Raw genomic sequence first — 72,089 nt, 5'->3', positions numbered from 1 at the left:
GAAGACAAGACTGCACGTCACAGGACACTGTGACTTGCAGGGGGGGGTGGTGGGGACATTGTAATTAGCAAAGTAGGCAGGGATTTCTTCCCATCCCCCAAGAATGAGAAAAAATAAAGAATAAAGACATTTCAAAGCAACCAGACCTCTAATATGAGGCATTCAGGTATGTATAGATTCACATTTATATCACCTGTATGACCATATTAGAGGTCTGATAAGTCCCAGGGGGTGATAGATTCCCTTCCATTCACATTCATCTTGGTTTGATGCTACTGTTTTTCCTCTGAGACAAAACTGATGTGAGCGTGAGGTAGAATTTGAGAGGGTCTTCTTGTAAATGTTCATACACAACATGAATACTCAGGGAAATTCATTGACAAGCTATACACCGTGCCTAGAGATAGGATGTAACGAACGGAAAAATAAAAGAGAGAAAAGGAGAAAAGGGAAAGAAAAAAAAATGTTTTAAAGAATTTAAAAAAAAATTAATAATAGGTACCGTGTTTAACAATTGAGTTAGGTCACTGCCAGGCTATGTGGTGACATTTTAGACATACTGCTCAAAAAAGTAAAGGGAACACTCAAATAACACATCCTAGATGGTTTCCTGTGGGATCTCCTCCCAGACCTGGACTAAAGCATCCGCCAACTCCTGGACAGTCTGTGGTGCAACGTGACGTTGGCGGATGGAGCGAGACATGATGTCCCAGATGTGCTCAATCGGATTCAGGTCTGGGGAACAGGGGGGCCAGTCCATAGCTTCAATGCCTTCATCTTGCAGGAACTGCTGACACACTCCAGCCACATGAGGTCTGGCAGTGTCCTAAATTAGGAGGAACCCAGGGCCAACCGCACCAGTATATGGTCTCACAAGGGGTCTGAGGATCTCATCTCGGTACCTAATGGAAGTCAGGCTACCTCTGGCGAGCACATGGAGGGCTGTGCGGCCCTCCAAAGAAATGCCACCCCACACCATTACTGACCCACTGTCAAACCGGTTATGCTGAAGGATGTTGCAGGCAGCAGATCGCTCTCCACTGCGTCTCCAGACTCTGTCACGTCTGTCACATGTGCTCAGTATGAACCGGCTTTCATTTGTGAAGAGCACAGGGAGCCAGCGGCAACTTTGCCAATCCTGGTGTTCTGTGGCAAATGCAAAGCATCCAGCACGGTGTTGGGCTGTGAACACAACCCCCATCTGTGGACGTCGACCCCTCATACCACCCTCATGGAGTCGGTTTCTAACCGTTTGTGCAGACACATGCACATTTGTGGCCTGCTGGAGGTCATTTTGCAGGGCTCTGGCAGTGCTCCTCCTGTTCCTCCTTGGCATGCCCTTTGTTGAGCTGATTGGTATATATGTAGCTTACCACGGGCCTAGGTGGTCTGGAGTTGGGACCCGGTCCTATTTGTCTACCCTTTTATATGCATTATTTCAACTTTGATATACAGTAAGGTTTTTAATATAGGCAGTATAGGTACCGTCCCAATTTAGGGTCACCTTGCCGCTGGTGGGACGGCTTGTATACTTTTTTTGATCAAAAATAGTTCACTAAGTACCCTATATTTATTATGCAACTTTGCTTTACATTTATATATAATTATGGTAGGGTATGAGATATATTTTTGTCTTGCTTCTTTTTTGCTAGTGTGAACATGCCTCTGTTTCTTGTATGTCTGCCATCTTAGACCTCAGTTCACATTGTCTGGTTTTTTTACTTGTTTGCATTCTGTGCAATTTAAGGGTGTGGCATGCCCTTTGTTGAGCTGATTGGTATATATGTAGCTTACCACGGGCCTAGGTGGTCTGGAGTTGGGACTCGGTCCTATTTGTCTACCCTTTTATATGCATTATTTCAACTTTGATATACAGTAAGGTTTTTAATATAGGCAGTATAGGTACCGTCCCAATTTAGGGTCACCTTGCCGCTGGTGGGACGGCTTGTATACTTTTTTTGATCAAAAATAGTTCACTAAGTACCCTATATTTATTATGCAACTTTGCTTTACATTTATATATAATTATGGTAGGGTATGAGATATATTTTTGTCTTGCTTCTTTTTTGCTAGTGTGAACATGCCTCTGTTTCTTGTATGTCTGCCATCTTAGACCTCAGTTCACATTGTCTGGTTTTTTGACTTGTTTGCATTCTGTGCAATTTAAGGGTGTGGCATGCCCTTTGTTGAGCTGATTGGTATATATGTAGCTTACCACGGGCCTAGGTGGTCTGGAGTTGGGACCCGGTCCTATTTGTCTACCCTTTTATATGCATTATTTCAACTTTGATATACAGTAAGGTTTTTAATATAGGCAGTATAGGTACCGTCCCAATTTAGGGTCACCTTGCCGCTGGTGGGACGGCTTGTATACTTTTTTTGATCAAAAATAGTTCACTAAGTACCCTATATTTATTATGCAACTTTGCTTTACATTTATATATAATTATGGTAGGGTATTGAGATATATTTTTGTCTTGCTTCTTTTTTGCTAGTGTGAACATGCCTCTGTTTCTTGTATGTCTGCCATCTTAGACCTCAGTTCACATTGTCTGGTTTTTTGACTTGTTTGCATTCTGTGCAATTTAAGGGTGTGGCATGCCCTTTGTTGAGCTGATTGGTATATATGTAGCTTACCACGGGCCTAGGTGGTCTGGAGTTGGGACCCGGTCCTATTTGTCTACCCTTTTATATGCATTATTTCAACTTTGATATACAGTAAGGTTTTTAATATAGGCAGTATAGGTACCGTCCCAATTTAGGGTCACCTTGCCGCTGGTGGGACGGCTTGTATACTTTTTTTGATCAAAAATAGTTCACTAAGTACCCTATATTTATTATGCAACTTTGCTTTACATTTATATATAATTATGGTAGGGTATGAGATATATTTTTGTCTTGCTTCTTTTTTGCTAGTGTGAACATGCCTCTGTTTCTTGTATGTCTGCCATCTTAGACCTCAGTTCACATTGTCTGGTTTTTTGACTTGTTTGCATTCTGTGCAATTTAAGGGTGTGGCATGCCCTTTGTTGAGCTGATTGGTATATATGTAGCTTACCACGGGCCTAGGTGGTCTGGAGTTGGGACCCGGTCCTATTTGTCTACCCTTTTATATGCATTATTTCAACTTTGATATACAGTAAGGTTTTTAATATAGGCAGTATAGGTACCGTCCCAATTTAGGGTCACCTTGCCGCTGGTGGGACGGCTTGTATACTTTTTTTGATCAAAAATAGTTCACTAAGTACCCTATATTTATTATGCAACTTTGCTTTACATTTATATATAATTATGGTAGGGTATGAGATATATTTTTGTCTTGCTTCTTTTTTGCTAGTGTGAACATGCCTCTGTTTCTTGTATGTCTGCCATCTTAGACCTCAGTTCACATTGTCTGGTTTTTTGACTTGTTTGCATTCTGTGCAATTTAAGGGTGTGGCATGCCCTTTGTTGAGCTGATTGGTATATATGTAGCTTACCACGGGCCTAGGTGGTCTGGAGTTGGGACCCGGTCCTATTTGTCTACCCTTTTATATGCATTATTTCAACTTTGATATACAGTAAGGTTTTTAATATAGGCAGTATAGGTACCGTCCCAATTTAGGGTCACCTTGCCGCTGGTGGGACGGCTTGTATACTTTTTTTGATCAAAAATAGTTCACTAAGTACCCTATATTTATTATGCAACTTTGCTTTACATTTATATATAATTATGGTAGGGTATGAGATATATTTTTGTCTTGCTTCTTTTTTGCTAGTGTGAACATGCCTCTGTTTCTTGTATGTCTGCCATCTTAGACCTCAGTTCACATTGTCTGGTTTTTTGACTTGTTTGCATTCTGTGCAATTTAAGGGTGTGGCATGCCCTTTGTTGAGCTGATTGGTATATATGTAGCTTACCACGGGCCTAGGTGGTCTGGAGTTGGGACCCGGTCCTATTTGTCTACCCTTTTATATGCATTATTTCAACTTTGATATACAGTAAGGTTTTTAATATAGGCAGTATAGGTACCGTCCCAATTTAGGGTCACCTTGCCGCTGGTGGGACGGCTTGTATACTTTTTTTGATCAAAAATAGTTCACTAAGTACCCTATATTTATTATGCAACTTTGCTTTACATTTATATATAATTATGGTAGGGTATGAGATATATTTTTGTCTTGCTTCTTTTTTGCTAGTGTGAACATGCCTCTGTTTCTTGTATGTCTGCCATCTTAGACCTCAGTTCACATTGTCTGTTTTTTTGACTTGTTTGCATTCTGTGCAATTTAAGGGTGTGGCATGCCCTTTGTTGAGCTGATTGGTATATATGTAGCTTACCACGGGCCTAGGTGGTCTGGAGTTGGGACCCGGTCCTATTTGTCTACCCTTTTATATGCATTATTTCAACTTTGATATACAGTAAGGTTTTTAATATAGGCAGTATAGGTACCGTCCCAATTTAGGGTCACCTTGCCGCTGGTGGGACGGCTTGTATACTTTTTTTGATCAAAAATAGTTCACTAAGTACCCTATATTTATTATGCAACTTTGCTTTACATTTATATATAATTATGGTAGGGTATGAGATATATTTTTGTCTTGCTTCTTTTTTGCTAGTGTGAACATGCCTCTGTTTCTTGTATGTCTGCCATCTTAGACCTCAGTTCACATTGTCTGGTTTTTTGACTTGTTTGCATTCTGTGCAATTTAAGGGTGTGGCATGCCCTTTGTTGAGCTGATTGGTATATATGTAGCTTACCACGGGCCTAGGTGGTCTGGAGTTGGGACCCGGTCCTATTTGTCTACCCTTTTATATGCATTATTTCAACTTTGATATACAGTAAGGTTTTTAATATAGGCAGTATAGGTACCGTCCCAATTTAGGGTCACCTTGCCGCTGGTGGGACGGCTTGTATACTTTTTTTGATCAAAAATAGTTCACTAAGTACCCTATATTTATTATGCAACTTTGCTTTACATTTATATATAATTATGGTAGGGTATGAGATATATTTTTGTCTTGCTTCTTTTTTGCTAGTGTGAACATGCCTCTGTTTCTTGTATGTCTGCCATCTTAGACCTCAGTTCACATTGTCTGGTTTTTTGACTTGTTTGCATTCTGTGCAATTTAAGGGTGTGGCATGCCCTTTGTTGAGCTGATTGGTATATATGTAGCTTACCATGGGCCTAGGTGGTCTGGAGTTGGGACCCGGTCCTATTTGTCTACCCTTTTATATGCATTATTTCAACTTTGATATACAGTAAGGTTTTTAATATAGGCAGTATAGGTACCGTCCCAATTTAGGGTCACCTTGCCGCTGGTGGGACGGCTTGTATACTTTTTTTGATCAAAAATAGTTCACTAAGTACCCTATATTTATTATGCAACTTTGCTTTACATTTATATATAATTATGGTAGGGTATGAGATATATTTTTGTCTTGCTTCTTTTTTGCTAGTGTGAACATGCCTCTGTTTCTTGTATGTCTGCCATCTTAGACCTCAGTTCACATTGTCTGGTTTTTTGACTTGTTTGCATTCTGTGCAATTTAAGGGTGTGGCATGCCCTTTGTTGAGCTGATTGGTATATATGTAGCTTACCACGGGCCTAGGTGGTCTGGAGTTGGGACCCGGTCCTATTTGTCTACCCTTTTATATGCATTATTTCAACTTTGATATACAGTAAGGTTTTTAATATAGGCAGTATAGGTACCGTCCCAATTTAGGGTCACCTTGCCGCTGGTGGGACGGCTTGTATACTTTTTTTGATCAAAAATAGTTCACTAAGTACCCTATATTTATTATGCAACTTTGCTTTACATTTATATATAATTATGGTAGGGTATGAGATATATTTTTGTCTTGCTTCTTTTTTGCTAGTGTGAACATGCCTCTGTTTCTTGTATGTCTGCCATCTTAGACCTCAGTTCACATTGTCTGGTTTTTTGACTTGTTTGCATTCTGTGCAATTTAAGGGTGTGGCATGCCCTTTGTTGAGCTGATTGGTATATATGTAGCTTACCACGGGCCTAGGTGGTCTGGAGTTGGGACCCGGTCCTATTTGTCTACCCTTTTATATGCATTATTTCAACTTTGATATACAGTAAGGTTTTTAATATAGGCAGTATAGGTACCGTCCCAATTTAGGGTCACTTTGCCGCTGGTGGGACGGCTTGTATACTTTTTTTGATCAAAAATAGTTCACTAAGTACCCTATATTTATTATGCAACTTTGCTTTACATTTATATATAATTATGGTAGGGTATGAGATATATTTTTGTCTTGCTTCTTTTTTGCTAGTGTGAACATGCCTCTGTTTCTTGTATGTCTGCCATCTTAGACCTCAGTTCACATTGTCTGGTTTTTTGACTTGTTTGCATTCTGTGCAATTTAAGGGTGTGGCATGCCCTTTGTTGAGCTGATTGGTATATATGTAGCTTACCACGGGCCTAGGTGGTCTGGAGTTGGGACCCGGTCCTATTTGTCTACCCTTTTATATGCATTATTTCAACTTTGATATACAGTAAGGTTTTTAATATAGGCAGTATAGGTACCGTCCCAATTTAGGGTCACCTTGCCGCTGGTGGGACGGCTTGTATACTTTTTTTGATCAAAAATAGTTCACTAAGTACCCTATATTTATTATGCAACTTTGCTTTACATTTATATATAATTATGGTAGGGTATGAGATATATTTTTGTCTTGCTTCTTTTTTGCTAGTGTGAACATGCCTCTGTTTCTTGTATGTCTGCCATCTTAGACCTCAGTTCACATTGTCTGGTTTTTTGACTTGTTTGCATTCTGTGCAATTTAAGGGTGTGGCATGCCCTTTGTTGAGCTGATTGGTATATATGTAGCTTACCACGGGCCTAGGTGGTCTGGAGTTGGGACCCGGTCCTATTTGTCTACCCTTTTATATGCATTATTTCAACTTTGATATACAGTAAGGTTTTTAATATAGGCAGTATAGGTACCGTCCCAATTTAGGGTCACCTTGCCGCTGGTGGGACGGCTTGTATACTTTTTTTGATCAAAAATAGTTCACTAAGTACCCTATATTTATTATGCAACTTTGCTTTACATTTATATATAATTATGGTAGGGTATGAGATATATTTTTGTCTTGCTTCTTTTTTGCTAGTGTGAACATGCCTCTGTTTCTTGTATGTCTGCCATCTTAGACCTCAGTTCACATTGTCTGGTTTTTTGACTTGTTTGCATTCTGTGCAATTTAAGGGTGTGGCATGCCCTTTGTTGAGCTGATTGGTATATATGTAGCTTACCACGGGCCTAGGTGGTCTGGAGTTGGGACCCGGTCCTATTTGTCTACCCTTTTATATGCATTATTTCAACTTTGATATACAGTAAGGTTTTTAATATAGGCAGTATAGGTACCGTCCCAATTTAGGGTCACCTTGCCGCTGGTGGGACGGCTTGTATACTTTTTTTGATCAAAAATAGTTCACTAAGTACCCTATATTTATTATGCAACTTTGCTTTACATTTATATATAATTATGGTAGGGTATGAGATATATTTTTGTCTTGCTTCTTTTTTGCTAGTGTGAACATGCCTCTGTTTCTTGTATGTCTGCCATCTTAGACCTCAGTTCACATTGTCTGTTTTTTTGACTTGTTTGCATTCTGTGCAATTTAAGGGTGTGGCATGCCCTTTGTTGAGCTGATTGGTATATATGTAGCTTACCACGGGCCTAGGTGGTCTGGAGTTGGGACCCGGTCCTATTTGTCTACCCTTTTATATGCATTATTTCAACTTTGATATACAGTAAGGTTTTTAATATAGGCAGTATAGGTACCGTCCCAATTTAGGGTCACCTTGCCGCTGGTGGGACGGCTTGTATACTTTTTTTGATCAAAAATAGTTCACTAAGTACCCTATATTTATTATGCAACTTTGCTTTACATTTATATATAATTATGGTAGGGTATGAGATATATTTTTGTCTTGCTTCTTTTTTGCTAGTGTGAACATGCCTCTGTTTCTTGTATGTCTGCCATCTTAGACCTCAGTTCACATTGTCTGGTTTTTTGACTTGTTTGCATTCTGTGCAATTTAAGGGTGTGGCATGCCCTTTGTTGAGCTGATTGGTATATATGTAGCTTACCACGGGCCTAGGTGGTCTGGAGTTGGGACCCGGTCCTATTTGTCTACCCTTTTATATGCATTATTTCAACTTTGATATACAGTAAGGTTTTTAATATAGGCAGTATAGGTACCGTCCCAATTTAGGGTCACCTTGCCGCTGGTGGGACGGCTTGTATACTTTTTTTGATCAAAAATAGTTCACTAAGTACCCTATATTTATTATGCAACTTTGCTTTACATTTATATATAATTATGGTAGGGTATGAGATATATTTTTGTCTTGCTTCTTTTTTGCTAGTGTGAACATGCCTCTGTTTCTTGTATGTCTGCCATCTTAGACCTCAGTTCACATTGTCTGGTTTTTTGACTTGTTTGCATTCTGTGCAATTTAAGGGTGTGGCATGCCCTTTGTTGAGCTGATTGGTATATATGTAGCTTACCACGGGCCTAGGTGGTCTGGAGTTGGGACCCGGTCCTATTTGTCTACCCTTTTATATGCATTATTTCAACTTTGATATACAGTAAGGTTTTTAATATAGGCAGTATAGGTACCGTCCCAATTTAGGGTCACCTTGCCGCTGGTGGGACGGCTTGTATACTTTTTTTGATCAAAAATAGTTCACTAAGTACCCTATATTTATTATGCAACTTTGCTTTACATTTATATATAATTATGGTAGGGTATGAGATATATTTTTGTCTTGCTTCTTTTTTGCTAGTGTGAACATGCCTCTGTTTCTTGTATGTCTGCCATCTTAGACCTCAGTTCACATTGTCTGGTTTTTTGACTTGTTTGCATTCTGTGCAATTTAAGGGTGTGGCATGCCCTTTGTTGAGCTGATTGGTATATATGTAGCTTACCACGGGCCTAGGTGGTCTGGAGTTGGGACCCGGTCCTATTTGTCTACCCTTTTATATGCATTATTTCAACTTTGATATACAGTAAGGTTTTTAATATAGGCAGTATAGGTACCGTCCCAATTTAGGGTCACCTTGCCGCTGGTGGGACGGCTTGTATACTTTTTTTGATCAAAAATAGTTCACTAAGTACCCTATATTTATTATGCAACTTTGCTTTACATTTATATATAATTATGGTAGGGTATGAGATATATTTTTGTCTTGCTTCTTTTTTGCTAGTGTGAACATGCCTCTGTTTCTTGTATGTCTGCCATCTTAGACCTCAGTTCACATTGTCTGTTTTTTTGACTTGTTTGCATTCTGTGCAATTTAAGGGTGTGGCATGCCCTTTGTTGAGCTGATTGGTATATATGTAGCTTACCACGGGCCTAGGTGGTCTGGAGTTGGGACCCGGTCCTATTTGTCTACCTTTTTATATGCATTATTTCAACTTTGATATACAGTAAGGTTTTTAATATAGGCAGTATAGGTACCGTCCCAATTTAGGGTCACCTTGCCGCTGGTGGGACGGCTTGTATACTTTTTTTGATCAAAAATAGTTCACTAAGTACCCTATATTTATTATGCAACTTTGCTTTACATTTATATATAATTATGGTAGGGTATGAGATATATTTTTGTCTTGCTTCTTTTTTGCTAGTGTGAACATGCCTCTGTTTCTTGTATGTCTGCCATCTTAGACCTCAGTTCACATTGTCTGGTTTTTTGACTTGTTTGCATTCTGTGCAATTTAAGGGTGTGGCATGCCCTTTGTTGAGCTGATTGGTATATATGTAGCTTACCACGGGCCTAGGTGGTCTGGAGTTGGGACCCGGTCCTATTTGTCTACCCTTTTATATGCATTATTTCAACTTTGATATACAGTAAGGTTTTTAATATAGGCAGTATAGGTACCGTCCCAATTTAGGGTCACCTTGCCGCTGGTGGGACGGCTTGTATACTTTTTTTGATCAAAAATAGTTCACTAAGTACCCTATATTTATTATGCAACTTTGCTTTACATTTATATATAATTATGGTAGGGTATGAGATATATTTTTGTCTTGCTTCTTTTTTGCTAGTGTGAACATGCCTCTGTTTCTTGTATGTCTGCCATCTTAGACCTCAGTTCACATTGTCTGTTTTTTTGACTTGTTTGCATTCTGTGCAATTTAAGGGTGTGGCATGCCCTTTGTTGAGCTGATTGGTATATATGTAGCTTACCACGGGCCTAGGTGGTCTGGAGTTGGGACCCGGTCCTATTTGTCTACCCTTTTATATGCATTATTTCAACTTTGATATACAGTAAGGTTTTTAATATAGGCAGTATAGGTACCGTCCCAATTTAGGGTCACCTTGCCGCTGGTGGGACGGCTTGTATACTTTTTTTGATCAAAAATAGTTCACTAAGTACCCTATATTTATTATGCAACTTTGCTTTACATTTATATATAATTATGGTAGGGTATGAGATATATTTTTGTCTTGCTTCTTTTTTGCTCCTTGCACAAAGGCAGAGGTAGTGCTCCTGCTGCTGGGTTGTTGCCCTCCTACTGCCCCCTCCACGTCTCATGGTGTACTGGCCTGTCTCCTGGTAGCGCCTCCAGCCTCTGGACACTACGCTGACAGACACAGCAAACCTTCTTGCCACAGCTCACATTGATGTATCATCCTGGATGAGCTGCACTACCTGAGAAACTTCTGTGGGTTGTAGAGTCCATCTCATGCTACCACGAGTGTAAAAGCACAACCAACATTCAAAAGTGACCAAAATATCAGCCAGAAAGCATTGGTACTGAGATGTGGTCTGTGGTCCCCACCTGCAGAACCACTCCTTTATTGAGGGTGTCTTGATAATTGCCAATAATTTCCATCTATTGTCTATTCCACTTGCACAACAGCATGTGAAATTGATTGTCAGTGTTGCTTCCTAAGTGGACAGTTTGATTTCACAGAAGTTTGATTTACTTGGAGTTATATTCTGTTGTTTAAGTGTTCACTTTATTTTTTTGAGCAGTGTATATATAAAAACAAGATTGTAAATTAAAATATTCAAATGCCACATATCACATATACCTAATGCTCGGTTTAAGAGTGAACAAAGTGCCATTATGGGACTAATGTAAAAATAGTTTCAAAATAAGAAATAAAAAAATAGAGCTAAAATTGATGCTGAAAACTAGATCAGTTTTTCCTAAAGACAATCCTATCTGAGATTGGTGAGTGAACCACATTTTGAAAACAATGAAACGTGATATCATGATTAGCAGGCAAAGAAAATTAGGTGTTGTCATTGTGAAATGCTCATGATATATATATTTTTAAGGCTATGGGCGCATGATGCATATTTAAAGCAGAAATTTCCTGAGCGTTTCTGCATATCCTTGGCATGGAAAACGCATGCAGATTTTACATGCGTTTTTGACGCGGTTTTGTACATCAATGAATGCTTTTTGGAGCTAAATAAAGTTATTTGGTGGGACATTGCTTAAACCTTGGATTACCATCAGAACTGGGGTGAGTATATTGGTTAATTTGAATGATTAAAGAATGTGCCTGTTGTATTTCCAATAAAGTGTTTACTCTGCGTCTGTGTGTTTATTTATTCTCTTTAGTTTACTTTAATTAAGTTTGGTCATGAAAAGGTCTGATTGACACCTTGTCGTAACCAAATTAAAGAGCTAGGTGTCAGCTAGTCCCATTCACCTAAACTTCATTAGCATTTCTATTCATGTAATTTATGCGGCTGCTGTGAGCTGCTATTTTTAGCCTGGGAAGGTGCCATTTGCAAACATGGCCCCTGGCCATTATTAACATCTCACAGCTGGTTCACTAGCCACTACGTCCCCACGATCAGCACTCAGCAGCGATTTGGATGCAGCGTATTTTTGTAGCGTCCAAAATTAGGTGTTCTAAAGCAGCACTTTTGTTGTCAGTACATGTGAATCCACTGCATATAATGACACTTCAATCGGTCAAAATCTGCAGCTGAGACTAGCGTGTCTGAAGCAGAAATTGACATGCTGCGGGTGAGTTTGGGTACGTGGCCACGAACAGGAGCCACTGCAGGTTTGATGCTGCATGTTTATACAGCATCAAACCCACAGCGCCCAGCTGTTACAGTATAGTGGATGGGATTTCTAGAAATCCCATGTCCACTATGCGTGCATCAGAGGCTGAGAATCACCTGCGGACACCGACATGCAGTGTGTCTTTGAGTACCGCAGAATGTCAAATTCTCTTGCGGAGTCGCCAGTCTGCGCAACAGAAAATTGACCACTAGAAAGTATAAAATGCGGTAAATACGCATGGTTCAGTGAATAGAATAGTATAGAATGCAACGTTTTGGACTCAGCAAAAAATATGCATCCAACCGCTGCTACGTCCAGATCGTGGGCACAGAGCCTAAAATTTATTTTAAAAAAAATGACGTGGGCTCCCGCGTCATTTTTATAACCAGCAAAGGGAAAGCCGACCGCTGGGGGCTGATATTAGTAGCTGCGGAAGGGGCCATTAGCCAAAAAAGTTCCCTGGCTATTAATATCAGCCCACAGCTGTTTGTTTAGCCTTTACTGGCTAGATTACAGATGGACCCCAGAAAAAAGTTGACGTGGGGTCCCTCTATAAAATCTAACCAGAAAAGGCTAAACTAGACAGCTGCGGCCTGATATTAATAGCCAGGGAAGGGTGCATAGATACTAGACCCCTCCGCAGCTATTAATATCACCCCTCAGCAGTCCCAGAAATGGTGCATCCATAAGATGCGCCAAATCTGGTGCTTAGCCTCCGCTCTTTCCACTGCCCTGTAGCGGTGGCGAGTGGGGTAATGCGGTTGGGGTTCACGTCAGGGGGTTCAATAATGTACTGCGCCTGCGCTACTTCTCATGCGCTAGAGGTCAGATAATGTCCATCCCCTAGTGTGCATGTTCGGAAGTGACGTGCTTTAGACTGAAACACCAAAGAAACTGATTGCTGCCGCTCCACTCGTACCCGTTTACTGTGCATGCCCATAGTTATGCGTTCCACGCCAGAGTGCATCTTGCATCATTGTCTATGATTGCGCATAACCGGATGTGTGCGATCCACGCTGGAGATCATCAAAAGTCTCCTACCTGCGACTGCGCATGTCTGCAAGCATGCGTTCCACGCCAGAGCGCATAATGGATTTGGATTGCATTCCACCAGTATAGAAAGTCTTATCTCTGAGATCAGCGTCATGGGAGACTGAAAACAAGTATTGCACATAGTCCCATCATGCAATAGGCATGTAAATATACTAGACCACTACAAAAAATATGGGATGATAGCCCACAGTATATTCCTAAAAGGCTAAATGCAAAAGTCAAGGATGCTATAAGATTTTTACAATGCTAAAGTGGTAAAAAATAATGCTGAGAAGACCAAACTTTTAAATTCCTATTTTGCTTCTGTGTTCTCTAAGAAAGCAAATGTAACATCAATTGATCTTCTCGGTACTATTGAAGTAATAGAAGAATCCACACTATCTATAAAAAGAGAGATAGTGAGGGAATATTTATCTAACATAAATTAATTCAAGTCTCCAGGTCCAGATGAAATACATCCTAGGGTACTGAAGGAGATAGAGTAAATTATTAAACCACTCTCCAAAATCTTTGAAAATTCATGGAGAACAGGAGAAATCCCAGAAGACTGGAGAAGAGTGAATATTGTCCCGATCTTCAAAAAAGAAAGAAGGTGAACCCAGGGAACTATAGGCCTGTGAGCCTTACTTCTATACCGAGAAAGATCTTTTCACAAATTATTAAACGACATGTATGCAAGTATCTTTATGAGAATGACGTGATTAACCAGAGCCAGCATGGGTTTGTAACTAATAAGTCATGTCAGACTAACTAATTTCCTTCTATGACAGAATCACTGACTGGGTGGATCAGAGAAACACAGTATAGTATATCTTGACTTCAGCAAAGCATTTGACAAAGTATCTCATACCATACTTATTAAAAAAATGACCAACTATGAAATGGACAAGGCAACTGTTGGGTGGATTCATAACTGGCTTAGTGATCGGACCCAATGAGTGGTCATAAATGGTTGCACATCCAGTTGGAAGAATGTCTCAAGTAATGTACCACAAGGCCATGTACTGGGCCCTGTGTTGTTCCACATCTTTATCAACGGTTTAGATGAAGGAATTAAGGATAAACTGATTACATTTGCTGATAATACAAAGCTAGGAGGGATAGCTAACACTAGAGAAGAGAGAGAGCATTCAAAAAGATCTAAACACACTGGAATTGTGGGCAGTCACTAAAATAAAGTTTTTTAAATGCAAAGTCCTACATCTGGGCAAGAATAATGAAAAAAGCAAATACACAGGGGCAACAGCACGTGTGAAAAAGAGTTGGGTATATTAATAGATCACAGACTGAACATGAGTCAACAGTGTGATGAAAAAAGGCAAACACAATTCTGGGATGTATTAACAGAAGCATACAGTCTAGATCATGTGAAGTAATTATCAGAGCTGTGAAGTCGGTAAGCCAAACCTCCGCCTCCAACTCCTCAATTTCCATGCCACCTCAATGATACAAAAGGCGAGGTCTCCAGTTTCTCCTCGATGTGCACTGTTCATTTGTCTTGCTAATGGGGTGTCGCGACTATGGCGTATATCGCCCAAATAGTCCCCCATCCTCCTCCTAAACTCCCTCTTGGTTTTACCTACATTATCTAGGGGGCAGGTGACTGTGGCCATATATACAAGTCCTGAGCTTTTACAGTTGGAATAATCCCTCTGGAAAAAGGTTTTAGCTGTAGAGAAACTCGATTTACTTGGTCTCAGCCAAGTAAATGTAAAACGTTCTCCACATCTAAAGAAACCACAGATTCTTCGATCTAGTCAAGTCCCCTGGGGTCCAGGTTTTTTATATAAACTATGCACTAAATGGTCCCTAATTGACCAACCCTTTTTGAAAGTTATTGTAGAAGTAGATCCCACAGCACCCCAAAAGGTCCAAGTCGTCCACAAGTATATACCAGTGTTTTCTGAGGATATTAAAGAAGTTGTGCACTACTTTATATCCCCCCCCCCCAATGTATCCCCCGGGGCCCCTAAGATATTTACAAAAAGTCTTATGCTGCTGATAATGCCTGTGAGCGGCGCTATCACTGGCCACTCACAGGCAGCACGTGACTCCACGCTGACGTCACAAGTGAGGCGTGACTCAGCGCTGGGCTCCCCGCGGTGGCCGCTGGCTTGTGGGCGGGGTTACCCCCCCGCATCACACCCAGCATCCACCGCGCGCTTTCCCAATGAATAGGGAATGGCAGAGGGCGCGGTGGATGCCGGGTGTGACGCGGGGGGGTAACCCCACCCACAGCCTGGCATCCACCTGGAATGCAGAACGCGGAAGACAAAGACCTCCGGCCGCTGCCAGCACTTGTCGTGACATCAGCGGATGTCAGAGTCGGCAGCAGCTGGGTTCACGTGATGCCTGTGAGCGGCCAGTAATAGCGCCGCTCACAGGTATCATCTGCAAATTAAGGTATTTACAAAAAGTCTTAGGGGCCCCGGGGGGATACATTGGGGGGGTAATATAAAGTAGTGTACAACCCCTTTAAAGATATGGTCACTCTGATTGTTGTAAGTTCCTATTACTTGTGTTATTCCATCTTTTCTTGGTCTCTTGGTTTGGAATGGAGGATTGTCTGTCTCTTCCATTTTTCTGCAAATAATCGTGTGGAATCCAAAATGTACTGTGGGTATCTTTTTCCCTGAATCTGGTGTTCATGTCCATTGCCTGTATATTAATATCTGTGACACTAGAACAGTTCCTTCTCAACCATAAAAGGAATATCCAAGGGACAAATTTTATTAGGAGGATGGGGTGGTGGCTATCCCACTTCAATAGTTTATTAGTGCTTGTAGGTTTATGGTAGTTGAGTGTCCCTAGGGTCCCATTCAAGTTCTTTCTAGATTAGTACATCCAGGAAAGGCAACTGGTAATAATTAAACTCAGATGTAAATCTAAGGCCGACTCTATTGATGTTGAGTTCCCTGACAAACTCAAGAAATTGTTCACTTGTCCCGACCAGATGATAAAAATGTCATCAATATATCTATACTGTACCCCAATACATGGAAGCCACACCTTGATCATCCCTGAATATTGTGGTTTCCTCCCACCAGTCCAGGAATAGGTTAGCATACGAGGGGGCACAGGGGCTCCCCATCACAGTACCCCTGAGCTGGTGGAAATACTTACTGTCAAAAAGAAAGTAGCTATGAGTAAGAGTGAATTTTAGAAGATCCTCCATGAAGTCATTATGTCTGCTACACTCTATTGATCTCGATATCAAGAAATGTCTTACTCCTCTGATACCATCCTCATGCGGTATATTACTGTACAAAGCCTCAATATCTAGTAAGGCCTGCTCCCCTACATGCAAGTATACATGCTCGAAGGTCTACATGGAGGGGAGCAGGCAGAGGGAAAACCATTTCCCAGAGGGATTATTCCAACTACAGGACGTCAGGCGCTACTGGGGGAACATTATACTGTGTGGGGGCATCATACATCCTGTATAAGGGGCATAATGGGGGCATTACACTGTGGGGCCAGTAAAGGGGTCCTGTACTACGAGAACAATACGTTTCCTCCCTTTCTGTCTCCATAGTTGGGTCGTATGTATCTATTACAGGAAACAGAACAAAAACCTTGATTCTTATAAAGGGGCAACACAAGACCCCAAAAGAGTCTCGGTGCTGAAGGGGTTAATGCCCCCTGCGCCCAGTAATGGGGGTCTCCACATACCTCCACCTGCAGAGCCGCCTCCACATATATGGCTGCTCTGTGCGCACAGGAGCTGTGATGAGGTCACAGGAGGGGAGGAGTCAGGGGTCACATGATCAGGGGCCTCCGTGGATGCAGGACTCTGCTGTGCTGGTTGTCATGGTGCTGGATGAGCTGAAGTTTATGTGTGGGGTCAGGAGGGGTTTACAGTGTGGATGTAGCAGAGCCGCGTGCGTACGAGGTGTACGGAGAGGAGCCGTGTGTGTACGAGGTGTACGGAGCAGCCAATAGCAAAGCCCTCGAGGTGTGAAGAACATACGACCCCCTAAAATGACCCCATTTCGGACACTGTACCCACGAGGGAAGTCATCTGAGGGTGTAATGAGCGTTCTTACGTTCTTATCCCACAGGTGTGACACTGATTTCTTTACCTCTCGTTTGTGTGTAAATAATATTATATTTGCTCAGAGCTGCAGCGAGGGGTTCAGCCAGGGGTGGACACACCGCCGATGCAGCCGCACCCCGGCCCAGAGGTGAAGGGGGGCCCATGCAGGAAGGGGCGCACTGCTCAGGCAGTAGATCACGCAGCTGCTATGGGGCCCCTTGACTGAGGGCTGATGCTGCTTAACCCCGTCCACTCCCATCCGTAATGATTTTTGATACCCTGGGCAGAGTGTGGACAATGAAAAAGGGGACATGTCATGCAGGAGAGAGGCCGCTGGCCTATGAATGCTTCCCCATCAGACTGATGAGAGCGCTCATTGACTGCTGTCTGTCCTCCTGCAGGGTCTTACAGGGGGTCTTCTGCCTCCTGCGGTTCCTTTCCCAGCAGCATTTCCTCAAATAGTAGAGTGTGGGGGAGGAGAGTCCACAGCATGGGACAGCACGCAGGGGCAGGAAGCTGAAATCAGTCCTGTCTGCTGTGTCCCCTCCTCCACAGTGGGTTCTGCAGCCCTCTCCAGAAGACACCTATATCATAAAAGATTATATGAGTATGTATATGTGGGCAGGGCTGCCACCAGGAATTTCAGGCCCCATACTGGCAAAAAAATTTCGGGCACCCTTGAGTCTCCGCCCAGGCTCCACCCCAGCTCCACCTCCACTCCTCAAACCTTCCATAGTCACACCGCCCACTCTTGGAAAAACTCCACTTCTGCACCACATCCTTATCACACATTAAGGGTATGTGCCCACGCTCAGGAGGAGCCTGCGGCCCCGAAGCTGCGGGATAGCTGTGCGGCTTCTGCCCTCATTTTATGCAATTGAGTGGCGCGATTTTTTTTTTTTTGTACATGCGGAGTTTCCTCATAGATGTTAGTCTGTGGAGAAAGTCCACATGTGGACCCGCAAGAGAAATTGACATGCTGCGGGTCTGAAAGACGCGACGCATGTCAGTTTCCGTTTGTGATCCATAGGTGCACAAAGTCGCATAGTGGACATGGGATTTCTAGAAATCCATGCACTATGCTGTAACACCTGGCTGCTGCAGGTTTGATGCTGCATAAGCTGCAGTGCCAAACCCACAGCGGCTCCTGACCATGTGCACATACCCTAACAGTTCCCATAGAACACCATATCACATACATAGCCAGCAGCTTTTCTTTTGACCAAAAGATTTTGTAAGCCGCCGCCACGACAAGGTAGACTCTTCTGGCCGGGCCCTACTCTACTCTAACCTATTAAACATTTCTTAAAATATCCAGTACTCTATTTAGGTATATTTTTCTTTATTTTTCTTTAAGGGAATGTGTCACATACATTTTTTCAAATAATATCACATACAAATGGACAAAAACTGTCACACCATGGCCGGACTACATATTACCACCACATAGTGACCGAATAATACCACATACAAAGAATACCGACACACCATGACTAGACCACATATCACCACATAGTGACCGAATAATACTACATACAAGGAATTGTGACGCCCAGCTGCGCTTGGTATCACAGATCCTAGAAGAGTGCATTGATGGATTCCTCCACAAGAGGCCCCCATAAACATTCACACATCTCCACCTTCCACCTCAGACCAGCAGAGGGAGCCCGTTAGGGATATAAATAGGGAAGGTGGAGCTAGGCAGTTAGGAGTTCCTCTGGAGAGTTCAGAAAGTACAGACCTCAATACAAAGTCAAGCTCAGTCTAGTCTAGTTTCAGTTCGCAGTCTAGTCCAGTACAGTCTGAGAAGAGTTACCTCAGAGGACAGAGTGATGTCAGCTCCTGCAGTTGCTAGCCTGCAGTGGAGCTCATCCAGACTAAGACTCAGTTGTAGTTCAGAATAGTGAGCTTAAGGTGTGCCAGCACCATAAGATCGGTGAAGCGCAGCAAGCTGCCGTTAGTGTGAGTAGCCTAGTGAGGGCCCGAGCGTGGCCGAAGGCGAGTGGAAAGTGAGTAGCTGTGGGGGCAGAGGAGCTTACCCAGCTCACCCCAAAACATATACCGGACACTGGGTCCGAGCTTACCGGGATCTCTACGACCCAGTAAGGCATAACCGGAATCCCTGGAGAACTACAGGTCCCAGGTTCACCAGAGAGCTGATATGTAACAGAGCCAGGAGACGCATAGGCCCCGCAAGCTGGGAGCGTGCACTCCAAGAGAAGGCCCTACCACAACGTCAGCCGGTGCAGGACAGAGATAAAGTTAGGCCTAGTCAGAAACTTACTATGCAGAGGCAAGAAACACCCGCTCATTGGGGAGGATCCTGATATGCACCCTTCACCCTGCAGTGCTCCGGGACGTGCCTGAATTTCCATCAGTAAAAGGTACTGAAGTGAATATCGTGTCTGTCCCTGTTCTTGCTCTGACCCGGCTGGGTCTCGCCTGTCCTGCATCCCCCTCTCCGTACGCTGCCCTGAGGCCTAGCTCCACCTGTGGGGAGCTGTACCATCGAAATGCCTTATCACCGGCCTCAGTGGACTGCCGCAGCGCTGGTGATTCTCACCAGAAACCACAGGTGGCGTCACGAACTTTCATAAAACTAACAAACAATCCCTTTTTAAAGCTGACCCCAGGGTACGGCCCCGGGAGCCGACCACCGCGACATCCCCAAGGCCAGGCAAAGGCCCGGGTACTGAGTCATCCCCATCCCCTGGGCTAGTCATCTTTCCTGGCGTCACGAACAGGATCGCGTGCCCGCTGCAACGACAGAGTGTTATGCCCGTTGCCACCAGGTACTGTGCGCCTTTAATTAAAAACTGTGTGTTTTAACTGTGGTGAAGATTGCCGCCATTGTTGGGCCGTCGAGCGAGAAGAAAGGCGTAACCGCGGGAAACTGAGGGGCGTACCTGCAAAAGCGCGCAAAGCCCCGGACACGCCCCACGCCTCGACGTCAAACCAGGAAGCGCCAGGTCCTGGAAGGAGCGTCGCCGAACGCTCTGACGTAGGACACAAGCGACGCAAGGTCCTGAAGACGACCGTCACCTGCGGAGCTGCGGCCTAACGGAAGAAAAGAAAAGAAGGTAGGCCACGGTTCGCTAGGGGGGCGCCAGAATGTCCGACGAACAGCACAACGCCGGAATACCGGTTAACGGCCCTGATGTTCAACCCGCGCCCGGCGCTGAGACGGCCGAAGCGGCCGCTCCACCAGCAGCGCCTGTAACTCCTGTCATCCTCATAACTCTACCGTACATTCCTGTAGCAAAGTGGCTCCCCCAGTACAACGGCAAACCAGATACCCTGTCTGGATTCAAACAGAAGATATGCGGTATCTTGGACATGTACTCTATGACAGGCAAGCAAAGAGCCGCTGTTGTATTAGGACAACTGACTAGTGCTGCGGAAAGGAAAGTGGAAACATGGTCAGCCGCAGACCAGGAGTCAGTGTCCGCAATCTTTAAAAAGCTACAGACTGTTTTTGAGGATCATACTGAGACGGACCTCCGGATGAGGTTCTACAACTGTTCTCAACAGCCGGAGGACAATGTTCGGGACTATGCCTGGCGTCTACAAGGGGCCCTGCGGGCTCTGAAACAGGTTAGTCCGACCAGCATCGAAAATGAAAACAAAATGCTGAAGGAACAGTTTGTCCGGGGACTGAGGTCTCCAGAGGAGAACAGGACTGTGCGATGGTGGTCCTTAGATCATCCAGATGCCACCTTTGACAATCTTAAGGACATGGCTATTGTAACATACCTGGCGGCATCCTTGCATAGTGGTCCATCTCCCACTGTGCAAGAGCACGCACTTGATCTCCAGTCCAGAATGTCTCTCTGGCTTCCCTCCATGCTGTCTGTTTGTGTCTGTTTCTGCTGCTTAAGGGCGGCGCCCGATCACTTCCTGCTTTTTGTACCTGCTGTGGGTCACACCCCTTGTGCGTCCTCAGCCTATTGCTGTCTGTCACCTGGTATTTAACCCAGCTGCTCCAATCAATCCCTGCCTGAGCATTGTGTTTCATTCAGTGTGTGCTTTCACTCTGAAGATGCCAGGTCCCGTTCTGTGTTCTCTTGTCTGCCTATCCTGGAGGCTGTATTTCCAGGCCTGTCTGAACTCGCTCCTAGCCTGTTCCTCCCGCCTCTAGGGGCCGATTACCTAGACCCGCTCCTGTATCTTGTCTGTCCTGTCTGAACACGCTCCTTGCCTGTTCGTTCCGCCTCTCTGGGGGCCGTATTCCCAGACCCGCTCCTGTATCCCGCTGCAGTGTCGGTCTCCTCCGTACACTCAGTTCCAGTCTGAACTCTCTCCTATCTTTTACCTGTTTTTTCTCTATGTCCATTCCTTTCCATTTTCTGCAGAGTCTGAACTCCTACCTAACTCCTGCTTGTTGTCTCTGTACTCCCGTTTGTGAGTTTGTGGTCCACTCGCTACTTCACTGCAAGTACCCTGTGGGTATCTGGCTCTGCCTTTCCCTTCCTGTCTGTTCCGTGTGAACAGAGCCCTGTCCCCCCTGCTCTGTCTTGCTCACCGCTCCGGCGGTTCTAGCCTGCTCTGCCTTGCTCACCGCTCTGGCGGTTCTAGCCTGCTCTGCCTTGCTCACCGCTCCGGCGGTTCTAGCCTGCTCTGCCTTGCTCACCGCTCCGGCGGTTCTAGCCTGCTCTGCCTTGCTCACTGCTCCGGCAGCCTTGCTCCGCTCTGACCCTTTTGCTCACTGCTCCGGCAGCCTTGCTCCGCTCTTACCCTTTTGCTCACTGCTCCGGCAGTCTCTCTCCGCTCTTATCCTTTTTCTCACTGCTCCGGCAGTCTTGCTCTACTCTTGCTCACCGCTCCAGGCGGCCTCGTTATGCTCTACTCTTGCTCACCGCTCCAGGCGGCCTCGTCCTGCTCTACTCTTGCTCACCGCTCCAGGCGGCCTCGTCCTGCTCTACTCTTGCTCACCGCTCCAGGCGGCCTCGTCCTGCTCTACTCTTGCTCACCGCTCCAGGCGGCCTCGTCCTGCTCTACTCTTGCTCACTGCTCCAGGCGGCCTCATCCAGCTCTGACCCTTTGCTCACCGCTCCAGACGGCCTCGTCCTGCTCTGACTCCTTGCTCACTGCTCCGGCAGTCTCGCTCAGCTCTGACCCTTTGCTCACCGCTCCAGGTGGCCTCGTCCAGCTCTGACCCTTTGCTCACCGCTCCAGACGGCCTCGTCCTGCTCTGACTCCTTGCTCACTGCTCCGGCAGTCTCGCTCAGCTCTGACCCTTTGCTCACCGCTCCAGGCGGCCTCGTCCTGCTCTACTCTTGCTCACCGCTCCAGGTGGCCTCGTCCTGCTCTACTCTTGCTCACCGCTCCAGGCGGCCTCGTCCTGCTCTGACTCCTTGCTCACTGCTCCGGCAGTCTCGCTCAGCTCTGACCCTTTGCTCACCGCTCCAGGCGGCCTTGTCCTGCTCTACTCTTGCTCACCGCTCCAGGCGGTCTTGTCCTGCTCTGCTCTCGCTCACCTCTCTGGGCGGCCTCACTCTGCTGTGTTTGTCCACCACATCTGTGGTTCTGTTCCTGAGTCTCAGTGTGTACTGGGTCCTATCCCACCTGTGTTCCTACCTGCTAGTGCCTCCCTGTCTGCACTCTAGCCGTGCTTGCCTGTACTCCCCTGCCTGTATACCCGCCTGTTTGCATACCCACCAGTCTGTGTGCCAGCCTAACCTGTCTGTTCCTGTATTCCCCTGTGTGGGTCAACAGCCGTGTCCGGGGTCTGTCCTGGAGTAGCACCTGGTCCCTCTGCTCGGTTCCTCCTTGGTGCACTGGCGTCGTATGCCGTCGTGCAACCCTGGTCGGGTCGGGTGAATACCTAGTTACGCCCCTCCAGGCATTCACACTCCGGCACGGTCCAGTGGAATCACACGCACACGCCGCTCAGCCCGGGCGTGTGCATTACAGCATGCTCAGGCCATGGTTCCCGTTGAGCCCCACGGCCTTCGCTCTCTTAGACGTTCTCCAGCGAATACGTGCATTAAAAATAAATAAGTAAAAAATTTTATTCCTTAGCTGAGTTCCAGGCAAATTACGCACCCGTCCAGATGGATCTTTCTGCACTCGTTCCTGCGGATCCGCCACGTTACTATGGGAATCCAAGACAGAGTCGTGCATTTGTGGAGCAATGCATGCTACACTTCAAGTTCTACCCTCTATGTTTTCCCATAGATCGGGCTAAGGTGGGATTCATGATGTCTTACCTAGCGGGTGATGCCTTGAATTGGATCACCCCTCTATGGGACGCACAGGATCCTATCGTCCTGGACATAATGGCCTTCCTGGTGGCCTTTCTAATGGTCTTCGATGATCCTAACCCGGAGGCTCCTGCTGAAGCTTCACTTCCCAATATCCCGGAGCAGCCCTGATGGGTAATGTGTGTGGGTAGCGCAATAGTCCTCCAGCCCAATGAGACTACTGCCCACCCAGAATCCTCACAGGGTGACTACGCTCTCCGGAATACTTCTCCCAACCTCAAGAGACAGTCCAGACGTGCTAGACGTAGAGGCAAGCCGTCACGCCAGGGTCTGTCCTCCCTGAGACCTCCTGACCCCAACCTTGAAGTCCCTACTGAAGCTTCATCTCCCTGTATCCCGGAGAAGCCCCAACGGGTAATGTGCGTGGGTAGTGCACCAGTTCTCCTGCCCGAAGAGACTGCTGCCCACCCAGAATCCACACTGGAGGACCCCCTGTTGCCTCCTGAATCCCCCGGGATACCACTTGATGACAATTGGAGAGAGACTTCCCTATACTCTGCACCTGATACCTCGCCCGCTTCGTCCAGTGAGTCCGACCTAGTGTTCTCCGAAGCAGAGGTTACCCCCGAGTCTCTACACCCCTCCGATCAGGCGGAGGATCTCCAGTTGTCTCCTGAACCCTTCGGGGTACTACCTGGTAGCGAATGGACAGAGACTTTCCTATACTCGGTACCTGATACCTCGGCTGCTTCATCCAGTGAGTCCGACCTAGTGTACTCCGAAGCAGAGGTTACCCATGAGTCTCTTCACCCCTCCGACCTGGCGGAAGACCTCCAGTTGTCTCCTGAGCCCTTCGGGGTGCTACCTGGTAGGGAAAGGACAGAGACTCTCCTATACTCTGTACCTGATACCTTGCTCGCTTCGTCCAGTGAGTCCAACCTAGTGTACTCGGAAGCAGAGGTTACTCCCGAGTCTCTACACCCCTCCGATCAGGCAGAGGACCTCCAGTTGTCTCCAGAACCCTTCGGGGTGCCACCTGGTGGTGAATGGACAGAGACTTTCCTATATCCTGGATCTGATACCTTGCTCGCTTCGCCTAGTGAGTCTAACCTAGTGTACTCCGAAGAAGAGGTTATTCATGAGTCTCTACACCCCTCCGACCAGGCGGAGGACCTCCAGTTGTCTCCAGAACCCTTCGGGGTGCCACCTGGTGGTGAATGGACAGAGACTTTCCTATAGTCGGCACCCGATACCTCCCCTGCTTCGTCCAGTGTGTCCGACCTAGTGTACTCTGAAGCAGATGTTTTCCCTGAGCCTCTGCACTCTTCTGACCCGGCGGAGGACCTCCAGTTGTTTCCTGAATCCTCCGGGGTATCACCAGATAACAAACAGACAGTGATTTTTTCTCACCCTGTACCTGATAACCCGTCTATTTCTTCCTGTGAGTTTGACAAGATGTACCTCGAAGCAGAGATTATCCCCAAGTCTCTGCCCCCTTCCAACCCGGTGGAGGACTTCCAGTTGTCTCTTGTACCCTCTGGGGCGCCACCTGAAAATATGTGGAGAGAGACTTCCTTGTGTGCTGTTCCTGGTACTCCACCCATTTCGTCTGTTGCTGAGGATGGCTGGATAGGAGGTAGCATCCTAGCTAACCAGATGAGACCAGTTTTTCCTGTGGACAGTGGAAGTGATCTCCTTGAAGTGAAGGATTGGCCCTCGAATTCCCTGCGGAAGATTCTGGCAGGCCTGAAGAAGAGGGGGCGTAAGGGGGGGGGGGTACTGTAACATACCTGGCGGCGTCCTTGCATAGTGGTCCATCTCCCACTGTGCAAGAGTGCGCACTTGATCTCCAGTCCAGAATGTCTCTCTGGCTTCCCTCCATGCTTTCTGTTTGTGTCTGTTTCTGCTGCTTAAGGGCGGCGCCCGATCACTTCCTGCTTTTTGTACCTGCTGTGGGTCACACCCCTTGTGCGTCCTCAGCCTATTGCTGTCTGTCACCTGGTATTTAACCCAGCTGCTCCAATCAATCCCTGCCTGAGCATTGTGTTTCATTCAGTGTGTGCTTTCACTCTGAAGATGCCAGGTCCCGTTCTGTGTTCTCTTGTCTGCCTATCCTGGAGGCTGTATTTCCAGGCCTGTCTGAACTCGCTCCTAGCCTGTTCCTCCCGCCTCTAGGGGCCGATTACCTAGACCCGCTCCTGTATCTTGTCTGTCCTGTCTGAACACGCTCCTTGCCTGTTCGTTCCGCCTCTCTGGGGGCCGTATTCCCAGACCCGCTCCTGTATCCCGCTGCAGTGTCGGTCTCCTCCGTACACTCAGTTCCAGTCTGAACTCTCTCCTATCTTTTACCTGTTTTTTCTCTATGTCCATTCCTTTCCATTTTCTGCAGAGTCTGAACTCCTACCTAACTCCTGCTTGTTGTCTCTGTACTCCCGTTTGTGAGTTTGTGGTCCACTCGCTACTTCACTGCAAGTACCCTGTGGGTATCTGGCTCTGCCTTTCCCTTCCTGTCTGTTCCGTGTGAACAGAGCCCTGTCCCCCCTGCTCTGTCTTGCTCACCGCTCCGGCGGTTCTAGCCTGCTCTGCCTTGCTCACCGCTCTGGCGGTTCTAGCCTGCTCTGCCTTGCTCACCGCTCCGGCGGTTCTAGCCTGCTCTGCCTTGCTCACCGCTCCGGCGGTTCTAGCCTGCTCTGCCTTGCTCACTGCTCCGGCAGCCTTGCTCCGCTCTGACCCTTTTGCTCACTGCTCCGGCAGCCTTGCTCCGCTCTTACCCTTTTGCTCACTGCTCCGGCAGTCTCTCTCCGCTCTTATCCTTTTGCTCACTGCTCCGGCAGTCTTGCTCTACTCTTGCTCACCGCTCCAGGCGGCCTCGTCCTGCTCTACTCTTGCTCACCGCTCCAGGCGGCCTCGTCCTGCTCTACTCTTGCTCACCGCTCCAGGCGGCCTCGTCCTGCTCTTCTCTTGCTCACCACTCCAGGCGGCCTCGTCCTGCTCTACTCTTGCTCACCGCTCCAGGCGGCCTTGTCCTGCTCTACTCTTGCTCACTGCTCCAGGCGGCCTCATCCAGCTCTGACCCTTTGCTCACCGCTCCAGGCGGCCTCGTCCTGCTCTGACTCCTTGCTCACTGCTCCGGCAGTCTCGCTCAGCTCTGACCCTTTGCTCACCGCTCCAGGCGGCCTCGTCCTGCTCTACTCTTGCTCACCGCTCCAGGCGGCCTCGTCCTGCTCTACTCTTGCTCACCGCTCCAGGCGGCCTCGTCCTGCTCTGACTCCTTGCTCACTGCTCCGGCAGTCTCGCTCAGCTCTGACCCTTTGCTCACCGCTCCAGGCGGCCTTGTCCTGCTCTACTCTTGCTCACCGCTCCAGGCGGTCTTGTCCTGCCCTGCTCTCGCTCACCTCTCTGGGCGGCCTCACTCTGCTGTGTTTGTCCGCCACATCTGTGGTTCTGTTCCTGAGTCTCAGTGTGTACTGGGTCCTATCCCACCTGTGTTCCTACCTGCTAGTGCCTCCCTGTCTGCACTCTAGCCGTGCTTGCCTGTACTCCCCTGCCTGCATACCCCCCTGTTTGCATACCCACCAGTCTGTGTGCCAGCCTAACCTGTCTGTTCCTGTATTCCCCTGTGTGGGTCAACAGCCGTGTCCGGGGTCTGTCCTGGAGTAGCACCTGGTCCCTCTGCTCGGTTCCTCCTTGGTGCACTGGCGTCGTATGCCGTCGTGCGACCCTGGTCGGATCGAGTGAATACCTAGTTACGCCCCTCCAGGCATTCACTCTCCGGCACGGTCCAGTGGAATCACACGCACATGCCACTCAGCCCGGGCGTGTGCATTACAGCTATAAAAGGACTGCAGCCCCTGGAAACAAATGCCATCCAATGTTACCAGGGTGGGGCTACCCCAGTGCCTGCTACACCCACCTTTTCCCCAGTGGCTGCTGAAGCCAAGGTTCCAGCAACGTCCCCTAGAGAGCTGGACAGTCTGCGCTCTGAAGTGCGCCAGTTGAGCAAAACCCTGACCACTGTGCTGAGTGCTCTGCAGCTGCGGACGGAGCCCGAGGAAGGAGGGAAAATCCTGTTAGCCGACAGCCCTGAGGATGTCCCCTGGATGCGAAGGAGGAGGAGGACAACACCACCCTCTACGAGGATCAGTGACCAGCGACATCCACAGAAGGACCCTACCTGCTACCGCTGCCGCAAGACAGGACACACCGCCCAGAATTGTCCTTTAAACAAGAAAACCCTGGGGCCGAGGGCCGACACCCAGGAGTAAACTCCCCAGGCCCATCAGACTGGTATAACAGGTTCGTCGGAGGAAGACCTTTCCTGTCCATTGTGCTGGACGGCATCCCGACGCACGCTCTGCTGGACACAGGATCACAGGTAGCCATAATGCCTGACGTCCTCTACAAGAGGTTCTGGTCCATGGACGACTTAAGCCCGCCAGCTCCAAATCTTTCGGTTTATGCCTCAAATGGACTCCCCCTTAACCTAATCGGGGTTAAGAATGTGACTGTAAAGGTGGGGAGAATGGAGCTGAAGGACCAGGGACTAATTGTAGTAGAGACTAATCCTGATTATACCAATCCGTATATGGTACTAGGCACTAACATTGTTGGTAACTGTTTGGGAAAAGTTGTGTTCTTGCTCCAACAGATAGCTGACACTGCCAGACCAGGACAGCGGAGGGCGTTGCAGAAGGAGATCCGAGTCCTGATGTACCAACAGCAAGTAAGGTTAACAGATGGTGAAATCTGTAATGTGCGGGTGGCGGACCCCATACCCATTGTGATCCCCCCAATGAGTGAAATGCTTATCTGGTGTAGAGCTGCCATAGGTCTTAGAGGACAGAATTACCAGGCGGTAGTAGAACCCCTTTGCTCCGAGCACAGACCCACGCTCTTAACCGCCAGAGGAGTGGTAGATTTACGCAATGGGAGGGTGCCCGTCCATCTTCTCAACTGTGGGGAAGATGAGGTCAGATTGCCACGTTATTCCACTGTTGCCAAATTGCATGCTGTAAATAACTGCATTCACAAGGCGGAGTCCTTAACCTCACCAGATGAAGTGGAGGATAATGACCCTGCAACCCAGGTGGAGGATTGGTGTCAAAAGCTCCATGTTGGGACAGACACCACTCCTGCCCATCAGAAACAGGATGTACACCGGGTGGTTCAAGAATACGCGCAGGTGTTCAGTAAACATACACTTGACTTCGAGAGGATTAAGGGGGTTCAACACCATATCCCCACAGGTGACCATCCACCCATCAAAGAACGTTACAGGCCTATACCACCAGCATACTACCAGAAGACTAAGGAAATGTTGCACGACATGAGAAAGGCGGGGGTAGTAAGGGATAGTTGTCGTCCCTGGGCAGCTCCCCTAGTGCTAGTTAGGAAAAAGGATGAGAGCATAAGAATGTGTATAGATTACAGACAAGTAAATCGCATTACACATAAAGATGCATACCCTTTACCACGCATAGAGGAGTCCCTAGCTGCCTTAAAGTCTGCAAATTACTTTTCCACCCTTGACCTCACTAGTGGGTACTGGCAAGTAGCTGTGGCTGAGGAGGATTGGGAGAAGACGGCCTTCACTACCCCGATGAGACTCTGCGAGTTCAACAGTATGCCGTTTGGACTCTGCAATGCCCCTGGAACGTTCCAGAAATTGATGGAGTGCTGCCTGGGACACCGCAATTTCGAGACTCTGTTACTTTATCTGGATGATGTGATAGTGTACTCTAAAACGTACGAGGACCACTTGAAGCACCTGGCAGAGGTATTTGAGTCACTGTCCCGGTACAGGATGAAGTTGAAGCCCTCAAAGTGCCACCTGCTCAAGAGAAAGGTACAGTACCTGGGGCACATTGTCAGTCCGGAAGGGGTAGCATCAGACCCGGAGAAGGTCACTGCCATTCAGAAGTGGCCGGAGCCGAAGAACCTCAAGGAGGTGCGTCAGTTCTTGGGACTAGTAGGATACTACCGGAGGTTTGTAAAAGACTACACCAAGAAAACAGCTCCTCTGCAAGACCTCCTGGTAGGGCAGTCCCCCAAAGGCAGAAATCCACTGGGGTAAGGAGCAAGCCGAGTCATTTCAGGAGATGAAGGAGATCCTGACAGGCGATGAGATCCTAGCCTACCCTGAGTACAGCCAACCGTTCCTGCTGTATACCGATGCCAGCAACGAAGGACTGGGAGCTGTCTTAAGTCAGAAGCAGAATCGCCAAGAGAAAGTGATTGCATACACAAGCAGGAGGCTCCGCCCGACCGAGAGGAACCCGGAGAACTATAGCAGCTTTAAGTTGGAGTTCCTGGCCTTGGTCTGGGCCATCACTGAAAGGTTTAAGCACTACCTGGCCTCCAGCAAGTTCACTGCCTTCACTGATAACAACCCCTTGACCCATCTTGAAACAGCTAAGCTAGGGGCACTGGAACAACAATGGATGGCTCGGCTGTCAAATTATCAATTCACAATTAAATACTGGGCGGGCCGCAAGAACGCCGATGCCCTGTCCAGGATGCCTCACCAGTCAGACACAGAAGAAGAAGTGGATGACCTGGAAGAGATTGAGCTACCTGCCTGTCACCGGAATGGGATGATCCACGAGCAACGAGCCTCCAGGAGGCAGCGTGGAAAGACGTTAAACCCCCAGCCTCACCACAGCTGGAAAGAGACCCAGGACAGTGACCCGGTTGTCAGCCGCATCAAGGAGCTGATAACCCAAGAAGGTGCCTCCCTGGAAAAAGAAGCGTCTCCGCAAGCAAAGCAGCTGTGGAACGAGAGAAGCCGGCTGTTTATCTACCGTGAGAAGCTGTGCCGGAGGTACGTCAATCCAAAAACCCATGAGATGGTATGGCAGATAGTGGTCCCCAAGACAGACATCCAAATGGTGTTGGAGGCCTACCACGATCAGGCGGGGCACTTTGGCTGGAAAAAGCTAGAGACCCTGCTGAAGTGTCGATTCTACTGGGTAGGAATGCGCAGCTCCACTGAGCGGTGGTGCCAGGACTGTGGGCCCTGTGGCCTTAGAAGAAAAGACTACAGCAGCCAGAAGGCACCCCTGCAACCCATCAAGACGACTCGATCCCTGGAGATCATGGCCCTGGACCATGTCAAGCTGTCCCCCAGCAGGTCAGGGTACTCTTATGCTCTGACCATGGTGGATCACTACTCACGTTTCCTGGTGGTCACCCCCGTCAAAGACCTGACGGCAGAGACAGCAGCAAAGACGTCCCAAGCGTATTTCTGTAGACCCCATGGTTATCCTGAGCAGGTGCTGACGGACCAAGGCCCGGCCTTTGAGGCTGAGTTTTTCAAGGAATTCTGCCATCTCTACGGGTGTAAGAAGATAAGAACTACACCGTACCACCCACAAACAAATGGTCTCTGTGAGAAGATGAATAACATCATCATCGACCTGCTAAAGACCATACCACTTGAGGAGAGAAATCAGTGGCCAGACCTACTAACTGACCTAGTAGATCTGTATAATCATATACCAGTAAGTTCAACCAATTGCACTCCAGCATATCTCATGCGGGCAAGGCCAGGAAAGCTGCCCATGGATCTGGAGCTTGGTGTTGTTGAGCCTGAAGCTGATATGACCACTGAGGACTGGGACATGACCAGACAAGAGCAGTACAGGAGGGTACAAGCCTGTGTCGAGGACAGTCTCACTCGGGTGAGAGATAAGCAGGAGGCGCACTACAACAAAAACGCGTCCGCAGAGCCCTTCACACCTGGTGAAGTAGTATTGAAAAGGAAAAAGAGAAATCATAAACTTGATGACCAGTGGGAGAGAGAACCCTACGCTGTGTTACATTCAAGATTTGACAATAAGAAGACCTACTTAATTAGAGGAGGAAGGACGACTGCAACAGTGTCCAGGGATCACCTAAAGTTGTGTCCAGACCCGCTAAAGCCTCAAGAAGAAGAAGTGCCTCTCACAATCCCGGAGGAGCCTAAAGAAGCAGTGATACACACTGACTTAGGAGACTTCCTAGCAGATTGGCCTCAAATAGGAGGAGCAGTAATCATTCCAACACTCCAATTCTTCGAACAGCCAGAAGACCCTCCACAGCAAGTTGAACCTGTAAGTGCTACAGAAGAGCCTAATGCTGCAGAAGAGCCAGCTCAAGAAGTATCCCCGGACGAAGGATCCCCGGTAGGAGCGGAGCAAGAGGGCCCAGCTAATGGTGAACTTGCTAGTCCCAGAGAGAGGTTAAGGCAGTTTTACAACTTAGTCACACGTAGAACTGGTAGGGTAACTGACAATACAGACTCTAATACCACATAGATAATATTTTGGGTGGCAGGGTCAGCTAAGGAACAATATGGATATTTTCCTGTGGCTGTAAGTCCCTTCGGGGAGTTGTGGCGAACAGTAACAAAATGGACGGCAGCTATACCGTGTGTGGTCTCTGGAGAAAGGTAAAATCATAACAGAACATATGGAGTCACTTTCGGGCCTCTACGATCAACCCACGATAAGTTATCGCAAAAAACAGAAATCTAATAAAAATATAAAGGCTGGAGACCAGCCCCCGTGATGTCATCATGGGGTTGTGTGGGCAGGTCTCCCCTTAGGCATAAAAGCATCCACGGAGGATGGATCAGAACTTATGTTGGAAGTTACATATTTTGTGTAGTATGGGTCACATTCACTGAACAGGCATTGTAGTGCTTCCCTCCAACTATACTGAGTCTCCCCTGCGAACTGTATAGAGTAAGTTGAGAATTGAAAGACACATTACTGTAATGTGTTGCCTGACAAAGGTTTTCTATAGAGTGTGGTGTCCACTTTATGAGATGTTACTATCCCTGTCAGGAAAATATCCAGAAATGGAGTGGAAATCAAAGGTTCGCCGACAGTGAATTTTAAATTTAAGGAATAGGAATTCAAATACAGAACAAATTGTGACACTAACTGGGGGTCACCTCTCCATACCAAAAGTACATCATCAACATATCTACCAAACCAAAAAATGTGCTAAAAAAATGGATTATCATCAGAAAAAATGTAGATTTCTTCCCACCACGACATGTACAGAATAGCCAAAGATGGTGAGAATTTGGAGTCCATGGGGGCTCCAAGTACTTGTAAATAATATTTAGTATCAAACATAAAATTGTTGTGGGACAACAAATATTTTATGTCATAATGAACCTTTGTAAATTCACAGAATATCCACTATATTTATTTAAATGGTGTTGAACAGCAATGATGGCCAATGCGTGAGGGATGGAGGAATACAGGTTGACAACATTGCTGGTGACAAACCTATATTCTTCCTGCCACACAAACCTGTCAAAACCCCTCAGGATAGACGTAGTATCTTTCCCAAAGCCTGGTGTTGGAATAACCAGAGGATACAAATGTTCACCAGCCATTGGCTTAAATTCTCATTCAATGAACCCATACCCAAGATAATAGGGCGAAGGGGGGGGAGAGATACCCTTTTGTGTTTTGGGGAGCCCATGAAAAATGGGATAATCGGGTAACTGCCAGCGCTGAATTTTGTTATTAAACCCCGACAAATAAATGCCTTCCTCCAGAATAGTGGACAGCATTGTTTTATACAAATTGGTAGGATTCATAGAGACCACCGGAGCAGATTTCCAATATCAACAGTTCTAATAGCACATACTCCGGGGCATCAAAACATTGTGTCCATAGAGAATAATGATCTCACACATTTTTCTTTCTTTGGTCTTGAAAAAGTTAATTATCCGGTAAGGGGTGGAAACAGACAGAAACCCCTTAATATGCGTGAAGCCTTCTGGATCTGACGTGTAAATACTAAATACCCTTCGGGTAATGAATTTCCGCAATGACCTGTTTTACATCTATTGATGAAATTCATACTGGTTTATTCCCAGCAGACATCTATATGGTGACATTCCAGGTTTTCTGAATTTATTTTGTGTTTTTCCAGTTATTATTTGCCGGTGTACTTATTTGCCTTTCTGTATATTGCGCTATCATCGCTGATTCATCTTCGCAGAACGCACATAAATGATGCAAATATCTTAAAGATTTTTCAGCAATGACGGAGTATTTCCATTGCAATGTTCTGCAGCTTATTTATCTTCCATTTCTCATATATTTATTTTTATCAGTTTTTTCGCAATATAATCCAATGATTTGTTTTTCGTTGATAGATAGAAATTCCTGCTACATCCACAGCTTCACGATTCAGTTCTGCATCAGATATTTGTTTTTGTCAGTTTTATTATAATGTAATTACCTGTTTTTCGTTGATACAGATAGAAATGCTTGCTCCATCTATAGCCTCACGATCAGGTTCTCCATCAGACTCTATGCAGACGTCTCCCATTGCCATTGATCTGTTATACATCCAGCACTTGGATATCATGGATTTGTACGCTCCATCTAATCTGATTCGCCATTACAATGCTCCACAGTAATCTGATTCGCCATTACAATGCTCCACAGTAATCTGATTCGCCATTACAATGCTCCACAGTAATCTCACCAGTGTTCTGTACTTGTTCTCGTCTGTTTTACAATGATGCATCTATTTGCCTCCCGTTGATATGACAGATAATGCTCGGTATATCTGCGGCTTTATGATCCTTTGCCAGGATATTATACTTTGCACCAGATCAGATGCAGGTGGATTTCCTTGTAAATCTTCTACTATATAATCAATTTTGATTTGCATAATTTTTTTCCCCTTTATATGTTCATTGTTATAGGTTTATAGTCTCTCCATACTGGTTATTGTGCATATTATTTTATATTATATTTTTACGTGTGTCAGATCGATAAGAACAATATTTCTATTCACAATTTAGACATTGATATGCGTTTTCTCTGTTTATTGGACATTGTTATTGCGATGCTCTATACTGAATCTATCCTCCATCTCATGCATACATGTTCCTGTCCCTCTATAATCAGTATATCCTCCCACCTTCCGTTGCTATAGTTGATGGCATTTGAGATGTTCTGACCCGGTGATCTCACACCTGTACACTTAATCCCGGTGTTGTGTTCCTATATGGGATAATCCCTGGCAGCTAACACCGGTGGTCTTCACACAAATGTCCTGCAATAAACAGTTTATATACAGAGGGGGATACGGATATGCATGAATAAGAGGATGAGGTCTAATTCTATCTTATTTTTCACCATCATGGTGTTTTGCATTTCTGGCTTGTTGTGTGACGCTTGTAATAATCACCTTGTCTGTATTTGATCTCGTTGCCTTCAATGTGAACTGTGGCTGGGATTTTCTTCACACCTTTTGCAAGTCTAATTGATTTCTCATTTTGTATTATGTGACTCCATTGTGCTTGTATATACAGTACAGACCAAAAGTTTGGACACACCTTCTCGTTTAAAGATTTTTCTGTATTTTCATGACTATGAAAATTGTGCATTCACACTGAAGGCATCAAAACTATGAATTAACACATGTGGAATTATATACTTAACAAAAAAGTGTGAAACAACTGAAAATATGTCTTATATTCTGGGTTCTTCAAAGTAGCCACCTTTTGCTTTGATGACTGCTTTGCACACTATTGGCATTCTCTCGATGAGCTTCAAGAGGTAGTCATCGGAAATGGTTTTCACTTCACAGGTGTGCCCTGTCAGGTATAATAAGTGGGATTTCTTGCTTATAAATGGGGTTGGGACCATCAGTTGTGTTGTGCAGAAGTCAGGTGGATAAACAGCCGATAGTCCTACTGAATAGACTGTTAGAATTTGTATTATGGCAAGAAAAAAGCAGCTAAGTAAAGAAAAACGAGTGGCCATCATTACTTTAAGAAATGAAGGTCAGTCAGTCCGAAAAATTGGGCAAAATTTTAAAGTGTCCCCAAGTGCAGTTGCAAAAACCATCAAGAGCTACAAAGAAACTGGCTCACATGAGGACCGCCCCAGGAAAGGAAGACCGAGAGTCACCTCTGCTTCTAAGGATAAGTTTATCTGAGTCACCAGCCTCAGAAATCGCAGGTTAACAGCAGCTCAGATTAGAGACCAGGTCAGTGCCACACACAGTTCTAGCAGCAGACACATCTCTACTACAACTGTTAAGAGGAGACTTTGTGCAGCAGGCCTTCATGGTGAAATAGCTGCTAGGAAACCACTGCTAAGGACAGGCAACAAGCAGAAGAGACTTGTTTGGGCTAAAGAACACAAGGAATGGACATTAGACCAGTGGAAATCTGTGCTTTGGTCTGATGAGTCCAAATTTGAGACCTTTGGTTCCAACCACCGTGTCTTTGTGCGATGCAGAAAAGGTGAACGGATGGACTCTACATGCCTGGTATCAACTGTGAAGCATGGAGGAGGAGGTGTGATGGTGTGGGGGTGCTTTGCTGGTGACACTGTTGGGTATTTATTCAAAATTGAAGGCATACTGAACCAGCATGGCTATCAAAGCATCTTTCAGCAGCATGCTATTCCATCCGGTTTGCGTTTAGTTGGACCATTATTTATTTTTCAACAGGACAATGACCCCAAACACACCTCCAGGCTGTGTAAGGGCTATTTGACCAAGAACGAGAGTGATGGGGTGCTACGCCAGATGACCTGGCCTCCACAGTCACCAGACCTGAACCCAATCGAGATGGTTTGGAGTGAGCTGGACCGCAGAGTGAAGGCAAAAGGGCCAACAAGTGCTAAGCATCTCTGGGAACTCCTTCAAGATTGTTGGAAGACCATTTCAGGTGGCTACCTCTTGAAGCTCATCAAGAGAATGCAAAGAGTGTGCAAAGCAGTCATCAAAGCAAAAGGTGGCTTCTTTGAAGAACCTAGAATATAAGACATATTTTCAGTTGTTTCACCCTTTTTTGTCAAGTATATAATTCCACATGTGTTAATTCATAGTTTTGATGCCTTCAGTGTGAATGTACAATTTTCATAGTCATGAAAATATAGAAAAATCTTTAAATGAGAAGGTGTGTCCAAACTTTTGGTCTGTACTGTATATATGACTTCATTGTCCTTTTCTCATCTGCTATGACTAAGGGCGCAACCCTAGCGCCAGAAACGTGTAAGAATTTTAAATTTTTTTTTTTTTTAAATGATCCAATATATTTTTCTCATATTTTACCTGTTGGAGTGCTGATTTTCTCCTTTTCGTTTTCTTCATATGTCTGTGCTCACCAGCCGGACCGGCACCCTTCAGTGGACTATCTTCACCCTGTTTGGATTCAGCGTTGTAGCTCCCTAACCCTCCCTCCTGTTTCTTCACAATATTGTAACACGTATCCTAGGCCTCGATGTTCCCCATACAAACTTGCTCTTAGAATTGTTGAGACGGGAGAAATCTGAGGAACGCAAACCGGAACGGTCTGAAATATATAAAGAAGATCTGGTAAAATGTCCATTTTGATCACACTAATACAACCAAACCAGGACAAGGGTTTCAAGTTATAATTCATTAAATTTTTAACCATTTGTTCAAGGATGGGGGATATAATTTAAACAATACAGATCATCCAAGTTCCCCAGAATTTGTATACCCAGGTACTTAATTGTGTCTTTTTGCCACTTAAAGGGAAAGTTAGAAATGAGTTATTGTGTCAGTTCAGCGTTAAAAGTTATGTTCATGGCTTCTGTTTTAGAGTAGTTGACTTTAAAATTCCTTACATGGCCGAGTTATTCGAATTCCTTTATTATAGAGGGAAATGAGATCATTGGGTTTGAAACATAGAGCAACAAGTTGTCTGCGTATAGAGCTAGTTTATAGTGATGTGAGTCTATAGTAACTCCACTAATATCTGGATTTTTGTGTAATGCTACCGCAAAATGGTCCATCACCAATGTGTATAGGAGAGGTGATAAGGGACACCCTTGTCTCGTCCCCTTTTTAATAGAAAATGTGTCAGATAGAAGGCCGTTTACCCTATCGCTTTAGGGTCAGTGTAGAAGGATAGAATTTTAAATAACAAGAAAGAGTCAACGTAATTTGTGGTAGGGTGCTCTTCAAGAAAGTCCAATGCACTGTGTCAAACGCTTTTTTAGCGTAGGCAGAAACAAGGCACATTGGGATCCCCTGTTTTTTTGCATGTGAAATTAATGTTTTATTTTTATTATCACGAGCTTCTCTACCCTTAATGAAGCCAATCTGATCGTTCCTGACAATTGAGGGTAGATAGTGGGAGAGCCGTGTTGTAATCACTTTAGAGAATATTTTGACATCTACATTATTTAATGATATTGGATGAATATTAGGGCAGGTATTTGGTTCTTTTCCAGGCTTTGATGAAACCATTATATGAGCCTTAAGTGATTGGGGGGCAAAAGGGGGAGTCTTCTGAGATATCATTGAACACTTTGGCTAAAAATGGTAATAACTGGGGTGCAAACATGTTATAAAATCTATTATTGAATCCATCTGGCCCAGGGCTCTTCCCGATAGGGAATGATTTATTGGCCTGTCCTATCTGTAGCTCAGTGAAAGCTTTGTCTAGGGTCTCCTGCTCAGGGGTCTGTAAGGAAGGAACGGCAGTGTCCTTAATATACTTGTCATTTCTAGTTTCAAGAATATTAGATGGCATGTCGTGGTATTGTCCATGAATATTATATAGCGAACTATAAAAGAAACTAAATGCTTCCGCTATGTCAATGGGGTTATGAATTTCTGGCCCGGGTGCCCCTTTTATTTTGGATACGTATGTCCTTTACACGTGTGGATGTAACCTCCTTGCCAATGAGCGACCACATTTATCTGTGAATTCGTACGAGTACCTTCACATGTGATCTTGGCATTTTGTATACGTTTGATCTAGTAAAGACCTTCGCTCCTTTCTTTTTTTTCAATCAGATCATTTTTATTTAACAAAACAAAGAAAGACCAACATTTGTTTTTTTTAAATAAACTTTGTGACAAAAAAAAATAAAGAGAAAAAACAGTAAACAATACAAGAACCGGTTTACAATGATATAAATCCCAATATCGCTCTATAGTACAATGGTTTGGAACAGTAATTTGCACATAAATATCTGAATACTTCATGACGGCTTATTTTTTTCCCTATTGAGACAGCAAAAGAAAAAGAATATATCTAAGAAGGGACAATTGTGTGGACTGAGACAATTATTATTTGCTGACACCTTGGGTATAAGGATATAAATTCCTGGCTTACTATAAGGAAATGGACAAACGATCCAGTATAGTATTTCTGTGAAGGTTCTTTGAAGCAATACCTGGTGTATTTAACCATTGTTCCCATATTTGTATGGATTTCTTGAGAGCGTTCCTTTAATATAAGCTCCACTTTCCAAGCATAGAGTGTTATTTTTCCTGGATTTTAGTTCTGTTATCGTTTGGGGAGAATTGTCTATCCAATGTAGTGCCAACAACTTTCTGGCTTGGAATAATATTCCTGAGCTAGCTATTGCCATATGGGAGTCTGGATCTACGTCCTCTCCCAGGAGTCCTAGGATACAGATTTTAGGTTCCAACTGAAGTTGTATCCCAAATACAGATAGTACAAGAGCGATCACCCCCTTCCAGGGGGGTGAGGTGGCCACACATATCAGGATTGGGGGATGAGGGGAACCAAGCATACCAGGATTGGGGGATGAGGGGTACCATGCATACCAGGATTGGGGGATGAGGGGTACCATGAATACCAGGATGAGGAATGGGGTGCCATGCATACCAGGATGAGGGGTACCACACATACCAGGATTGGGGGGGTGAGGGGTGCCATACATACCAGTATAGGGATGAGGAGTGCCATGCATACAAGGATTAGTGGGTGAGGAGACCATGCATACCAGTATTGGGGGGTGTGGGGTGCCATGCATATCAGAATAGGGATGAGGGTACCATACATACCGGATAGGGACCAAGGGTACCCTACATACCAGGATAGGAATGCGGGGTACCATGTAGACCAGGATAGGAATGCGGGGTACCATGAATACCAGGATAGGGATGAGGGGTACCATACATACCAGGATAGGAATGCGGGGTACCATGCATACCAGGATGAAGGGTACCATGCATACTAGAATAAGGATGAGGGGTACCATGCATACCAGTATAGGGATGAGGGGTGCCATGCATACCAGTATAGGGATGAGGGGTGCCATGCATACCAGGATAGGGGATGGGGTGCCATGCATACCAGGATAGGGATGAGGGCGCCATATATACCATGATTGGGGATGAGGCATGCCATGCATACCAGGATGAGGGATTGGGTGCCATGCATACCAAGTTTCTGGGATGAGGAGGCCATACATACCAGAATTGGGATGAGAGGTGCCATGTATACCAGGATGAGGGATGAGGTGTCATGCATACCAGGATAGGGATGAGGGGTACCATGCATACCAGGATAGGGATGAGGGGTACCATACATACGAGGATAGGAATGCGGGGTACCATTCATACCAGGATGAGGGGTACCATGCATAGCAGAATAGGAATGAGGGGTACCATGCATACCAGAATAGGGATGAGTGGTGCCATACGTACCAGGATAGGGGATGGGGTGCCATGCATACCAGGATAGGGATGAGGGAGCCATATATACCAGGATTGGGGATGAGGCGTGCATTGCATACCAGAATGAGGGATTGGGTGCCATGCATACCAGGTTTCTGGGATGAGGAGGCCATACATGCCAGATTTGGAATGAGGGGTGCCATGCATACCAGGATTGGGGATGAGGGGTGCCATGCATACCAGGATTGGGGATGAGGGGTGCCATGCATACCAGGATTGGGGATGAGGGGTGCCATGCATACCAGGATTGGGGATGAGGGGTGCCATGCATACCAGGATAGGATGGTGGGGACAGGATGGGGGCAGCAGAAATACCAGGAGGGGGGCAGCACATACCAGCATGGGAGACCATATACCAATAAAAATGCTCACCACCCGGGCGTAGAATGGGTTCAATAGCTAGTTACAATATACAGGAGCATGATCTGACCAAACAGCAGTTCCTACCTGAGATGTAGGTTGCCATGTAGGCAAGTGACAGCTAATTAAGAAAAGGACTATATGGCTATGCATAATATGTAAAGGAGAATAATAGGTATAATCCTTTACGTCTGGATGTAGTATCTTCCATACATCGACCGGTTGAGACCAAAGCACAATTAGCAAAGCTTTTGTTTGTGTTTTAGATTGGTGACTCCAGCTCAGGGACGCGTCTAAAGAAGGATCCAAGACAAAATTAAAGTCACCTCCAGTGATAAGGTCCTCCGCAAAATATTTTAGTTTGTTTAAGTAATAACGACTTGTCTTAATTTGGTCACTTACAGGCTGGAGCTGTCTGGCATCATGAGGGTTAAGACTGCTTCTTTTTCCATGCTGAGGTGAGGCAGTAATAGCTCCGGAGCAGGAAGATAAGACCTTCCATAAGAAACTCTGCATACCAGACATGCTGACAGAGGTGGAGGACCTCAGATTAACCTCTGATCTCTTCTTTCTTTCCCATATCGAAAGTCATGTTTGAGGCTGTAAATTGCTTATAATTCCGCCAAGAACACGGTCTGAAGAGAGTACTCTCAGTGTGTGCATTCTCTTGGTGATATGTCCAGGCCATGTCCTTCCTGTTGATGTACAATACGTCTGAAGGTGGCGTTGATTGGCAGCAGGATTGTGTGATGTAACAGCCTTACAGAAACGCAAGTTGTGACACCAATGGAACGGCGCCAGAACAGGAAGTGCGTATGAGTGTTTTTATTTTAACAAGGCCAAACATGAGGAATGAGAAGGAGTTGTCCTAGTAGCGGACAACCCCTTTATGAAGATACAATATTCGGTTAAAAATGAAAAAGGCTTCTCCCCTGTATGACTTCTCTGAAGTTTGTTAAGAGTTGATTTCCGTGTAAAACTTTTCCCATATTAAGAACATGAAAATGGCTTCTCGTCTGTGTGAGTTCTCTGGTGACTAAGAAGTGATGATTTCTTCACAAAACATTTCCCACATTCTGAACAGCAAAAAGGCTTCTCCCCTGTGTGACTTCTCTGGTGATTAACCAAATCTGATTTCCGGCTAAAACATTTCCTACATTCTGAACAGCAAAAAGGCTTCTCCCCTGTGTGACTTCTCTGGTGATTAACCAAACTTGATTTCCGGCTAAAACATTTCCCACATTCTGAACAGGAAAAAGGCTTCTCCCCTGTGTGAGTTCTCTGGTGCTCAACCAATTCCGTTTTCCGGGTAAAACATTTTCCACATTCTGAACAGGAATAAGGCTTCTCCCCTGTGTGAATTCTTTTGTGCGTAACAAAACCTGATTTCCAGCTAAAATATTTTCCACATTCTGAACAGAAAAAAGGCTTCTCCCCTGTGTGAGTTCTCTGGTGCTCAACCAATTCTGTTTTCCGGCTAAAACATTTTCCACATTCTGAACAGGAAAAAGGCTTCTCCCCTGTGTGAGTTCTCTGGTGCTTAACCAAATCTGATTTCCAGCTACAACATTTTCCACATTCTGAACAGGAAAAAGGTTTCTCCCCTGTGTGAGTTCTCTGGTGCTTAAACAAATCTGATTTATCTTTAAAACATTTCCCACATTCTGAACAGCAAAAAGGCTTCTCCCCTGTGTGAGTTCTCTGGTGATTAACCAAATCTGATTTCTGGTTAAAACATTTCTCACATTCTGAACAGGAAAAAGGCTTCTCCCCTGTGTGAGTTCTCTTGTGCTTAACCAAACACGATTTCCGGCTAAAACACTTTCCACATTCTGAACAGGAAAAAGGCTTCTCCGCTGTGTGAGTTCTCTGATGTCTGATTAAACTTGATTTCTCTGTAAAACATTTTCCACTTTCTGAACATGAAAATGGCTTCTTTGTTTTAGGATCAATTTCTTTTTTATTGCTTATTTTGTGACTTTGATTTTCCTTAGTAGTCGATAATGAATCAGAAGACAGGACCTGTTTCAAATGATCAGATGACAGATCTTTGCTGTGAAGGGATGATTGTAAATCTGGAGAAATGTCATTCACTTCAATTGTATCTTGTGTGATCTCAAGATCATCTGATTTAAAAATTGAAGATGTCAGCTGTCCCTCTGATCTCCTGGTACAGTCATCTGCCAAGAATAAAACCAATTATTATTTATGAATAACATATCCTTAAAATTTATATTGTTGAATATTTCTACTTAAACTCTACGTAAAAATGTACTTTATGTAAAAGTATCATTATCTACCAAGAAAACATCACAGAAAAAATCATCCTTACCAACACCAAATCAGATAACAAATGCATTAGCATTTTAGTGTTGGTTGGGTGTACTGGGGTGTCTGTCCATGTGGGGTGCACTTATATAGCGCTGGGCAGCCTTCCTGATGTAATAGTATGGGCATCATCACTATCCTAAGCCAGACACTGTGCATCACACCTACCTGTGTGACTGGCGTCCTATGCAAGCTTCATCTGTGTGCATCTTTAATACTAGGCAACCACCCCCTCCATGAATTGGTACGATTATTGGTGTTAGTAAGGCTGTATCTTTTTCTGTGATTTTTTTTAATTTTGCCGTATGTTAGCCGTCATTATTCACCAAGACAATGACAGTTCACAGTCTAATAGAAAACCTCATAGCATGAACCAGTAGAGCATGGTGTTCATTCTGCCTCCCAAATATGGAATAAAAAGCCACAAAACAATGTTATGTAGGCAAAACTAATATCAATAAAAACTTCTACTCATCTCACAAAAAACAAGTCCCCACTCAGGTCCATCACCTGTCAATGGAAAACCAGAGGTTTCCACATTATTAGTGGCTCAAAGGCTTTTGAAAAGCAACATGGCTTCCATAAACCAATCCAGCAATATCCGCTCTCCCCAAAGTCAGATCTCCCCCTCACTTCTGAGCCTTGCAGTGCCCCCAAGCCACATTTAGCCTCCATGTATTTGACATTACTATAGTGAGAAGAACCCACTTAATTGATGTTGTGTGTCTCCTGGAGCACAATCTGGACACTATTTGTTGGGTAATGAAATTATATATTTGTAATTTTCACTCTCCATCATCCACTGCGTGCTAATTTCCGGAAAGTGCCTGTGGAGTCAAAATAGTCACTACTCCTATAGATTAATTCACTGAGGGTTACAATTTCCAAAATGGAGTCACTATGGGGATTTCTACTGCTCTGGTTTTCTGCCATTTTGTCATATTAGGGCTTCTGCAAATGGTGTGTCCCATCTCCTCTGGGATCTGCTCCTGTGACGTCTGCTTCTGTCACCAGGAGCCGCCTTATTCATCCTGCAGGTGGCGCTGGTGATGGAGGAGACGTCAGAACCAGAAGCTCTGGGCGGCGCAGGCTCTGTCCAGCCACTAAGATTAGGGTGCCTGGGACCTGTAGCACCATCCAGTCTGGCAGTATGGGTGTGTGTGCTGTCCAGCTGGAGTAATCTGCTCCTTACTTCAGCCATTTAGAAAGCACCGCACCCTACTAAAGCTGGAAGCATATTGCTGGAAGCTGCCAGATACAGACAGCCTTGTTCTCCTCGGGTTCAGTCCTCTGTGCTCAGCTCCCGGCTTGTGTATTTGATTCCTGTTGTGACCTCGGCCCGTTTACTGACTACTCTTGTGTGATTTTGTATTTTCTCTGACCCCCTGGTTCTGACCCGGCTATCTGACTATTCTTCTTGCCATCTCACACCACAGAACATTAGGTAACACTGTGGCCCAAGCTTAGGGGGGTCTCTGTCTAAGTCCAAATCCATGTAGAGGGGGTAAAAGGATGATGAGCAAGGCAAACCCTGGGATCTGGAAAATGGAGTAGATAGCGCTAAGCCTGTTTGTGGTAGCCATCTTTTGAGCTGTCAGGTGACAACGAACAGTGTCCCCAATACATTGTGTCTGCACACCATCCCAGCAAAATCTGCATTCAAATAGCTAAATGGCGCTCCTTCCCTTCTTAACCTGCCATGTGCCCAGACAGTAGTGTACAATTGCATACAAGGTATTGTCAGATTCAAGAGAAGTTGGAATATTATTTGTAAGGTCCATTTGTTTCCTATTATCCTTTGTGAAGAATTCCAAAGTTATCACCACATAAAGTGACACACGTCAGATTTGAAAAATGTCAGAGATAGGTGCTGGGAAAGGAAGTTGTTTCTGCGCTCTCTGGAGTCACGACAAAGCATTATTATGGATAAAAATGTAGGTTAATTGTCTACTCGTTTCAGAGACCACCGACTCCTTCCTCAGGACAAACCGTACATAACCTCTTTAACGGGTTTAGTGGTTTAATAACATAGCGGGTTTGGGGGAGCAGATGAAGCTCTCCATTTTTCAGCTCTTTGTGGTTGTTTTTTTCTTTCCATTTTTGGAGCATCCTTCAGTTAAGGGTAAAAAAAAAAGCAAAAGCATTTAGTCAACGCCCAGAATATAAATACCCCGATACCACAAACCATTCAGCAGTTTTGCAGACATTGTGTAAAATCAAAGTAAAATTCCCGGCAATCTCTCAATTTGTGTTTAAAAAAAAAAAAATTGAAAAAATATCTTCACAAAACTCAGTTTTGCTTCTCTCCATGGAAATCTTTAGCAAAAGGCGAAAGATTTTTACATTCTGAAGAGAAGCCAGAGTATTTTTCCATAGATTTGAAAAATGGGCCCAGATAGGAACACAAAATTGGCTGCAGGAAGGGGTTAAATCAGAGTATTTTGGGCACTAACTACTAAAGTAAAAACTGTGAGTATAGACAATAACACATCTACTGAAATGATCAAACTCAACAGTCTTCATCAAAGAAAAATGAGTAAGTAGTGGTGAAACCTCTCTGGGGTAATTAGAGTATGGGGCTCGGTGGCTCTTGGCAATCTAAACTATCGTAAGGGCCAATATTTTCTGTCAGAGGAGTTTCAAGAAGAAATATTAGACGTTCAAAGAGAACTTTTTATAATAGTGCAGAGCTGAGGTGTCTTAAATTTAGCTTAGAGATATATCATGTCACAGGTGTAATGTTTTTTTGTTTAGTTTATCACAATCTGGTTTGAAGTTAGTCGGTTTTAAAAGAAACTGAAAAGTCAGGATAAAGGGAAACTCTGTTGTTATTGTACAGAAATTCACACTTGGCCCTCACTGCACATTTAATGTTGTAGATCATAAATGTGAAGTTTGGCCAGAAAGACTGGACCTGGTCTTGTAGGAACCATATGAGGACATTCAGCAGCACAGAATGGAGAGAAGGTAGATTCATCCAATAAGATATCAGGGATCTAGGAAGCCAACAGCATCATTACCCTCCGCTTTCTCTTACAGGCCCATCATAATATTATTCTTCAAGTGATTTTCTGGCTTTGTGGTTTACAGATCTGGGCAGGTAACGTCTCCTAATCACAGGGAGTAGGTGGATCCTCCAGGTTGTAAGTTCTATGGAAAAGGGTTTCAATGCCCAAAATCATTTGAACAGTTTTGGGTGGAAGAGAATGTTGTGGTCTAGAGGCAAAATGGTGATCACACGATTGTGATACGGCCGGACTACACAACCGATAAAGCAGCCACAGCCGGTGACTGAGAAGAATCTGTGACTTCTCAGCAATTAGTGGTCACTACTCACCTGGGTAGTCATATGTAGGAATCTCCTCTTTACACCACTCATCACCCCTCACATATGTCTCTGTAGTATTAATATGGGTCAGATCTTCACCCTGAAACAAATATTATAAAAGTCACAAACAGATGCAGAAGTCCCATCTATGATCAGCTCTAATCCTGCCATCTTCACCGTTCTCATTACACAAAAGGAAAACACATAATACTGGTGGATAAAACAAGACTGAGCACAAGACCTTCACAGCCATCTACACATCATAGGGGAGATCTCATGACACCTTCTCTCCATCTACCTGATGATCCTGAGGAACATTGGGGTCTTCTTGTTTACAGTCCTGTGGAAGAAGAGGACGGGGACATCTCTCTGGTGTTGTCCTCTTACTGGATAGATCTGGAGGAAACACATACAGGGACTGAATTTATTCTTTACATACAGATAATTATAGGCCGTGTGTATTTAGTCCTGTCCATTACCTGGTGATGTGAGGGGCTGGGGAACCTCCATCATGACGTCTTTGTACAAATCTTTGTGTCCTTCTAAATACTCCCACTCCTCCATGGAGAAATAGACAGTAACATCCTCACATCTTATAGGAACCTGACACATACAATGATACCGTCATCCCCCCGATCCTTTCATAGCGTTACTGTATAATGTCCCAGCATTCCCAGCACGGTCACCTCTCCAGTCAGCAGCTCAATCATCTTGTAGGGGAGTTCTACGATCTTCCGGTCATTGATGTCATCATGTATGAAGGGGTGAGATGGAGGCCCTGTGATTGGGCTCAGGGGTCTTTCCCATCCCTCAGACACATGGACCTGACAGCGCTCACTAGAGGTCTTCACTAATATGTAATCCTGGTTATGGAAAGACATATAAATAAATCTCACTCCAGACATTTCCAGAGTCCTCACCTCTCCAGTTCTGTTCATCTGTTATTCCCATAGATAAGAATGATGTAATGGGACGTCATCAGAATCTCTCACCTCTCCAGTAAGACGGAAGAGGATCTTTAGGGTGAGGTGTAATATCCCCTCCGCCATCTTGTCCAAATCCATCTTTGATGGGTCCATTAGGAAAATTCTCTTAAATAGAAGATCTTCACTGAGAGGATCTGATATTGTAGGGACCTGAATGAGAAGATGATGAGCAGATGTAACATCATAAAAATCCTGTGTAATAATACAATTACTGGAGATAATAAGGGAAACATATGAGATTTATTATTTTACAGTATTTAGTTTTCTTCTTTACATATACTAATAAAACCTATATATTTTAGGACACAGACAACACGCAGTTTCTTCCTTGGAGTCTGTAGCTGAACACATTTCTCAAAGACTCATCTGCCATAAAGCTAATTCTCCTCTCATTTACAGACACTGCAATCGGCATTAGCAATACTGCAGGAAATATTCATTACACGTGACATGAGAAATAACTACTTCATGAGGAAGACATCTTCATCTTCTACTACGGCTCTTGAAACATATTTAGCCAGAGTTCTTCACTGACTACATCTCCACCAGCCGTCTATATGAATGTTTCCCGTCTTCCCCGGACTGTAATCTTCTATCACATTAGATCTCATGTTTGAACAGAAAAAAGGCTTCTCCCCTGTGTGAATTCTCTTGTGCTTAACCAAACCTGATTTCCGGCTAAAACATTTTCCACATTCTGAACAGGAAAAAGGCTTCTCCCCTGTGTGATTTCTCTGATGTTTGATTAAACTTGATTTCTCTGTAAAACATTTTCCCCATTCTGAACAAGTAAATGGCTTCTCCTCTGTGTGACTGCTCTGGTGATTAACAAGATTTGATTACTGGTTAAAAAACTTCCCACACTTGGAACAAAAAAATCTATTTTCTGCTGTGTGAATGTTTTCATGTTTAAGGCTATGTGCCCACGATGCAGAAATGCTGCATATTTTTTACGCTTCTCCCTGGCAGGAAAAACGCATGCATTTTTTACATGCGTTTTTCCCGCCAGGTAGAAGCGTTTGTCAAGCGTCTTTGCATGCATTTCTGCATGCGGGTTATCAAGCGCTTTTCCGAGCGATTTTAGCATCACTTGGAAAAGTGCTTGACAACTTGTTCACACTATATAAATCCATGCAACCAGCATGGATTTATAGTAGTGTGACCAAGTTAGTTAAAAAAAAAAGAATAAGAATGTTAAAAAATAAAAAAAATAAGTTTATACTCACCTTCCGATGTCCTCCCGGTGTTATCTCCGCTGCGTCCGGTGTGTTGGGCAGCTCGCTCTGTTGTGAAGGACCTGCGGTGATGTCATTGAGCCATGTGATGGGTCACATGACTCTGACGTCATGGCAGGTCCTTCACAACAGCGCGAGCATTGCAAGAGACGGGACGGAGCAGACAAAACACCGGGAGGACATCGGAAGGTGAGTATAAACTTCATTTTTTATTTTAAATTCTTTCTTTTACAGTTTCTATGGTACCCAGGTCTGGATGAGAGTCTCCTCTTCTCCAGACTTGGGTACCATCCGCACATAGAAACGCATAATATCCGTGTGTACAAATGTACTGACACGGATATTATGCGTTTCAATGCAAGTCAATGGCGGCGATTACGCTGCGTGTCCGCAAAATGAATGGACATGCTGCGGATTTTTGAGCGCAGCATCAACGCTGCGGAAAAATCCGCAGCATGGGCATTGACATTGCGGCTTGTCATTGGGGACCCTGGGGGGCGGATTACCAAGCGTTTCCCAAGCGTTTATGCTGCGGAAATTTCGCAGCATAAACGCTTGGAAAACGCATAGTGGGCACACAGCCCAAGAAAAGACTTTTCGAGGGAAAAACTTTTTCCATATTCTTAACATGAAAATGGCTTCTTTGTTTTAGGAGCAATTTGTTTTTTAATGCTTATTTTGTGACTTTGATTTTCCTTAGTAGTCGGTAATGAATTAGAAGACAGAACCTGTTTCAAATGACCAGATGACAGATCTTTGCTATGAAGGGATGATGGTATATCTGGGTTAATGGCATTCACTTCAGTTGTATCTTGGGGGATCTCAAGATCATCTGATTTAAAAATTGAAGATGTCAGCTGTTCCTCTGATCTCCTGGTACAGTCATCTGCCAAGGATAAAACCAATTATTATTTATAAATAACATATCCTTAAAATTTATATTGTTGAATATTTCTAATTAAACTCTCCATAAGGCTGAGTTCACGCGATGCGTTTTTCATGCGTTTCCGCGGCGTTTTTGCAGTTGCGTAAACGCATGAAAAACGCATGGTAGAAGGGCAGCAATGTTCCCCAATGGAAATCCGCATGTGCTGTGCCCATGATGCGGATTTTTCCGCAGCGTAAAAGCTGCGGTCAAAAATCCGCAGCATGTCAATTAATTTTGCGGAAACGCTGCTCTTTTGCCGCCATTGACTTGCATTAGACCGCATGGAATCCGCATCACTGTATATGTTGATGCGCTTTTCATGCGGTCTAATGTGCGGATGGTACCCGGGTGTGGATGAGAGGACTCTCATCCAGACCCAGGTACCAAAAGAATAAAATAAAAAATATATATAATATAATATTCTCACCTTCTGACGGCCCGCGCTGCGTCCTGCCGGCTTCCCGGGCACTTCGCGTTTGAATGAAGAAGGACCTTCGCTGACGTCAGAGTCATGTGACGGGTCACGTGACGCTGACGTCGGAAGGTCCTAAAGTCTTCACTGCCGGCAGCCGGGACCGATGAAGCAGGACACCGGGGGCCATCAGAGGGTAAAGTACAGATTTATTTTTTATTTTTTGACATCACACACTATATAAATCCATGCCGGTTGCATGGATTTATATAGTGTAAAGTTGACAAGCACTTTCCAAGTGATGCTAAAATCGCTTGGGAAGCGCTTGTCAACCCGCATGCGGAAATGAAAGTGAAGACCGCTTCATTTCCGCATGTCCCTGGCAGGAAACCGCATGTACAATCCGCATGCGTTTTTTCCTGCCAGAGAGATGCAGAAACGCTCAGGAAAAAATCCTGAGCATTTCTGCATCGTGTGCACATACCCTTAAAATGTACTTTATGTAAAAGTATCATTATTTACCAAGAAAACATATCACAGAAAAAAATCAGCCTTACCAACACCAAATCAGATAACAAATGCATTAGCATTTTAGTGTTGGTTGGGTGTACTGGGGTGTCTGTCCATGTGGGGTGCACTTATATAGTGCTGGGCAGCCTTCCTGATGTAATAGTATGGGCATCATCACTATCCTAAGCCAGACACTGTGCATCACACCTACCTGTGTGACTGGCGTCCTATGCAAGCTTCATCTGTGTGCATCTTTAATACTAGGCAACCACCCCCTCCATGAATTGGTAGGTTTGTGAATGGTTGCTTCATCAGTATTTAGCACCTGCGCTGCCCCCCCCCCACCCCACACACCTTTATCATTAGGGTCTTCTGCATCCTGCTAGTGCATTTCTTATATGATTTGTGTTGGTAAGGCTGTATCTTTTTCTGTGATTTTTTTTTATTTTGCCCTATGTTAGCCGTTATTATTCACCAAGACAATAACAGTTCACAGACTAATAGAAAACCTCATAGGATGAACCAGTGGATCGTAGTGTCCAACTGTTTGTTAATTCTGCCTCCCAAATATGCAATAAAAAGCCACCAAACAATGTTATGTAGGTGAAATAATACCAATAAAAACTTCTACTCATCTCACAAAAAACAAGTCCCCACTCAGATCCATCATCTGTCAATGGAAAACCAGAGGCTTCCACATTATTAGTGGCTCAAAGGCTTTTGAAAAGCAACATGGCTTCCATAAACCAATCCAGCAATATCCACTCTCCCAAAGTCAAATCTCACCCTCACTTCAAAGCCTTGCAGTGCCCCCAAGCCACATTTAGCATCCATGTATTTGACATTACTATAGTGAGAAGAACCCACTTAATTGATGCTGTGTGTCTCCTGGAGCACAATCTGGGCACTATGTGTTGGGTAATGAAATTATATATTTGTAATTTTCACTCTCCAACATCCACTGCGTGCTAATTTCCGGAAAGTGCCTGTGGAGTCAAAATAGTCACTACTCTATAATTTCCAAAATGGTGTCCCTTTATGAGGATTTCTACTGTTCTTGTTTTCTGCAATTTGGTCACATTAGGGCTTCTGCAAATGGTGTGTCCCATCTCCTCTGGGATCTGCTCCTGCGATGTCTGCTTCTCTCTCCAGAAGCCGCCTTATTCATCCTGCAGGCGGCGCTGGTGATGGAGGAGACGTCAGAACCAGAAGCCCTGGGCGGCGCAGGCTCTGTCAAGCCACTAAGATTAGGGTGCCTGGGACCATTAGTACTATCCAGTCTGGCAGTACGGGTGTGTGTGCTGTCCAGTTGGAGTAATCTGCTCCCTGCTTCAGCCAACTGGAAAGCACCACACCCTACTAAAGCTGGAAGCATATTGCCGGAAGCTGCCAGATACAGCCTTGTTCTCCTCTGGTTCAGTCCTCTGTGCTCAGCTCCCGGCTTGTGTATTTGTTTCCTGTTCGGAGAATCTCTAATCCCGTTTATTTTACTTAGCATTATATATTGTTTTGAGTATATCAATAGCCAATCACCTACAGCCGTACTACAGGCTTAAACCAATGTTAGTACGATTATTACAGAAACACACATATGGTCATATTATCGTTAGTTCGGCACATGATGGAAAGTTACAAGGTTATACATCCCGGCTCAGACTAGATAGATAACAGGAGCAGGGTGTTTCATAGAATGTTCTTGAGAGAAAAGGTTCTTGTGAGAAAATTGCATGTGAAGCAGGAGAAAAGAATGAAAGAATGTATGCTATGCAAGGTGTAATAATAACATCATTTTAGAAGCTAGCACAAAATGAAGTAACTATAGCATGAATATCGATATGTCCTTTACATCAACCTTGTAACATAATAATTTGACACTCACTTGGTCAACCGTGAAGGGTCATTGCTGCCCTCCCTCAACAGCTTGGTGCCGTGACTCGGATCCCTAACCAGGGACGCCCCACCACCTCTGGACGTCCACAAAGAGAGACTTGCTTTCGGCCTCCCCCACTGGAATTGGGACTGATCATCCCCCACAAAAGCCACAGTAAGTGCCCGAGTTCTTTACTAGTGATACTGACCATTTGGCGTGGTTTCCACGTGGTGCGTGGTTGTTTGCAGTATGTCTGGATGTCTTGGTTGGATATAGTCAAAGGTGAGACTATAGGGGTGTAGTCCCATTAGGGGTCTGATATTGATAACTTTTAAAGCAGTACCACCTCGGATTGACAAGTGAATATTGTATGAATCTTCCTTAACTTCTGACAAAGATTCTTAGGAGACTGAACACTATTAGTATCAGTCGCGGCAGGTGATCGAAGATTGGGTAGGACACGCACACAGATATAAGTATATTGAGTGTCCGGAGGGCTGCAGACGTGAGCTCTCCTCCTTTCACCTAGTACCGTACGTGACTTCCCCGAAGGGAGGGGCGAGTCAGTGGAACAGTTGAGGCCGGCCGGACTCATACTGTGCACAAATCAAGGATCTTTGTCAGTCGAAAGGCAGCAGTGCAGTGATTAATCAATGTTTCTGTGGAGCAGAAAGAAAGTGTCTCCCCCTCAGGAGGGAGAGGATGTGATGACTATCATGGTCGGTTGAGAGGGGAAAAGATCATTTAAGAATGAACCAAAAGTGTTTAAGTTGTTAAACTTTCCCGTGGAGGGGAGACTTCAGCCTTCATTGTGGGACGAAGGAATCCGGCAGAAAAGGGGAAGATTAGTTGACTGTGGATTGTTGGAAGATGCTGAAAAGTTTAAGAAAGTTGCACATGAGATTTGTGGTGATGGATATGTTGAAATAGAGGAGGAGCCTGGTTATTTCAATTATCTTTATGTCAAGAAAGTAAAATTATCTAGCACTGTGACAAAGACTGGCTGTTTTGTGCTACAAAATGAAGCTGATGGGGAAAAGGTAGAGGAGGAAGTAGATTCCCCTTCCCAACTTATGTGTCCACAAACTGAATCTGAAGCCCCTAAAGAAGCATCCCCTACCCCCACAAATGTAGCCGTACCCCAGCCCCTGAATCCGGAAACTGAGCAATTTATACCTAAGGAGATTAAATACCCTGCACTTCCCACTGGTGGCCAGCCACCACCATATAACCCAGATGGCTGGCTTTGTAAAGTGTGTTGGGTCACCAATCCGGGATGGCGCGAGACGTGTTATAATTGTGGAACACGCAGACCCAGTGTTGTAGCACCAACCTTCCCATTACTTAACGCTGACGGTGGGTATTATGAACCATTGCCCCCACCTGCTCCCGCCATGGTCCACACTCCATTCGGGGAGACCCAGGGACCTCTGAACTCTACCCTATTCACCCTCTCCCGAACTGGGGAAATAGAACATGGACACGAGTACCAGGAGGTGGCGTCTGTTTTGCTGAATGGTCCTTCGGAATTTTCCACTATACTGAGAATAGGCATGGGGAGTACACCGCAACAGCAAGTTGGGATCATTGTAAACGCAGCAAATGCAAAATTACAGCATGGGGGGGGGGGGGAGGGCTAGCTGCAGAAATATGTCATATTGGGGGGCCTACAATACAAACTACATCCAACGATTACAAAATATGATCCCCTGGATGTACCCAGGTCACAACACCTGCTTACAGAAACAATTCAAAACACCATAGCATATGCATCACAGCTTCATGCGGTCCCAACCCTAGCCCTGCCATTTATTTCCACCGGTATTTTTGGATATCCAAAACAAGACGCAGCCAAAATAATAGTCGGGGGTATAAAGTAATACATCGCCACGCATCCAACTAAATTGAGAGAGATAAGACTCTTGGCCATCGACAGGGATCTCGTTTATTATGCCGCTCAACTAATCAAACCCGATATCTGGTCTCCCCCAGTGTTCCCCTACCTCCAAGATCTCCCAACAATCAGTACTCATGCTGATTTCCCTCCAGCTCCACCCCCTCTCACAAAGATGGAGGAAATGGAGGAAGCGGACCACAATACCAGCCCACCCAAATATACCCCGTTTACCCCAGTACAGACAGATACTCTGTGTAACCGTCTCCCGGATCCCGAACATTCCCCAGTGGCTTTTTACAGGGGCATGGCCGCAAATAGAGAGATATATTCAACAACAAGGCAAGATCTTTTACACCTGCTCCGTGTAAAAGCCGGTGAAGGATATTATCCCATGGTAGAGGCAGCTGTCCCATATAATAGAGCATTAGACACCAATACGTATGAGAGTGGGGTTGACTTCTGTCAAGCCCTTAAAATATGGGCTCAGGATAAGTTGGCTGATCAATCCACTACCCTCACAGATGTCACTCAAGAGAAGGGAGAGTCGGCTGAGAAGTTTTATGGGCGCCTTATGCAGGTCTATAAGGACCTTGGGTTCTCCTTACATACTAAAACTCATTGCCAGCTGTTAGTATCCGCCTTTATCCAGGGGTTACGGACTGAAGTCAAGGATGCGATATTGGCTGTATGACCAGATGTTGAGTCAGCCACCCCAGGAGATGTCCTAAAGGTAGCAAAAAGCTTCCAGAAAAGTGTCGCCCGGACCGCTTCTGCGGTTAAGCCCAAATCTAAACCCGCTGCAGTGGCAGTTGCGGCACCTGCAGTACCCGCAACACAGTATCCTCCCTTACAGCCCCACTATTACCCCATGGCGGTACCTGATCAGCGAGTAATGTATCCCGGGAAAAGGCCACTAGTGAATTCCTGTCTTCAGTGTTGGATGTGTGGCCGGACGGGACATTTCCAAAGGGACTGTCACACCCCTGCTAGCCAGTGCACCGCCCAAGCCCCCTATCTAGAAATAGGATGCCCGGCCCACGAGACTCACGAGAAAATGTCCTCCAAGACCATCCATTCTGAAATTGGGGCCAACCAGAGTCTGCCATCGTGATGCCCGTAACCACCCCTGGGCTCTGTTCATCTGTAGTTATCCCAATAGGAGGGAATCCGGTGAAGTTCATGGTAGACACTGAGGCGGCCAACTCCATTTTAAAATCCACTGAACTGCCCCAGGGTCTCCCAGTCCAATTTTCTAACGACAATCTAATATTGATCGGTGTAGATGGCAGACCTAACAAACACACTCTCACTAAACCTATTCCGATTGGCCCATTTCCAGAAGTAATGGCACAATTTGTCATATCCCTGATCTGCCCGGTAAATCTTTTAGGAGCAGACCTCTTGTCTAAATTCCGATCCCGAATTCAATACCAGGACAATGGTCAGATGATCCTTACTTTAAAGGATCCAAACTCTGATGCACACAGAGGAGGTCTGCATCTTACGGGCGCTACCCATGGTTATGATTAACATATCAGATACGATTGGAAATCTCCCAAAAGATCCCAGGTTAGCTCCATACACAGAGGAAATCCCTTCTCGTCTGTGGTCACAAGGCCCAGACGACATTGGGTGATTGCCGGTAGAACCAATACAGGTGTACCTCAAGCCCGGAGCGCCCTTTCCCAAGGTTCGCCAGTACCCGCTCACACATGCACAAGAACAAGGTCTACACCAGCAAATTCACACCTTGTTAGAGAAAGGGGCACTAATCCCCTGCGTCTCCCCGTGTAATACGCCGTTGTTCCCCATAAGGAATAAATCCCAACCGGGGCAGCCGCCCGCTTATCGATTGGTGCAGGATTTGAGGGCAGTAAATGCAGCGACAGTCTTGGAAACTCCTGTGGTGCCTAACCCACATACACTTCTCTCACAAATACCATCTACCGCAGCCTGGTTTACAGTAATTGATTTAGCAAACACCTTTTTCAGCATTCCACTACATAAAGACTGTCAGTTTCTGTTTGCATTTACATATCAGGGCAGGCAATTGACTTGGACGGTGATGCCGCAGGGAGCGCAGAATAGCCCTAATCAGTTTGCAAAGAACATGTCTAGCTGTCTGCTGCCGTGGCAGCTGGACAACTCTGAGGTAGTACTATTACAATACGTTGATGATCTTCTTTTGTGTGCCCCCACGGAGCAAGTGTCCATCAGGGCCAGTGTTAGCCTCCTCAAGCATCTAGCAAAACTGAATTGTCGAGTCTCAGCCTCGAAACTTCAGTTTTGCCTCGGTCAAGTGGTTTTCTTAGGCCACTGCCTTACTCAGGGTGCCAGACATCTCACAGAAGAAAGAAAGACCATCTACCTACTACCATTCCCAAAAGATCCCATAGAGCTGCAATGGTTCCTCGGACTATGTACATATTGCAGACAATGGATCCCAGGCGCTTCACGTCTGATGGAACCCCTATATGATGCATTAAAAGAAAACACTCTGGCTGGTGTAAACAACAAGGACCACCAAGAACTGCTGCAACAAGCCTTTGAGCAACTAAAATCAAGGATAATGACAGCCACTGCCCTTGGAAACCCGGATTATGTTCAACCTTTCCATTTGTATGTCTCCGAGACAGGAGGGCATGCAGCTGGAGTACTCACGCAGAGACACTGTACAAAGCAGCGCCCGGTCGGTTATTACTCAGCGCTTCTGGACCCGGTAGCCAGGGCCTCCCCCAGCTGTCTACGAGCGGTTCACGCCACACAGCAGTTACTTGAAAAAATGGCGGACATCATCCTTGGACATGAGACTCACATTTATGCTCCACACAATATTGCGGCTGTTTTGGGTTTACAGCAACCTAAACATCGGTGCACACTGAGACACCTACGGCTGCAGTGTACGTTGATTTTGACAGAAAATGTGAAATTACATTGGTGCACCACCATCAACCCGGCCACCCTGCTACCAGCACCTGAAGGAGAGGGGAAAGATGCTCCACCACATGATTGTCTGGAACAAATTACTGCGGAGTCAACTCCACTTGTTTTAGTGGGGGAAGTACCCTTTGATGACCCAGGACTTACGTTATATACGGATGGATCCAGATATGCTGACACCTCTGGCAGGTTTCATACTGGATATGCTGTCACAACTGAAGATACATTGGTAGAGGCTGCAGCCTTACCTCCCAGTATGTCAGCACAGGAAGCAGAGCTCAAAGCTCTGATTGCTGCTTGTCAACAGGCCGAAGGAAAACGTGTGAATATATTTACTTACTCGAGATACGCCTTCGGGATTGCACATGACTTTGGGGAGATCTGGGCAAGGAGAGGCTTTGTCACGACTGCAGGTTCTCCTGTGAAAAATGCTGAAAGCGTCAGACAATTGATGGAAGCGGTACAACTACCAAGACAGTTGGCTGTTGTAAAGGTAAAAGCTCATACCCGACCAGATGCCCCTGAAGCAAGAGGTAATGCACTTGCTGATCTCCATGCTATGCAAGCAGCTCTTCTTCCAACATCCATGTCCATGGCTGTTACGCGGCAGCAGACCAAACAGCTAAATTCCGTGCCAACCCAGGATCAACCTGTAGAAAATCATCAACCGGTCCCTCCAATCACAAAGCTACGCTGCACATAGCAAAAAGTCTCTAAAGAAGAACACCAGTCATGGAAGGAGGCGGGTGCTAAATTGATAGATGGGCTATGGAAAAAGGGACAACTGTATTGTTTGCCTCGACTCCTATATCAGGCCGTTGCAGCCTGGGCCCATGGACCGGTGTATCGAGGGAAGAATCAAGCTTTGCTACTGGTACAGAAACTCTATTGGGCCCCAGGAATTTCCACCGTGTTGAGCGCACAAAAGAAAGGTTGCTCAATATGCCAAAGCTGCAACCCAAGCAGATTACAGAATGTACCGACAAAACACATTGCTAAACCAGAGTATCCGTTCCAATGATTGCAAGTTGATCATATCACTCTCCCTAAAGCAGGACGATATGAATACTGCTTAGTGGTAGTGGATATGTTTTCCAGCTGGCCAGAAGCATTCGCCGTTCCAAACATGACTGCCAAGAAGCTGGTCTCTGAAGATGTTTGCCGGTATGGAGTCGCAGAAGTTATCGAAAGTGATCAGGGACCAGCCTTTTCCTCATGCGCATATCAAGAAATACTTACCATGATCGGATCAACAGTGGCGCTGCATACTCTTTACCATCCTCAGTCAAGCGGCAAGGTGGAGAGATTGAATAGCACACTGAAAAGGCAATTGACCAAAATGATGCAGGAGGATACGGCCCAGTGGCCTGAACTCCTTCCCATTGCACTATACCACATACGCACCACCCCCATAGGGAAACAAACTGTCACCCTTTGAGATACTATTTGGGTCACAACCAGCTATAGCTCGATTTACCCCACAACAATTATCAGAAGAAACAGATCATGTTGTGCAATATGTGATTCAGCTTGCCAAAGCCTTAACTAACACCCATGCGTTAGTATCATCTTCTATTCCAGATCCAGCTGATGCAGAAGGTTATCATAACCCTCAAGTCCGGAGATTATGTGTATGTGAAGAGGCATGTACGGAAACACAGACTAGAACCATTGTATGACGGACCATACCAAGTGCTCCTTACAACCCCAACAGCAGTAAAACTTGAAGGGAGGTCAACATGGATCCATGCTTCACATTGCAAACGTCAACCATCCTGAGATGTGTTATGATAATATGTATGGTTAGATTAATCAATACCTGGAATAGCCTACAACAGAGTACTGACCCTTTTAATAACAAGTTCATTACTCACCACCAGATTTTGGTACAAGAATTGAGTCAATTAGAGAACAACCCGATCAGTGACTGTTGGATATGTACTCACTCACCAGTTTCAGCCACTAGTATGCCTTTTCTTGCGGTCCCAGTCACTCTGGAAGAAATACTAAACTGGCCCAATTGTAGCGACGCCCTTGCTAATAACGCTACTAAGTTTAGTAGATTATGGAACACCACTGTATCTCCCCTGGTGGCAAGGAAATCTTACTGCCACCAGTAGACACCTACAATGTCTTGCCCTTAAAGGAAACAAATGGGTGCCCAGAAACAAGTCTTCCTTGACTAATTTAGGCTTCATACCAACTGAAGGTCTACAAATCAGTTTTAATGCTACTCCTAGTACGGCAGATGCTTTTAAACCGTCATTGTTGGAAAGATACATTCATAATCACTCATGGGTACATGCAAATCTGTTTATAAAAGGTACCAATGATACATGTTATAAAATATCTGGTAACATCCCTTGCAATGAATCTTCTGAATATAAGCCTAGTGATCCAACATGTGGCAATCCGGATATTGGATACTGTAGCCCCCTGGGACAAATGCCTTCATGGTGTATGTTATCAAATAACACAGTTTTTATCGATTTGGTACATAAATTAGTATTACTGCACTCTGCTTTATGGGATCTGCCATCAGCCACAAATTGGGTCTGTGGGAATAATGCGTATAAATGGCTCCTAGTCAGAGTAGGGGGGACTTGTACGTTGGCCCGGCTAACTCCAGCCATTTATCTTATTCCCCATAGTAAAGTAGATATGAGAACCATCCCTCTTCATACCATCTATAAATGTGCCAAGGACAACACTCCACGCCCATCAGTAAGACCTCATTTAGTACAAATGAGTATGCCCAATAAGATAGCCAGTACTGTCTTCCTCTACCCTATAGTAACACAAATGTGGGACAAATTAGTGGAAGTCACTGACTACTTAGATGACCAGATTTGGAGTGTGCTGGAAGTAATTAATACTACTGTTGAGGTGCAGAATCAACTTATTATAGAGGCTAATCAACATACTTTAGTGCTGGACTATTTGACAGCAGCTCAAGGAGGGATGTGTCAGGTTATAGGCCCAGCCTGTTGTCACTATATTGACCCCGGCTCTACCATATGGTTAAAGACTAAAATGGAAGACATTAGGAAACTCAGGGAAGAATATAACAAACATAACGAATTGACCAAAGACAGTTGGTGGTCTGATATGTTCTCCTTTTTAAATCCTGCTAATTGGTTTAAAGGGATTGGTGGATGGATTGTTGGAATATTACAAGGAGTGTTGCATATTGCTGCTTGCATCTTGTTAATATATGTCTTACTAAAACTAGTCTTTTATTGTATCCCATTTTGCATGAGGAAAACCTGCCAGTCATCAGAGAGCAAGGAGAACGCTGTTAACAGACATCCAGTGCTACTGTACACGGACCTCCCAGATGTGACCAGCATTGAGGACCTGGACGGCAAGGGAATGATGACCTTCACCCGCACGCCCCGACCAACCTCACGTCTGAAGATCAGAGCTTTATGATTATATCAACCAACAAGGGGGGATGGACATGCCGCGATAGCCTCGATTGGTAACAAGGGCACTAATTGAGTGAAGACCAATGTCCCTCAGGCTCAAAGCATGACCCTGGGAAAGCACCTCTAATGTTGATAATAACATAATTTTTAGGGGGGAAAATGTAAAGGACATATTGATATTCATGCTATAGCAACTCCATTTTGTCTGCTTGTTTTAAAATCATTTATTATCACTCCTTGCATAACATACATTCTTTCCTTCTTTTCTCTCGCCTCATCTTTCCCACACTAACTTTTCTCACAATAACATTTTGTATTTTGTCAGACATTCCGCTCCTGTTATCTAACTAGTTTAGGCCAGGATTGACCTTGTAAAATTCCATCGTGCTTCGAACTAATATGACCATATATGTGTTTCCGTAATAATTGTACTAACATTGGTCAGCCTGTAGTACTGTAGTATGACTGTAGGTGATTGGCTATTGATATGCTCAAAACAATATAAAATGCTAAGCAAAATAAACGGGATCAGAGATTCTTTGAATCCTCCCAATACAGAACATTGTTTTCGTATGGTTTTCTGTGGATTGCAATCAACATAATAATTTGACACTCACTTGGTCAACCGTGAAGGGTTATTGCCCTCTCTCAACAAATCCATGAAACCAGGGCTCGAGCCATGGCCACACATCTCCTGCAGACGTGAATAAATGTATATTACAGCCATCAGCCACGCACAGCTTAGAGATATATCATGGCACAGGTGTAATGTTTTCTGTATAGTTTATCACAATCTGGTTTGAAGTTAGTCGGTTTTAAAAGAAATTGAAAAGTCAGGATTAAGGGTAAATCACCTATTATTGTACAGAAATTCACACTTGGCCCTCACTGCACATTTAATATTTTCAATCATAAAAGTTAAGTTAGGTCAGGGAGACTGGACCTGGTCTTGTAGGGACCATATGAGCACATTCAGCAGCACAGAAGGGAGAGAAGGTAGATTCATCCAATAAGATATCAGGGATCTAGGAAGCCAACAGCATCATTACCCTCCGCTTTCTCTTACAGGCCCATCATAATATTTTTCTTCAAGTGATTTTCTCACTTGTCAGCACATTCTACATACGCTGTCATTTTACTTTGTAGTTTACAGATCTGGGCAGGTAACGGTCAGCATCTCCTAATCCCAGGGGGTAGGTGGATCCTCCAGGTTGTAAGTTCTATGGAAAAGGTCTTTCAATGTTCAAAGCCATTCAAACAGTTTTGGGTGGAAGAGAATGTTGTGGTCTAGAGGCAAAATGGTGATCACACGATTGTGATACGGCCGGACTACACCACTGATAAAGCAGCCACAGACGGTGACGGAGAAGAATCTGTGACTTCTCTGCATTTAGTGGTTACTACTCACCTGGGTAGTCATATGTAGGAATCTCCTCTTTACACCGCTCATCACCCCTCACATATGTCTCTGTAGTATTAATATGGGTCAGATCTTCACCCTGAAACAAATATTATAAAAGTCACAGACAGATGGAGAAGTCACATCTATGATCAGCTCTAATCCTGCCATCTCCACCGTTCTCATTACACAAGTATAAAACATATAATACTGGTGGATAAAACAAGACTGAGCACAAGACCTTCACAACCGTCTACACATCATAGGGGAGATCACATGACACCTTCTCTCCATCTACCTGATGATCCTGAGGAAAATTGGGATCTTCTTGTTTACAGTCCTGTGGAAGAAGAGGATGGGGACATCTCTCTGGTGTTGTCCTCTTACTGGATAGATCTGGAGGAAACACATACAGGGACTGAATTCATTCTTTACATACAGATAATTATAGGCCGTGTGTATTCAGTCCTGTCTATTACCTGGTGATGTGAGGGGCTGGGGAACCTCCATCATGACGTCCTTGTACAGATCTTTGTGTCCTTCTAAATACTCCCACTCCTCCATGGAGAAATAAACAGCGACATCCTGACACCTTATAGGAACCTGACACATACAATGATACCGTCATCCCCCCGATCCCTTCATAGCGTTACTGTATAATGTCCCAGCATTCCCAGCAGTGTCACCTCTCCAGTCAGCAGCTCAATCATCTTGTAGGTGAGTTCTAGGATCTTCTGGTCATTGATGTCCTCATGTATCAGGGGGTGAGGTGGAGGCTCTGTGATTGGGCTCAGGGATCTTCCCCATCCCTCAGACACAGGGTCCTGACAGCGCTCTCTGGAGGTCTTCTTCACTACTGTGTAATTCTGGTTATAGAGAGACACATTAATAAATCTCACTACAGACATTTCCAGAGTCCTCACCTCTCCAGTTCTGTCCATCTGTTATTCCCATAGATAAGAATGATGTAATGTGACGTCATCAGAATCTCTCACCTCTCCAGTAAGCCGGAAGAGGATCTCTAGGGTGAGGTGTAATATTTTCTCAGCCATCTTGTCTCTGTCCATATCCATCTTTGATGCGTAATTCAGGAAAATTCTCTTATATAGAAGATATTCACTAAGAGGATCCGATATTGTAGAGACCAGAATGAGAAGATGATGAGCCGATTTAACATCATAAAAATCCTGTGTAATACAGTTACTGGGAATAATAAGGGGAACACATGAAGAGATTATTGTACAGTATTTAGATTCCTTTACATCTACTAATAAAACCAACAGTGGTGTGAAAAAGTGTTCGCCCCTTTCCTGATTTCTTATTCTTTCACACTTAAATGTTTCAGATCACAAAAGAAATTTAAATATTAGACAAAGATAACACAAGTAAACACAAAATGCAGTTTTTAAATGAAGGTCTTTATTATTAAGGGAAAAAGAAATCCAAACCTACAGAGCCCTGTGTGAAAAAGTGATTGCCCCCCCAACTCCCCATTAAAACATAAATTAACTGTGGTTTATCACATCTTTGGGAAGCGGAGTTCAATTTCGCTAGCCATATAGAGGCCTGATTACTGCCACACTTGTTCTCAATCAAGGAATCACTTAAATAGAACCTGCCTAAAAAAGTAAAGTAGACTAAAAGATCCTCAAAAGCTAGCTATCATGCTGCGATCCAAAGAAATTCAGGAACAAATGAGAAACAAAGTAATTGGGATCTGTCAGTCTGGAAAAGGTTATAAAGCCATTTCTAAAGCTTTGACACGCCAGCGAACGACAGTGAGAGCCATTATTCACAAATAGCAAAAAACATGGAACAGTGGTGAATGTTCCCAGTAGTGGCCTGCCGATCAAAATTACCCCAAGAGTGCAGCGACGACTCATCCAAGAGCTCACAAAAGACCCCACAACAACATCCAAAAAACTACAGACCTCACTTGCCTCAGTTAAGGTCAATGTTCATGACTCCACCATAAGAAAGAGATTGGGCAAAAATGGAAACTCCCAGAACTGGAAGTTGACCCGACATCACCGATGTCCCAGTCTCAATGATTGACTGGGCTGTGGGCGAAGTTTCATCACTTCATAGCCCAGCATCTCGTGGGCTTGCGGCACTCTGTTAATGAAAGCAGTGAAGAGAGAGCGCACACGATGCTGGGCTGTGACATGTGGTGAAACGCTGCCCACAGCCCAGTCAATCAATTCCGGAACTTGACGTGAAGTCACCAGACATCAGAGGCAACTGCAGCCGGGGGTCACATGATGGTGCTAAGAGGACAACGATAGCGCCGCTCACAGGCACATTTGGAAACACAAGGTATTTGAAGAAAGCCTTATTTCCTAGGTTTAAATCCATCTGACAACTACACATTGCAGTGGATAACCTCTTTAATGTGACCATCTCTTAATGTTTTGATACACATGTCCAACTGTTCAATGTTTCAGTACTGTAAGATGGCCGCCGGACAGGTGTGACGTGCAGAAGTAGTGCTGTTGCTTTAAAAGCATTCAGCAACTATTAGAAGTAACAGAATCACAGGAGACAGGAAGTGTTGTGCTCCAGAAGCATCCAGCAACTAGAGGGGTTAACACAGTCACAGGAGAAGGGGAGTGTTTTAGAAAGCTCCAGGGGGATTGTGGGGAAGTTGTTTACTGTCTGTCCAGAGCCAAAGAGAAAGGTGGCTTATGATCTGTATCTCACAGAAGGCAAGAAAACAGAATTCAGGTCAGGAGGGAAGCTAAACACAGGTCAGATAGACTCCCTGAGCTAACAGTGTGGAGTATTGTCGACCAGGAAGATAAGGACTGGAAGGAATCCTGTCATAGGGATCGTCTCCCTCATCAAACCCCCCCCCTCTCCATGCAGGATAAAGAATGCTGTGTACAATTGAGTCCTTGTGAAGGAAAAGCCTGTGGTTGTGTATGCATTTAAACTGTGCTGTACTGTGCTACAGGATAATAGACTGTGTACTGCTGTGCTGCAAAGAAGATTGTACTGTTATTACTGGAGCCTGTTGCTCAAAGAGACATGTACATTGCATTGGCCATGCCTCATTAAATGTTACTGTTCTACCGTTTATGAGGACTCTTTCAAATGTGTCTGGTCAGCAATTTAATCTGTCCTGTGCCTCAGAGAAGCTGCAGCCTATGGTCGCCCGGAATAACTGTTCCCCCAGAATTCCAACGAATTCATTTAATCGGTCTCGCCCCTATCTGAGCTTAGGCGGCGTGCATGTAACACAGGTGCTTGAGGGGAGATATATATCATCGAGGTTGGTAGCTTTGGTGATGTAAGCCTTGGAAAGCAGACTCAAGGACAGATAGTGCTGAGGGTTAATAGGGCATATCAGGGCCGAGTTTACGAGCAGTCAAAGAGTGGGGCTCACATAGTCCCAGCTGGGGGTGTGGTATGGCAGATAAAATGAAGACCAAGTGTCTCATTCAGTGTCTGTGACTGGAACTGTGGAGACCTCCAGGCTGTTTGCTAAAGGACACTGACCCGAGTAGGCGAACCCACAGCACTGTCTGAACTATTTACTTTCTGTTTTTCACTGTGTCGGAAAAGGGCGTCTTTTTGTTAGCTTATGCTGAGTGGTTTATGAAGTTCTAATAAACTAGCCTGGACATTTTAATGAAACTGGTGCCTTCCTCAACCGCAGCTGAGTGAGTAGAAACCCTACAGAACTTGTTGCACAACTTGCTGTTCTCTAACAAGGAGCTTAATGGCAAAATTCACAACAAGTGTTTGATCCATGAATCGCCCAAAAAATTTAGGCGTTAGAATTGAAGCAGGATGTTTTTAGATGAAAGTGGTCACTGAGCTTTGAGTGTCACAGAGTGTCATCATCAGCAGGTTGCAATAGAGATACAGAGAGAGTGGAAAAGTCACAGAAAGGCAGAGAAGTGGACATTCTTTGGCCACACTCCACACTGATGACTGCTTCATTGTGAACAATGCCTTTCGGAACTGGATGATGAACGCCACACAACTGCAGGCACATTTAAGGGAGGTGAGAGGCACCCAAGTGTCATGTCAGACCATTCGAAACAGTTTACATCAGTGTGGTCTGCTAGGGTACCTGACCACACCACCAGGCACAGGCGTCATCGACTTGCATGGACCAGGTAGCATCTACGCTGGACGAGGGAACAGTGGACTTCAGTGCTGTTCATTGGTTAAAATCGATTCATGCTGAGCAGAAATGATGGCTGTCAACGATGTTGGAGACATCAAAGAGAGTGCTATCCATCAGCGACTGTTGTCGCCAGTGAGGGTTTTGTTACAGTGTGGGCAAGTGTGTCTAGTCAATACAGAACTGCCCTACCAAACCAAACAGCCAAAGAATAGGTGGAAAAGATCTATAAATGCCCTAGCGTTTCCCTCTCTATCAGCACACCTACCTAACGTGGAGGTTGGCACCCTGTCCTGCGCAATGGCGCCCCCACTCATCGGCGGCGGTCCCTGACTATATGTCCCTATGACACCTCTATTTCAAAGAAAGGAGTTAAGGACATTTGCTTATTCAGGCCATTCGGGTGTACCGTTCTGAGGTTGAAAATCCAACGGGTCTACCTCTGTAAAATCGACCTATCCCAGTTACCTCCTTTCACCGGAGATGTAATTTTCTCGACCCCCATAAATAGGATCTTCCTTACATCCCCGTGATGCAGTAGGTTGATGTGATTAGCGACCAGTGTGTCTCTTTTATTCCATATATCTCGTATATGTTTCCCCACCTTCCTACGAAATTCTCTTCTTGTTTTTCAACATACGCCACCACACACTCACATGTGCCGTTATAGATGATGCCCTTAGTGCGACAATTTATGAAGTGCCGAATGGAGTACCTGATACCAGTAACATTGCTTCTGAACTCTGCCTGACTGGATCGATTCACACATCTTACATCTTACCCCACATGTGAAACACCCTTTGATTCCTCTGTCCAACCAAGTTGGGGTGGTTCTCAGCTGATACTGGCTACGCACTAGTCTATCCCTCAAAGATTTACCTTTTCGGTATGTGATTTGTGGGTAAGGTGTGATCTCATTATCCATGTCTGTGTCCATCTTTAATGCTCCTTTGGAGGATTGATCTAATCTCCTCCTCTCTATTGCAATATCTCATGACGAATCGTGTAGTTTCACTTTGATCGGGTTTTTTAAGGCCTCGTTGTATGCCTCCCTCAAGGCTATTTCGGGGTAACCTCTGTCTTTAAACCTTATCTTGAGGTCATCTGCCTGCTTCTTGAAGGACCGCAAGGTAGAGCAATTCTGGTGCATTCTTAAATATTGTCTCTTGGGGATTTCCCTCCTGAGGGGCGCCGGATGGTTGCTCTCCCACTTCAGGAGGGAATTTGTGGCCGCTTCTTTCCTAAGGGTCTTAGTGATAATTTCACCCTTGGAATTGATCTCAATTTTAATGTCCAAAAAGGCCAGGCTAGATGAATTCAACTCATACATAAAATGTAACCCAATATTGTTGACATTGAGTTTCTTGACAAAATCCTTGAACGTCTCCTCAGTGCCCTTCCAGATGACAAAGATATCATCAATGTAGCGGAGCCACATGATAATACTCTCCTCAGGGCACTGCGAAGTGTCACCAAAAACAATAGTTTCCTCCCACTAGCCCAGGAGCAGGTTGGCATACGATGGTGCACACGGACTGCCTATCGCGGTGCCACTGAGCTGGTGGAAGTACTCCTTATTGAATAAAAATAAATTTTTGATCAGGCAGAATTCCAGTGCTTTCATCACGGACTGTTTATGTCTCTCGTACTGTCACCCCCTGGTACTCAAATACCGCATCCAGAACGATCTGATCTATAAAACTGTCACACTAGTTAACCCCTTCAGTGAACAGTGTAAAAAATAAAAAAGGTGGCAAAAAACTATGGTTTTTCATGAAGCCGCCAAAAAAGTGAAATAAAACACCATCAAAAAGTTAAATTTAAATTAAAATTGTATCACAAAAAACATCATCTTGTCACGCAAAAAGCAAGCTGTAATACAGCTCCGTCAGCAGAGAAGAAAAAAAATATAGTTGTCAAAATATAGCGATGCAAAAATGATTAATTTTCTATAAAATTGTTATTATTGTGTAAAAGCGCCAAAACATAAAAATGATATAATTGTAGTATCGCTGTAATCATACTGAACAGAAGAATAAAGCTGCCTTTTAGCACACGCGGAACAAGATAAAAAAATCCAAACAATTGCTTGTTTTTGTTCATTCTGCCTCCCAAAAATCGGAATAGAAAGCGATCAAAAAATGTTATGTGCCCGAAAATGGTACCAATAAAAACATCAACTCGTCCTGCAAAAAGCAAGCCCTTAAATGACTCTGTAGGCAGAGATAATGAAAAATTATAGCTCTAAAAAAAAAAAGGATCTTTTAGTGTGTGACAGCAGCCAAACATAAAAAACAATATAAATCTGGTATCGCTGTAATCGCACCGACCCATAGAATAAAGTCGTCTAATCATTTATACCACATGAGGAATGGCATAAAAAATAAATAAAAACTATTCTTCACCTGCTGTTGATTTGTTCATTCTTCCTCCCAAAGATCGCAATAAGGCTTGGCGCACATTTATCCTGCACTCTACGCTGAGCGCTTACATCAGGGTTTCCGTGTAGATCTCTGAAATATGTGATTCAGATGGAACCCCCGGTGGAAGATTCCCTATAATAGGGCAGATTAAGACACTGTGGACTCAAGTCTGTCCTATGATTTGGCAGTGTCCATATTTTTAAGCGTGCATAAAAGCGCAATAGACCAAAGTTTTGTGTACTTCTGAAAAAAAGACAACGCTAAACACAGACGAGATGGAGTCCACAGTAACTCTGATGCCTCATTATAGTGAATGGGTTTTATCTGAATCATGTCACTCAGAGATTTACAGTGGGGGGAAATAATTATTTGATCCCTTGCTGTTTTTGTAAGCTTGCCCACTGACAAAGACATGAACAGTCTATAATTTTAAGGGTAGGTTAATTTTAACATTGAGAGATAGAATATCCATAAAAAATCCAAGAAAATCACATTGTATAAATTAGCTAAATTTATTTGCATTTTGCAGTGAGAAATAAGTATTTGATCTCCTACAAACCATTATGAGTTCTGATTCCTACAGACCAGTTAGACGCTCCTAATCAACTCATTACCTGCATTAAAGACAGCTGTCTTATATAGTCACCTGAAAAAGACTACTATCCACAGACTTAATTAATCAGTCAGACTCTAACCTCTACAAAATGGGCAAGACCAAAGAGCTTTCTGAGGATGTCAGGGACAAGATTATAGACCTGCACAAAGCTGGAATGGGCTACAAAACCATAAGTAAGACGCTGGGTGAGAACGAGACAACTGTTGGTGCAATAGTAAGACAATGTAAGAAATACAAAATGACTGTCAATCGACATCGATCTGGGGCACCATGCAAAATCTCACCTCGTGGGGTATCCTTGATCATGAGGAAGGTGAGAGATCAGGCTATACACTACACGAGCTGGAACTTGTTAATGATCTCAAGGCACCTGGGACTACAGTCACCAAGAAAACCATTTGTAACAGATTACACCTTAAAGGTTTAAAATCCTGCAGTGCCCTCAAGGTCCCCCTGCTCAGCAAGGCACATGTGCAGGCTTGTCTGAATTTTGTCAATGAACACCTGGATGATTCTGTGAGTTATTGGGATAAGGTGCTATGGTCAGATGAGACAAAAATTGAGTTCTTTGGCATTAACTCAACTCGCCATGTTTGGAGGAAGAAGAAGAATGAGTAAAACCCTAAGAACATCGTCCCAACCGTGAAGCATGGTGGGGGAAACATTATAGTTTGAGGGTGCTTTTCTGCAAAGGGGACAAGATGACTTCACCTTACTGAAAGGAAGATAGATAGGTTCATGTCCCATAGAAAACTTATGGAGGGAGTTGAAGCTCTGAGTTGCCAAGCAACAGCCTCAAAATCTTAATGATTTAGAGATGACCTGCAAAGAGGAGTGGACCAAAATTCCTCATGACATGTGCGCAAACCTCATCATCAACTACAAACAAAGTCTGACTGCTGTGCTTGCCAACAAGGGTTTTTCACCAAGTATTAAGTGTTGTTTGCCAGAGGGATCAAATACTTATTTCTCACTGCCAAATGCAAAAAAATATCTAATTTATACAATGTGATTTTCTTGATTTTTTTGTATATTCCATTTCTTAATGTTAAAATTAACCTACCCTTAAAATTATAGACTGTTCATGTCTTTGTCAGTGGGCAAACTTGCAAAAACAGCAAGGGATCAAATAATTATTTCCCCCACTGTAGATGGAAACCCCAATGTAAGTGCTCAGCGTAGAGCGCAGGATAAATGTGATCGAAAATGTTATGTAAAATGTTTTCAAAAAATGCTTCAATTCAATCTACAAAAAATGCAAGTCCCCGCTCAGGTGCGTCTTCTGTCAATGGAAATATATGGGGCTTCCACGTTACTGGTAGTACAAAGACTCTGCAAAAGCCTGTGCTAAACAATTATAGATGGCTCTGTAGGAGTTATTAATATACCTGAATACATTGTGTACCTCTTGTTACCCTATCACAGCACTAGTTGTATTTTGTCGACTTGGATTTAGTCTCTACCAACCATATATGTGGTGGCGGCTCTAGAGGTGGAGGTTAATCGCCTCCAAGATTTCGTCCGAATATCCCTCATCCTATGAAATTCTGTGCCTCAACACGTCCGATTATCCACCACACTTTTATCCTTCAGATGGAACCTGAAAATACATCTCTTTAAACAAGCTTACAGTCTGCCATGACCTTGCTTGCTGCCACCTCAACAACACCGGAGCTACTGCAATCCCCCCAACCTACTGTCTCCTTCCCCACCATCCAGTAAAATGTAAGCCCACAAGGGCAGGGTCCTCTTCCCCCTGTACCAGTCTATCATTGTTAGTTTGTTTACTGTAAGTGATATCTGTATTTTGTATGTAACCCCTCCTTATGTACAGCACCATGGAATCAATGGAGCTATATAAATAATAATAATAATAATTTTGTATTTGTGTAGCATAACCTTAGCAACTAGCCGTGATGGATTTTGAATGAGACCAAATATCTTTATTTCTGGAGTCTTCATAAGATTCCATATGGTCCCACTCGGGGGAGACATTAAAAAATGAACTGACCCTACTAACAGATATGTGGTGCTCATACATGCACTATGCACTTTATATTTATATGTATGAAGTAATCATATAGTTAGTGTTTATTAGATATTTCTCCATATGGATCTATATATGTATTTTCACATCTGGCATAAACTATAAGTAAAACTTTTTTACCTGTTACTTGTTCATTTGCAGCAGATTTCCCTTTTTTAATTCTGGTTTTGTTTTTAATTGTTGTCTTTTTAATATATGTTCAATAACATAATTATTATAGTTTGTTGTATGGGAGTTGTTCGTCTTCGGCTTATTATAACATTATGTGAAGCACCTGTGTGTTCCAGGTGCTCACCACAAAACTAGATAAATTCCTTGAGGGGTCTATCTTCAAAAATGGTGTCCCTTGTGGGGGGTTGCCACTGTATAGGCACATGGGGTACGTTCTCGATTCCAGCCATTTTTACATACAAAAAGTCAAGTGGACTCCTTCCCTTCTGAGCCCTGCCGTACATCCAAACAGTAGTTTCTCTACCACAAATGGGATATTGGCTTACTCAGGAAAAATTGCACAACATATTGTATTATGCACTTTCTCCTGTTACCCTTTTGAAAATGCAAAATTTTGGGGTAAAGTAACATTTTTGTGGGAAAAAGTAACATTTTAATTTTTTCCCTTTGCCATTGCTTTAATTCTTCACACACTGGTCAGAATTGAAAAAAGTGACCTGTAAGGAAGGTGAAACAGTCTCTGGGGTGAAAGGGTTAATAAGACTTACAAGTGGAACCGGTCCAGAAAGCAGAAGATCCAGCAAGTATCTGCCACATATTGCTGCAAATCCCCCGAATGTCATCACCAGTATCTACATTACTGTGCTGGAACTAGGAGATGGATAATGGCGTTGCGTGAGGACTTCTCTGGGCTTCTGTCCTTCATCCTGCAGTCGTCTGAATGGATCTAATGTGGACGGGAACCAGCGAAGCCGCATTCTGTCCACAGCTGTTACCTCACTGTTCACACCACACAGAGACCCCAAAAGAGTCTCCGTGCTGAAGGGGTTAATGCCCCCTGCGCCTGGTAATGGGGGATCTCCACATACCTCCACCTGCAGAGCCGCCACAACATATATGGCTGCTCTGTGCGCACAGGAGCTGTGATGAGGTCACAGGAGGGAGGAGTCAGGGGTCACATGATCAGGGGCCTCAGTGGATGCTCAGTGTGAACTGTGCAGCTCCTGTACAGTGATATCCGGAGTGAAGACGCTACATGGAGACGTCTCCGCAGTCAGTGACATTTACGGCATTATTTGCCCCTCACTACTGGCACAATTACCCCGCGCCACCTTTTCTACAGTTTTATGTGCGGAATGTAACGTGGGATTTTCCTGCTTGGAGACAAATAGACGACACATGAGGTGATTATTACCAGTTACCCGACGTCTACTATATGGCGGCATATGAT

General features: G+C 44.8%; 1 protein-coding gene and 1 non-coding gene across 2 annotated transcripts; both read right to left on the bottom strand.

Moving 5' to 3' along the window:
• Positions 1–40,589: 40,589 nt before the first annotated feature.
• On the bottom strand, positions 40,590–71,171 carry LOC141182691 (uncharacterized). The gene is made up of 11 exons (XM_073660841.1): positions 70,046–71,171; positions 62,465–62,588; positions 62,156–62,335; positions 61,949–62,072; positions 61,768–61,865; positions 46,857–46,955; positions 46,551–46,727; positions 46,344–46,467; positions 46,163–46,260; positions 45,874–45,964; positions 40,590–42,388 (listed from the first exon to the last, which is right to left on the bottom strand). The coding sequence occupies exons 2-11, from the start codon at positions 62,540–62,542 to the stop codon at positions 41,199–41,201; spliced, it is 2,259 nt and encodes a 752-aa protein (XP_073516942.1). The 5' UTR covers positions 62,543–62,588; positions 70,046–71,171; the 3' UTR covers positions 40,590–41,198.
• Positions 44,785–44,902, bottom strand: LOC141182753 (U5 spliceosomal RNA). The gene has a single exon (XR_012257962.1). It is a non-coding gene; the product is annotated as a U5 spliceosomal RNA (small nuclear RNA).
• Positions 71,172–72,089: the final 918 nt, after the last annotated feature.

This window comes from Phyllobates terribilis, unplaced genomic scaffold, assembly GCF_046119375.1.
Source record: "Phyllobates terribilis strain yellow unplaced genomic scaffold, ASM4611937v1 Scaffold_35__1_contigs__length_13245226, whole genome shotgun sequence".
NCBI classification, from domain to species: domain Eukaryota; kingdom Metazoa; phylum Chordata; class Amphibia; order Anura; family Dendrobatidae; genus Phyllobates; species Phyllobates terribilis.
This window is presented reverse-complemented; position numbering and strand designations above follow the sequence as displayed.

Excerpts from the sequence above, each read along its gene's own strand:
- LOC141182691 (XM_073660841.1), bottom strand. The coding sequence starts at position 62,542 with ATGGATATGGACAGAGACAAGATGGCTGAGAAAATATTACACCTCACC. Across the intron at positions 61,866-61,948 it reads CCAGCCCCTCACATCACCAG|ATCTATCCAGTAAGAGGACA; the intron begins GTAATAGACAGG and ends TGTTTCCTCCAG. Across the intron at positions 45,965-46,162 it reads ATGTTCCTCAGGATCATCAG|GGTGAAGATCTGACCCATAT; the intron begins GTAGATGGAGAG and ends TATTTGTTTCAG.